The sequence below is a fragment of the Prionailurus viverrinus genome, chromosome C2 (assembly GCF_022837055.1).
Source record: "Prionailurus viverrinus isolate Anna chromosome C2, UM_Priviv_1.0, whole genome shotgun sequence".
Lineage (NCBI taxonomy): Eukaryota > Metazoa > Chordata > Mammalia > Carnivora > Felidae > Prionailurus > Prionailurus viverrinus.
Genome location: NC_062569.1, coordinates 15,694,594 through 15,755,541, shown reverse-complemented (window position 1 = coordinate 15,755,541; position 60,948 = coordinate 15,694,594). Strand labels below are relative to the sequence as shown.

Sequence of the window (60,948 nt, the reverse complement as noted above, 5' to 3'; positions counted from 1 at the left end):
CTCCAGGTACCACCCTCCCGGGATGAATTTTGGAGACACACACAATCCGTCCATATCATTAAGTAAATTGGCATAGGTCAGAGTGTGTGGTAAACTGTAGCCCATGAACTGAGTCCAGCCCAGTATCTCTTTTTGTTTGTTTGTTTTTGTTTTTCAGTAAAGTTTTACTAAAACACTGTCGTGCTCATTTGTTTATGCAATGCTTGTGGTTGCTGTCATGCTACAGGGGTAGAATTGAGTAGATGTAATAAAGACTGCATGGCCACAGAGTCAAACTATTTACTATTAACCCTTGATGGAAAAAAACCTGCCAACTCCATTAAGTGATTCAGTTAGTCAGCGATAGACTCTGGTTGCACACCCACGCAGACTGACCTGAGAATACACACAGCCCAGCCACCATGCTCTACTTTCTCCCAGGAACATGCAACTTGTTCTAATTTTTAATATAAAACTCAACTTTATTTCTTTTTTTCTGGAAGTCCTGGGACCCACATTTTTGCCCCAAACCTTCTTACCCTTGAGGTAGAATAAACACATTTGCTGCGAATAACGGTTAGGGGCCCAGATCTAGGAAAACTAAGCATTTCTAGATACCTTGCATATTCTTTTCAGGGGGATAAGAGCCTGGTGAAGGCTTCAGTGTAAAAGAAAGGGGACATTGGTGAAAGTCCAAGGAAGAGAAGTGCCAAACTAAGGGTGTGGAAACCTAAGGCCCATTTTCTAGAGGAGGATTGGCTGTGTGGAAAGTGCCAGGGTATGTAGACCAGAGCAAGAAGTGTTACAATGAATGCTATTTTCTTGCCTCAGAGTATGAGAGAGTTCACCAGTCCTGAGGTTCCAACTCAGGTAAAATTTGCCAACACTGGCTTGCTGTCTTTGAATATGTCACAATGTACCCATTCCATACCCAGAGCCCCCACAAGCCAGTTCTTTAGTCATAATGTAAGTAAGACAACATCTTGCCCATGCTTTGCATCATTGAAGGCCGTAATTTTTGGCTGCTGTATGCGAGTTTCTTCCCTGACCCACGTCAAGGTATCTGAAAGCACAAAAGGGACCCAAAGGGCCCAATTGGGAAGATTATGGGTGTGGAGGCAGTTTCTCCTAAAATTGGCACTTGAATGGAGCGATGAAATTGAGTCATTTGAATAAGCTGCACATTAAAGTACCTGGTATATGGTGGGTGCTTAATAAATGATAAGTTGATAATGATGATAAGGGAAAGAAAAACAGAAAAAGCGTTGCTACCTGGCCAATGGAGAGAGGCGATAGGAGACAAAGGCTCTGGATTTTATAGAACCTCTAGAATGTTTTAACTGATACCTAAGAGACATTGGTAGCTATCACACTCATTTGCGGAATGCCAAGGCACCTGTTAAGGAGATTGAAATTAATTTGTTTGCCTTTACCCTTAGGGCAGATAAACACTCCCATGTTTATTCTACCCATTTGTTCAGCAAACCCTTTGGTGCCTGGATTTGGTCCACAGTGAAAGGATCCATTTTAGCCCAGCCCTCTGGATTATAGATGAGAAGACTCCACACCAGCACAGTCTGTCTTTTATAGGATAAATCTTTGGTATCAATGATAGTGTCATTTTTTGAGCCAGGAACAGAGTTTATGTCCAAGACCGCACTGTTATTGGCAGCATTAAAAAGTGTCGAGACTAGACAATCCTGGCTCTTTATAGCTGTGTAGCATCTCAAGGCCACTATTTCCTCTATGGCTGCCAGTGCTAATGGACTGCAGACTCTGGGACTGGGTTGGCTACTCGTAAATCATTAGCAAGTATAAAATTGATGATCAGCAGCTCTAGCACCAATGCCAAACACAGTAGTTGGGTTATTAAGGTTTTTTAGGGAGGATACAGCTGTCAAGGCTCTGTAGAGACTACCGAGGGAAAAATAAAAACCTCTCCTGATCACATCTCCAATTCCAACCGGCAGGCACTGTCTTCTCTTCTGATCTCATTTCTCTATGTCACACCTGATAGAAGCTTCTTTTCTCTGACCACCAGATGAAGTGGAAGTAAACAAAAAGAACCTTATTACACTCTTCCCAAATCCCACTTACAACAGAAAGGATGAGTTTTTCCCAAGCGGTCTTTCTTTGCAACTCAAATCCAAATTCAATTAAATTCAGTTTGAGAAGAATTTAGTAAACATTTTCAATGCTTCTAGAACTTTGTCGGCCATTGGTAGGGGCCAGGATTGTCTAAGGATTAGGATTTCTATGATAAATGCACAAAATGCTTTATACTAAAGAAAAATTCAGGTTTAAAGCCTCTTACATGGCTCAAAATTGTGAATAAATGTGTGACTATTGTCAGGTCATCTGTCTTTACCCGGGACTCCCAAAGGATGGCTGTTCAGTTGGTCAATATTTTGAAACATTCTTGACATACATGATTATGTCCTTTTACTTAATGAAAAACAGTCACTAGGATATTGATCCCCATTGATCTGACATTCTGGGCTCTGAGTATAGAAAACCTAGTAATCATCTCTATTAGCCCTGACACATGATACAGAGTCTGGTCCAGGTGAAATGATTATCAAGTGCTAATGAATTAAATAAAAGACAAGTGAATAAGTAAATGCCAAAAATAGAGGGCTAAAAAAATATCCAAATTGGATAATTTAAGCAAAAAAAATCTATTTTCTTTGAATGATTCCCCCAAAGATGTCCACCAAATCAATCCAATATCTTAATCCCAGAACCAGTGAGTATGTTATCTTAACATGGCAAGGGTACTTTGTAGATTTGACTAAGTTAGGGGTTTTTAGGTGGGGAGATTATCCTGGATTATCTGGGGGCTTGATATAATCACAAAGGTCTTTGTAAGAGAGAGGCAAGAGATCATAAAAGTAGTAAGAGCTATGACAATGGAAGTAAGAGGTTGGGGTGATATAAGAAAGGGGTCAGGAGCTAGGGAATACAGGAAGCCTCTAGAAGCTGAAAAGGACAAAGAAGATGATTCTCCCCTCAAAGACTCCAGAAGGAACCAAACCAGATGACACCTTGGTTTTAGTCCCACAACACTCATAGCAGACTTCTTCAGCCCCTCCAAACTATAAGAGAACATTTTTGTGCTATTTTAAGGCACTAAATTTGTGATAATTTGTTGCAGCAACAATAAGAAATGAATGTACTTTTTGGTATCTGGAAATGCTGCTATAACAAATACCTAAAAAATGTAGATGTGGCTTTGGAATTTGACAATGTTAGAGGACTGAGGAATTCTGAGGTGCATGAAAGAAGAAGCCTAGATTCCTGTGGACAGACTATTGGTACAAATATGGGTACTGATGTGCTGCTCACGAGGGCTGAGAAGGGATTAAGCTCCTATCATCTTAGAGAATATTTAAATTATCATAGAGGTGCCTGGGTGGCTCAGTCAGTTGAGTGTCCAACTCTTGATTTCCGCTCGGGTCATGATCCCAGGGTCATGGGATCAAGCCCCACATTGGGTTCTGCACTGACTGTGAAGCCTGCTTAAGATTCTCTCTCTCTCGCTCTCGCTCTCTCTCTCTCTCTCCCTCTGCCCCTCTCTCCCACTCGTGCACGCTCTCTGTCTTTCAGATAATAAATAAAAAATTATCATAAAAAGACTGTTGATTGAAATGTGGACATTACAGGGGTTGCTGCTAAAGACTCAGAAATAAATGGTAACATGTTATTGAAAGCTGAAAGAAAAGGCATCCTTGTTATTCAGCAATAGGAAGCATAGCTGAAGTGGGTCACATAGTTGAGTGGAGAGTAGAACTGACAATGGACTTGGATATTCAGCTAAAGAGATTTCCAAGCAAAGTGTTAAAGATGTAGCCTGGCCCTCTTTGTTGTCTATGGTAAAATGTGAGAAAAAAAAAAAGAGATAATCTGAGAGAAGAACCAGGATGTAAAAAGAATCAAGGATTTGGTGTAAATGCTTAGCCTTATCCAGATCGTAAATGATACCAAAATTAAGAGATTTACTGTCAGGAAGGTATGCTCTGGAGACAAATCCAAGGCTGATTCTCTAGAGCCTTTTCCTAGGTTCTTGGAGGAGACAAAAGTCACAATATTCATTCACACAGAAGGCCCTTTGAAGTGATGAGTCATGTGAATCATGGGTCTCCTCATGCTATCTCAGCAGAAGACAAAAGTAGAGATGAGATCATTTAGAAGAGACCCATGCAGAAACATTTTATCTAATGGAATGAATTCCTGAGATATAACAGGAGAACCACAAGTTGTTGAACTCCCAAAAACTTGTAGGCAGGAAACAGACTAATAAACTACTCAGCTTTCAACTCATAGTACCTTTAATGAAAAAGGAAGGATGATTCTTTGGGACAGTAGGACAGAACTTTGAGCCCAGAAGGTGCATCCATTGACCACCGAGGAACCAACTATTTCTGGGCCTTAAAACTTAATGGAGGGGCTCTCGGGTGGCTCAGTCAGTTGAGTGTCCAACTCGGGTCATGATCTCACAGTTCATGAGTTCAAGCCCCACATAGGGCTCACTGCTGTTAGCACAGAAACTGCTCAGATCCTCTGTCCCCCTCTCTCTCTGCCCCTCTCTTGTTTGCACTCAAAAAATAAATAAACATTATAAAAAAAAACTAATGGAGTTTGCTCAGTTGAATTTCAAAATTGCTTGGAACCTCCTTTTTTCCTTTCATTTTCTCCTTTAGTGGATGGGGATACATATAATGTATCCAGTGCCTGTCCCATAATTTTATTTTTGGAGCAGATAACTTGAGTCTTCAGTGTTACAGGTGCACAGATGGAGAGGAATTTTGTGCCAGGATGAAATATATCTAGAGCTTCATTCACACTCATTTTAGATGATTTAATGATGAGATTTGAGACTTTAGAATTAATGAGATTTAGATCAGATTTTGAACCTGACTTTATGCTCTAAGGGTTCGAACTTTTGGGGACCTAAGGATGGGTTGGATTCATATTGTGTGTGAGAAAGACATCAATCGTTGTTACAGCTGCAATAGGCAACTAATACACTGAGTTATTAAAACATTTCCGGAAAGACTGTATTTTCTTGTTGGTTTGCTTTTCGATACTTCCAGTGAGAACTATTTGAAAGTCAGTGTGGATAATTCAGGAAGAAATTCCCTTTCCCTTAATTATCTTCTAAATCGAATGTTGGCTTTAGACTAAAGTATTCATAGAATTATGTTCTTTACTGTGTAGATGTGTGTGTGTGTGTGTGTGTGTGTGTGTGTGTGTGTGTGTCTGTCTGTCTCAGAAATAAGGTTTTTTTAAAAATTCTAACTGTATGTAAAAGTGTCAGGAAATCCATATATTGGTTTCTTTCCATTGGGTTAAGATACAGTCCCTGGAAAACCATTGCCAAGATTTCATGACACACTACCCACTCATCTTTTGTTTGTTTTTTTATCATTTAGCCACATTTCTCCTTAGCCTATTGTTTTCTAATCACACATACTGAATGATAGCTTCAATTATTTTTTGCTTGAATAATTACCATAAATCCTCATACCTAGACCATGTCTCAACACAAAGGACCTTCCAAGAAATGTCAGTGTTGTTGATTTTTGCTGAGAAGATAAAATCCAATAGAGACTTCTCTTGGTAACTAAGAGAAAACCCCTATTGCTTCTTCAGGCCTGAGATATTACTATGTGTTTATGCTGATAATTCATTAAACTTTTATTGCTTGGATACATTGATAAAAATACAAGGCAATCCATAAGGATTACTGAAAATTCCACACTCTATATTCTCAAGTGCTATTCACTATTCTATTGTAAAGTATTGTAACTCCTTTATACAGAAAATAGATTTAGGGCCCTTCTGAGAGTCATAAAAATGACAATGACCACTTAATATTTAAATCCAAGATACGAGGCCTGGTCCAGTTTCCTGAACTTGCAGGAAATTTAATGAAAATTTTGTGAATAATGAATCATTGCTACAATGAATTCATTGAGAAAAAAAAAAAACAATACGCCAACCAATTTGTGTCAACTAGCTAAAACAACAAACTAATGATATTTTATTCTTACTTCTCACTCAGGAGTTATGTTGTGTTGGTAGAGACAGCGTACCTCTGGTCAACCAAAACATTAAAAAAAAAAGGGACCCTGCCTGCAGATGCCCAAAGGCCTCAGGACCTCACACCCATTTCTGAATGGCTGGTTGGTGAGTTAGGGGCCCTCATGAGGTAATAACAGAGAAAAGGGGGAGGAGGAATATTTTTTCTCAGTCGCTGGGGATCCTATTAGTTTGTGTAGAAACAGAAGAGCATCTAAAGTTCATTTTGTTGTTATTTTAAAGAGCCGTTCAGCTTTGTGAGAAAGCAGACCATCATAAGAAAAAGGAGTTTAATATTCTGTGGTGTGTGTAGAATAATGATCTTTGAATGGGACACACATCTCTCAGATATTGGAGGACCAGAATGGAATTGGCTTTTGTTTTTCTCTACAAACCTACCTGCCTCCAGTGTTTGCTGTTTTGTTGACTAATGCTACCATCCACACAGTCACCAAAACCAGAAACCTAGACATCGAAGAGACCTCCTCTCTCTCTCCCTCCCCTTTCATTTCTGATCACCACTGAGATCTGTCCATTCTTCATATGAGGTATATCTAAAATCCAAACTTTCTAGGTATGAGGCTGTGGCTAATTGTGAGCCCTGGAAATTTCTCTTTGGAACTAGCTCCCTAGCATTGAAAGATTATACTGACCTATGGGCTCTCTGGCTCTTCTCTATGTTCCATAGGGCCTTTTTAAAAGTAGAATAATTAGGGGCGACTGGGGACGCTCAGGCGTCCAACTCTTGATTTTGGCTCAGGTCGTGATCTCATGGTTGTGAAACTGAGCCCTGTGTCAGGCTCTACACTGATAGCTCAGGGCCTGCTGGGATTCTCTCTCTCTCTCTCCCTCACTCTCTGCCTTTCCCCAGCTCATTCTCTCTCTCTTTCTCTCCTTCAACAAAACAAAACAAAACAAAACAAAAAACTAAAAGTAGAATTTTATGGGATGTAAGTAAAAATCAAATACAGTCTCATTACAAAAAAAAAAAACCAACAAACAAAACAAATATAGAAGTACACATAATAAAGTCCTTTACACTTCCCCATCTCATGCTCATCACAGAAGTATCCACTATTAACACACTAATTTGTGTTCTCTCTGGCCTTTTCTACACATTCATGTAAATATGCACACTTGCACACATAATCATTGCTGTTTAAACATGGAGTTATGATGCTTTGATTTATGTGTGTTAACAATGTCTTGGAAATCATTTTATGTTAGTATATATAATAATATTTGTATATTATTTGTAATATATTATATATATATTATATATTATATATATTATATATATATTATATATTATGTATATATAATATTATATATTATTTGTAATAATTTGTATAGCAATTATTATGTGCTAAAACCTGTTCTAAGTGTTTGATATGTATTATTTCAATTATCACACTATCTCTGTGTAGTTAGAACTATCAAGAGTATGTCTTTTTTTACACATCAGAAAACAGAAGCATATAAATGTTAGCTAATTGCAGATAAAATAGAAATTTAAGTATAAACTTAAACTTAATAGAAACTTAAATAACAAAATGATATAGCTAGGTAGTGGAATAAAAAATCAATTTAGATTTCTATATACCAGCAACAAATAATCAGAAAATATTAAAATATACAAAAGCATGAAAAAGTCAAGTAGCTAAGAATAAATATAACACGCACACTAGAAACTATAAAACATAATTGTGAGAAATTTAATTTAAGAATACCCATGTAAGCAGAGTGATTAGTCATGTTCCCAGAAGATTCCGTTTTGTAAACAAATAGAATTCTCCATAAATGGATCTACAGAATCAATATAATTTCACCAGGTCTGTGTGTGTATGTGTGTCTGTCTGTAAACTGACAAGATAATTTTAAAGTTTATATATAAACACAGAGGGCCAAGAAAAGCCAAATTTATGCTAAAGAGGGCCAAAGCTGGAGAATCCCTACAGTCAAACACCGAATTCATTGCAAAGGAATAGGAATTATGATGGTATAGGCATCAAAACAGAAGTCACAGGATGTGGAGCTCAGCAACAGACCCACACTTAAACAGTCACTAGAGTTCTGACCCAGGTGCCACAGCAGAGGTGGGAAAGGATGGTCTTTTCAATACATGGTGCTGGAACAATAGAAGAGCCCATGCGAAAATGAAATTTTGACTCTCTCTCTCTCTCTCTCTCTCTCTCTCTCTCTCTCTCACACACACACACACACACACACACACACACACCAATTCCAAATGGATTACACAGATTAAAATAAGAAAAGTAAAACAATAAAGTTTCTAGAAGAAAACATCGAAGGATGTCTTTAACACCCTATGTTAGGCAAGGATATTTTAAGCAAGCTGCAAGAACAGCAAAAACCCAAAAAGGAGAAAAACAGATAAATTAGTCTAAGTTAAAAGGAAGAAAAAACTCTCTTTCTCAAAAGACACCATTTAAGAGAGAGAAAGGGAAAGACTTCGGGGGTCAAAGATAATTTCCACGTATGTATATGATGAAAGATTTGCATCTAGACTATATATTTTTTTTAACTTAGTAAGAGAAAGCAGATGGGCTCAGAGACTTCCACACAACATGAAAGGCATGCAAATGAGCAGTAAACATAAAGGGCTCAGTCTCATTAATCATAAATAAATGAAAATTAAGACCAAAACGAGGTACTATTACACACCTGTAATGAATGAAAAACACTGTGAACACCAATTGTGTGTGCTGTGGGGCGGGGTGGGGGGCATATATTACAGCTATGCTGTTAATAATTTAAATTGGGGCACCCATTTAGAAAGATGCTTAAACATGTTCACACCCTGTGATCCAGAAATTCTATTCTAAAATTAATTTCAGCTCAGGTCATGATTTCATGGTTCATGAGTTCAAGCCCTGTCGAGCTCTGCACTGACAGCCCAAAGCCTGCTTGGGGTTCTGTCTCTCCCTCTCTCTGCCCCTCCCAGCTCGCTCGCTCTCTTTCTCTCTCAAAATAAATAAATCAACTTTGAAATAAAATAAAATAATAGAAGGAATAAATACATTGTGGCATATTTACACAAAGGGATACCACACACTAATAAAAGCTAACAAATTGTAACTACATTCTAAAACATGGATAAACCTTTACCTTAAGAGAAAACACCAGACACAAGAGTATATACCATATGATTCAGCTAGATAAAGTTCAAAAACACAAAACCAGTCTATGGTTGTACAAGGCAGAATAATGTTTATTAACGTAGTTTCCCTCAGGGAAAACGGAGAGGACTTCTGATACTTTATATATTGTATTAATTTTCTGAGTACTGCTTTTATTTGTATTTATTTTTTTGAATATTAATCTACCTTATAAGAGTTTTATGCACATTTTTCATGTATGTGATACTTTGATAAAATTAAATTTAAAAACATAATGAAAGAATGGAATTAATGCTAATATGCTAACAAGTTGGGAAACATAAAATGAGAAAATTTTTAAAAACTTAACTTTTTAACATTGACTCAGGAAAAAATTTAGACTAGTACCTGTAAACTGTTAAAGAAAATGAAGCTTTTTATGCATTATTTTTTCATTCATGATATTGGGGTCATATTATGTTTGCATAACAATTTGGGAAGATCTTTATAATTACCATAACTTCTCTACACTGGAGCATTTTCTATAAAATAGAAATAAGAGGTTCTTGAAAATCTGGAAAACAGAAGATATTATTTTGACCTGATGAAGATTTAGGGGTAGATATTTGACTACCTCTAGTTTTCTTCTATTCAGATATCCCATTTCTAATCTATGCAGATTTTTTTACATTATTTAAAGTTATTTGGAGATCCAAATTTCCCTAGAGACTTGTCTACATTGGCGGTCACATTTATTTTGCTACACCATTAATTGTTGAATAACTCATTTGTCTACACTTGAAGGGAGGGGTAGAGTTCCCTCTATGGAAGTAGCCTTGATTTCTGGAGCTGCACCATATAAGAGAAGCACGTAAAAAAGTGTATTTTTACATTTTTAAGGGGCATGTGGTAGAGAAGGTCAAGTGGTCAAGGCCAAGTCGTTTGACATGAGGAAGAATGAGAGAAATAGGCCAAAAGGAAGGAAGAAAACCAGAAAGCGTGTAATGGGATCCTTCCACATCATCCTTCAACTTTTCATTAAAGTTTTTAAAGTTAGAAAAAATTCTAGTACAATTCAGTCGCTCAGGGGTAATGGCCACAGGACTTATACTTGTCTACTGGTTGGCATAGGTCTGAATCAATATTCACACTGACGCATGAATGCAAAGTCAGAAAAAAATGAGAAAAGAAATAATAGAAGTTATTGGAAGGATTCTGGACTTAAATTACAGTAGTGACTAATCAAGATTAACATGTGCAGGAGACCACAGCAGATGTTTAGACTACATCTGCCCATTTATATGCCCGGTTCTTGCCACATTAGTTAGCACGATGTGTCAATGTGTATGTGTGTTAAATTGAATCATTGCGTGGAAACTGAGTATAAGAGAGCATTCTAACCTCCCTTAAAGTGATCAGTGGGTTTCGGGGGTGGTGTGGGGCAAGAAAATGCTGTTAGATCTCCAGGGTAAGCATGACGCAGGCTTCTGACAGACTGACTAAGAAACCCAAGACCCAGGCAGTACACCCATCAAGCTCTGAGAAAGGGAAGAGAATCAGGGATAAGGATGATGAAGATGAGATTTATATTAAGATTTAAGGAATCTTCCAAGGAGTAGAAGGTGTAGAAAGGAAATTCAACTTGCATACCTAACTTTCCACCAGACATTTTCTCATGGCATCTTCTGCACTCTCTTTCCATTAGCCTCCATATGTATATGTCTAGCTAATTTCAAACATGGTAGAATAAAAAAAAAAAAACCATGGTGGAATATAATCAACCATTAAATCAGGCATATAAACATGGTAAAATGTGTATTTGTAACTCATTCTTTGGGCTACTCCAGAGACAGGGCCATGGAACACGATTCTCTAAACTCTTGGGTCTTTTTTTTTTTTCTTTCAATAAAAAAGCTTTGCATCATGTGAGTTTTAGGGTACAAAAATGTGTTCTCTTTTGCTTCAGCCTCCACTTTCAGTGCTATGACTAAATGGTTCTCTGCTTTTCTCCAAAAGAATTATGGGCCAACCTATCTGATTTTGAAGTTGAAATCAATAATTCGATTGTCCATCTCCCCCACTTAAGGATTGCAAGTTATCTATGGAAAACCTCAGTTGACATCCAATACATTTATGTGCAGTCTATTTACTTCTCCAAGGAACACATTCTCCACCTTGCTCTTAATTGCTCTCTGGAGATAGAATAGAAAGAGAGGAGCTTATCGGTGGTGACCAGGAAGGCCAGCAAGGCAGGGCTATCAGTGACTTGTGGTGGTGCAAATGGCTCTGTTGGAAGTCGCAAGTCACGGTGGGTGGTTCTGCCCCACCCACCTCATTCTCAGGAACCTCTCCTGGAGTCACATGTTTACAACCAGTGCTACAAGGGCCTTCACATTACATTTAGTACAAGATATATTTAGATAAAGCTTCCCCAAGGGTATCCAAGTGTTGATATATAGCAGCAGTTAAATTCTGTTTCCAAAAGAGAACAGTTTTCAACGTTTGGTCCATCCAGATGGGCCATATTCAAAGCAACCAATATACTGAGAACTCTGTCAATCACACTTGAATCTAAGTACCGACCATGAATACACAGAATGATGAAAAGTTATACTAGCTGGCTGTTACTGGTAACAGATAAAACTGTTAGGGAAGGAGGAAGGATTGATAAAGGTAGGCAATCCTGAAAATTTAAAATAATCGACCACTGATTGATAAAAAAATAGCTCAGGGTCATAGTAACACAACTCTTCTCATCCTAAAAAATGGCTTAACTAACTGACAACCTTGTTTCATCAAGAAATGCTAATGTATTGCAAACTCATTAGTTGAGCAAAACAGAATAATCTATTCTTTACTCATGAAATTTCAAGGACATTTGGCAATCTTGAGAATTTTTACACCAATCTCCCTTTAGAATGTCAGGTCCTGGTAAAAGAAGATGCCATGGGAACACAAAAAGATAGGCAGATATCTCCCATGACACCTAATATCTAAGAATTAGAATAAGCTGCAGGGGTGCCTGTGTGGCTCAGTCAGTTGAAGCAACCGACTCTTGGTTTTGGCTCAGGTCATGATCTCACAGTTTGTGATTTCAAGCTCTGCAACAGGCTCCATGCTGACAGCACGGTGCCTGCTTGGGATCCTCTCTCTCTCTCTCTCTCTGCCCCTCCCCTGCTCACACTCTCTCTCAAGATAAATACATAATTTTTTTAAGAAAGAAGAAGAACAAAACCTGCGGTGCCTCCTCTTGTATGTTCTTTCAATGTATCTCCATCCATAAAAATTTGGGTTCTTAGTATGTTTAAAGGGAGGTTAAAAATGGGGTAAGTGTGAAATCTTGTTAGTTAAGTATATTTTCAATTTCTTATATGATTCTTAGTGGGACTATCTGGCAGGTGCTAGCCTGGACCTGCCACCTGGAATGTCTATTAAGGCAGCAGGAAATCAATAAATCTAAGATTCTACAAGCCAAATAAGGGCTTTTCATCTTTAACTTGACTCAGCACTGCAAAAGAATACTGAAAAGTGAGTTATGTTACTGACATTAGCATCTCTGAAAAGCATCACATAAAATCATTGACTAAAAAGATATGAACATGAAAGAATGTGAGACAGTGTAATATAACGATCCAGGTCAACGACTCTTGCTCACTATTGTATCAAGTACCAAGCACGTGCAGAGTGCCTGGTGAGTTCTCAATGACCATTTGTTAAAAGACAAATGAATTAATGAGTGAATTAAGAAAATGATTATGATGTCAGTTGGCACGTTCACAGTTTTATGACACGCAGGCAATGAGACTTGTACAGCTCAGATTACTGAAAGGGGGGTAACTGGAGAAGGACATGTTTATAGGACAAGAAGGACAAGAAATACATATTTCAGCTCTAAGCATGGCTTTTCTTTAATAAATTCCAATAAATGCAGATTATTTTTCTTAAATGAAATTTAAAAGGAAACATCCCACATTTTTTAAAAAACATAGTATAAACATGAACGATAGAGATAAATATAAATATGTACAGATGAAATTGTAAAGAAAATAGCTAAAACAATAAGATGATGACATTTCATCCAAGGATAATGGAAGAGCTTTAGTGAAAAAAATCATAGCAGGTCAAGGACCAATAAAAAGCTAATTACATACAGTGGCAGTAATTTTAAGTAAATGCTGGGCTGGCCTGGCCTAACCCAATGTCTATGTTCCAGTAAATGAAACATTATTGAAAGTAGAATATTATTTACAAATTTGTCAATCATTGAAATTCATTATCCAGTTGATGGATGTTAATCAAAGATAAAACAATGTACTGTGCAGCTAGCAAATCATTTTTAGTAAATTCCACTGTAGATCTCTAAAATGAGACCAACGTAAAGTCAGAAATGCCTTCAAATTGCATTTTTAAAGCATTAGGGATTTCCATGTTCAAAAAAGATGAGGAAAATCACGTTATCGTTTCTTCCACCTTAACAAAAATAAGCCAGGTAAGCTATAAAATCAAAGTGTTTGTTTAAAATATATCAGAGATCTGAGAATGCAAACAAACCTAAATTAACTAATTTCCACAATATGACAATTTATTCTTAGGAGTGAAGCAATTCATGATCATTGTTATGCCTTCCAAAGAGGCCAGCTATTTTTATTTCTGGTGAGAGCTCTTCCTTGGCTTGCAGATGGCTGTCTTCTCACTGTGTCATCACATGGTGGAGACAGAAAGAGTGGGTTCTCTGCAGTCTCTTCTTATAAGGACACAAATCCTATTTGATCAGAGCCCCACCCTTATTTAACCTTACTGACTTCCGTAAAGGTCCTGTCTCCAAAGGTAGTCACATTGGGGTTAGGGATTCAACATCTGAATGAAGGTGGAGTGGGGAGAGAAACATTCAATCCATAACAGGTAATAATAAATGTTTTCTTAAAAAAAGAAGAAGAAGAAGAAGAATACTTGAGCTTATTGGAGAATTGTTGCTTTTATTGGTTTACTGTATTTTTTTTGTTTATTTTAGATACACCTTCCCATGGAATATGAAATTAGATGAAACAAATGGGGGAGAAAAGTGTAATTCTGTACCTGGAAAAGTACCTGGAATGTACTGAGAGAAGTTATTTAGTTTTTGAAGTAATGCTCCCAATGCAAAACAAACAACAATTCAAGTAGCAAATGTAAAAGTTTATGTAACTGCCCGTAAGTTATAAAATGTGAATAATTCCAAACATGTGTAGCATTTCGAAGTACTTCATGAAATAATATTTTAACATCTTGCCTCTCCAAAATATAGGAACAAAACAAGCCAAGCAACAACTAAACCAAATAATAAATTTCATTTTGAGAAATATGGAAAAACTGCATGGCCATAATGAAAAACAATGACTTAATCAGATACTGCATTGAAACAATTCAGAGAAAGAATTCTATGGGAAGAATGTTTTGGAAGAAAAATTAATCTGAAGACACATCCAGGCTGCTCCTTACTCCTAAAATAGATCTCAATTTCAAGAAGAAAATAGCCTCTTTTTCTGGTATTGTATCTAAGATATTCAGGCCACATACTATAAGACTGAAAACACAAAAAAGGGACTTGGCTTCTGACCTTTCATGCTTTCCCCAAGAAATGTTTGTTCTGCTGGTATCCAACAAAAATTAAAGCCATTTGTATACCTAGGATGTAATTAATGGTAAGAAATAGAGGCATATGTGCTGAAAACAGTATTACTGTCAGCTGAAAATTTGATGTGCCGCACATATGTGTGGGCCATAAGAAATCAGTATCTTTCCCAGTTACATTGTTTGCCTCTTGGCCTTAAAAACAACAAAAAAAATATTTTTTTTTTCATGAGCAAAGGGAACTCGGAGTGGCCAAATGCTTTTGCCAGTGGACTGGTTGGGTTTTCTTTCGTGAATAAGGAGACACATACACAATACACAGGCTTCCCCGCCATTCTTTTCATGGCTCTCTCTCTGTCCAGCAGTGTCTGGGGACTTTGGAGATTTTGCTTCACCTTTGAAGATTAGAGGGAGCTGTAGATAGGAATATGCTTTAGTTTCCGTAAGTAGCAAAGGTTTTTAATTTTTTTTTTTTAACGTTTTATTTATTTTTGAGACAGGGAGAGACAAAGCATGAACAGGGGAGGGTCAGAGAGAGGGAGACAAAGAATCCGAAACAGGCTCCAGGCTCTGAGCTGTCAGCACAGAGCCTGACGTGGGCCTCGAACTCACGGACCGCGAGATCATGACCTGAGCCGAAGTCAACCGCTTAACCGACTGAGCCACCCAGGCGCCCCAGTAGCAAAGGTTTTTAATACATTTTTTTTATTTTATTTTGAGAGAAAGAAAAAGCACAATGGGAAGAGCGACAGAGAAAGGGTGAGAGAGAAAGAATCCCAAGCAAGCCCTGCACCTTCAGCACAGAGCCTGATGCAGGCCAGAACTCACGACCCACAAGATCATGACCTGAGCCAAAGTCGGTAGCTCAATCAACTGAGCCACCCAGGCACCCCAAGCAGCTAAAGGTTTTTAACTGATTCTTCCTCTGTGTACTTTTCTTGGCCCATTATTAGTGAAGTATGTTCCTTTTCTCCTCTAGTTGTATTTGACCCTTAGAATATACCTCAGTTTATAAAAGTTTCACCATCTTTGACCTTAAATATCATTTTTTCTGGAAATAAAAATGGGATCCACTTAAGAGAAAAGAAAGTTTACTACCACGTTGATTAAAATATACTTTCAAATGTTCTTGGGGACAATCTCTTAAAAAATAATTAAAATCAGTCTTTTCCATGAAACTTGAGTAGATTCAAGATTCATGTACAAAAATTATCTACTTATTTAGAAAAATAAACAAATAATATAAAGAAGGCTTTTATGTATTACTATGGTCTTTAATTACATGGGTCCCAAATACATTATAATCCAGGTAGCAAATTTAAGAAGATTAGTAATTCTTTAAGTGTAGCAGATGCTGTTGGTGCCCCACCCAAATTCTCTAGCACTTTCCACCCATTGCGTACCTACCAGACTTCCATCAGCATCATTGCTTTACTTGAAGACTCTCCCTGGTTCTTGGAACTCTCTTTGTTGCCTATGTGGCAGTTTGCAAGTGCCAAGGAGTTAATACTCCCCAGAGCTGCCCTCCAACAATGCAAAGTTGGAATCATTGCATGAATATCCCAGCTCACTCACCCCTCGGAGGGATGACTGTGAGGTGTATTGTACCCTGACTCCCGTGGTCCACAGAAGGATTAAGCTCCACGTATAGACAGTGGTAACTGGACTGTTATTGAGCACTTTATTGGCTGCCTTCCTCCTCTGAGTTCATTCCCCTTCTCATATTCTTTGGGATCACCTTTCAAGTAGGCTTTTTATTCCTTAATCCCTGTCTCACGGTTTGCTTCTGGGGGACTCAAACAAAGACATTATGGAAACGTTGCTCATCCACTCTGCAATTGTTCAGAGATTTAATTTTTCCAAAGGGAATGAATCAGCATTCCTTGACTTCAGTGATAAAATTGACACTTTTAGTGGCTGTGCCAAAAAGCCCTAACCAGTGAAAGTATATTGCCAAAGGTCTCCTACAGAGCAGATTTCATACCAATGTCAGCCCACCATGCACAGGTAGCCTTTTCATTATGGCACTCCAAATGTTATTACCTGTAGATCTTTACTGGGAGACCCATGAGTTTCCTGGCAATTATAAGCCTTGGTACTGGTATCCTGAGGACAGAAAGGAAGGCTTATTGATAGTCTCATAATATAATACAATATCCTTTTTTTAAAGGTTTGTTTATTTTGAGAGAAAGAGAGCATAATCAGGGGAGGGGCAGAGAGAGAGAAGGAGAGAAAGAATCCAAGCAGGCCCCACGCTGTCAGCCCAGAGCCCCCACAGGAGGGCTCCATCTCACAAATCATGAGATCATGACCTGAGCCAAAATCAAGAATCAGAAACTTGGGGCACCTGGGTGGCTCAGTCGGTTAAACATCCGACTTTGGCTCAGGTCATAATCTCGTGGTCCGTGAGTTCAAGTCCCGTGTCAGGCTCTGTACTAACTGCTCAGAGCCTGGAACCTGCTTCAGATTCTGTGTCTTCCTCTCTCTCTGCCTCTTCCCTGCTCACACTCTGTCTCTCCTCTCTCTCTAAAATAAATAAATAAATAAATAAATAAACAAACAAACAAACATTAAAAAATTAAAAAAAAAAAAGAATCGGTCATTTAACCGGCTGAGCCACCCAGGCGCCCCACAATCTCCTTGTTTTGATTTTGGTATTTCACCTCTGACTTTACCCATGCTGGGTGTCTCAATGCCCCCAGGACTCTCTGTTTCCATTTTTCCTGCCAATAAACTTCCATTTTTTCTCAGGGATGGATGGGAAGAGATGCTTGCGGGCGGTGAAAATGGTAAGCACCTTATACGTTAATTTAACTAATATCCCCCTTTCGGCCCATGCCTTCATTCATGGTGCACTGGGACTTTCCAGGGTGGAGCACGGGACAGTAACTCTCCTTAGTATCCATCTCGTGTGCTTTTAGGTTGCAGCTTCCTCTGCCATGTTAGTTATCACTCTTCCCGCTGAAGCCAGATTCCGTGTACTGCTGTTCTCCTCTCCAATTCTCTTTGCCCCTGTACTCTTATTCCTTTCTTGTTTATTCCTGTTATGTAATTTTAGTGGGATTGCATGACCCACTTCAGCTCAGGTCATGATCTCACTGTTTGTGAGTTCAAGCCCTGCATCAGGCTCTGTGCTGACAGCTCAGAGCCTGGAGCCTGCTTCGGATTCTGTGTCTCCCTCTCTCTCTGCCCCTCTCCTGCTCACATTCTCTCTCTCTCTCTGTCTCTCTCAAAAATAAATAAACATTAAAAAACATTAAACAACAAATAAAGTACTGGCTAACATGGTCAACGCGATCCTGAGCCTCGCAGTCCTTCTAGTTTCTCTAAGAGCGTGATCTCAGGTTGTACTGTCAGGGATATGTGGCTTCTCTGCAAAGAAATTTCATTTTTATATGAAGGAAGAATAAAGACCCAAAGGAAAGAGTCTGATTTCTCCTGCAAAATCATGTTCAAGACATAAAAGCACTTCACATTTCTGTAGAAGCAGGCTTTTTTTTTTTTTAATTGAATCAGCAACACATAGTTTCATTTAATCTGCACGAACCTGGCATATTTGGTGACAAAGTGCTTTTTTTTTCACCTAAAAACATTAATAATTTCAACATCTACTTCAGCAGTGGGTCCTAGAAAGAGTCACACAGAATAGTGGACCAGAGCAACTCTACCATCTGAAAAGTCAAAGATTTAAGAAACACTAAGGGCCAAGAAGAGGGACCCAGAGATTTACAAAAACTGTTCTTAGTTCACCAAAATGAAGGTGTACCTCATGAAGCGTGAGCCTAGAATATAAAAGTAGTGTGACCATATGTACACATATACCTATGTGTTCAGTAGAGATTGCAAACAATGACAACCAAGACCCAGGTCAGAAGCAATGCTTTGAAGTGCCTCCTTTTCCACCACAATCAAAAGCTTACCATGTTTTTAACCAAGAATCTCAACAGAAGAATGTGATTTTATTCTATATCAAGCAAAGGAGGAAGTTGCCTGTTTTCAATTTGATTCAGATTTGGCCCATCAAAAGAATAAAGAAATTGTTTCATCTGAGGGAAACAGTGGATTTGCAAGAGTTATAAATATGAAAACAAATTAATATGGAAATTTTAGTTATGCTTTATAAAGATTACCTAAGTCACGAAATATAGAAAATTTTTTTTCATCAAAAATGTTGCGACTAAGACAAATCATTCACTGTTATGGTTTTTAGCAGGCATATGGTCTCTCACCGTGGCATGGATGGATTAAGGCTACATTAACAGTAGCCAAGTGGCTCGTATATGCCAGGGGAGGGTGGTTAATCTCGGTGTGCTTATTTTCCCTTAAATTCCAATTTCTTTTGCTCATTTGAACTACTTGTAGAGTATGGTAAGAGAAATAGTACAAGGTGACTATTGTATATATAAAGGTTCCAAATAGTATATTCTTTACATTTCATCAGCAACACAGCTAAAATGTGCAAGAAAATATTAGGATTGGCTTTCTCTAGCTTCTCTCTTTAATTGCTCATGCTTGAACTGCAAAATTAGGGAAGCAAAAGGAAGATGCTGTGATTTACATTTTATATAAAAAGAGTCTTAGAATAAGAACAAATACCAATTATTTCACTGCAATGCTCCGTCATGGAGTAAAACGGGGCACTTAATATTTGTGAAAAGGAGGGGCAGGTTCATAAGAAATAATACAGGGAGTGAGGATGAGAGAATGAGAGAGGGAGCGAGAGAGAGAGTGAGTGAATGCTTCTTGCAGTTTATAAATAAATGCTCTTAATAACTCTCAGAATTTAAACAGAGAACTTATTTAGGAAAAGTGCAGTGAAGAAAAAGCTCCTGTTGTGCCCAATTTGCTTGATTATTTAAAAATAAACTAAATTCTGCCTAGGATTCAGGAACTTTAAATGATAGAGCTTTATTAAGTAAAAAGTTTGATATAAGTGATATATACCCTTGAATTCTTTGATGAGCTCTTTTTGAAAAAAGTTATAGAGTTGCCAACTATGGCCATCTGATACTTAAGCTAATGGAAAGAACATATGCCAAGGGAAGACATTCACCATCACTGTGACCTGTTAGGAGGTATTTCTGCTTTAATAAGGCCACATGGTAATATCAGCAGTCATGTAGCAGATGTATGTGTGTTGTGTAGAGTTTCAAAAGAAGTCTTTCCCTATGGAAGATCTCAAAGTTTATCTGGCACGTGTAACGTACCCATGCCACAAAGACCAGCTAAAACCCATGGCAGAGAACAAATATAGCCAGTCAAATTTAGGAAATGTAGCAGATTCATGAGCTTAAATAACAAAGGAAAATAGCTCTTTTAAGCCACTAGATTTAGCAGTGATTGGTTATGTAGTGATAGATATTCAACACAGCTACTTATTATGCATCCAAGGCAATCAATTAGTTTAATATGCAGTGGTGTGTACAATAAGAACTTAAGAACAGAAACTTATCTTTCAAAATTATTAGCAACCTGTTGAAAGATAACCATAGGCTACATCTCCTCCATAAGTTATTCTTTTTTTTTAATGTTTATTTATTTTTGAGAGAGAGAGAGAGCACGAGTGAGGGAGGGGCAGAGAGAGGGAGATACAGAATCTAAAGCAGCCTCCAGGCTCTGAGCTGTCAGCACAGAGCCCAATATGGGGCTCGAACTCATGAACTTAGAAATCATGACCTGAGGCGAAGTCGGTAGCTCATCTGACTGAGCCACCCAGGAGCCCATCCTCCATAAGTTATTCTTAAGCACAACATTGAGAAAAGCATTGACCTTCTACCTTCAAGTTCACTGAGTTTTCTTGACTATTACAAACCTGACATGGATACGTATACCCATATACACATGGCTCTAAATCTATTTTTCATGAGTGTAGGGATAAAAATTTAAAAGTAACCAACAGAAGATTTGAATTACAAAGACTATCTTTAACATAAGAAATGGAATAGAAGGGGTAGAAGATCAGCATCTTTATGCAAGCAGGAGATAGGAAAGAAGAAAGGGAAAAGCAAACAGAAAAGAAGGTAACAAAAATGAAGATGTGGAATAGTTCATTATGTTAAAAATAAATGGCTACGAGAGGAAAAACTCAATTAAATATTTTTTTCCTGTCTGGAAAGAGTTAAGATTTTAATCTAATCACATTACTTTTTCTATAATCGTCAGTGGATCCCTGCTGCGTTCCTCATAAAGCTAGAGGTATATTTATCTTTCAAAGGTATAGGCTTCCCAATTTTGACAGTATTGTTCATTATATCTCTTTCTTCCTTTCTTCCTTCCTTATTTCCTTTATTCATTTGTATTTGTATTTTTTTCTGAGAGAGAGGAGAGAGGGAGAGAGAGAGAGAGAGCTCAAGCAGGGGAGGGGCAGAGGGAGATAGAATCTTAAGTAGGCTCCACACTGAGCACAGACCCCAACACGGGGCTCGATCTCATGACCCAGAGATCTCACGACCCTGAGATCATGACCTGAGCCGAAATCAAAAGTCAAGTGTTGGACGCTTAACCAACTGAGCCACCCAGGCACCCCTTTGTATCCTTTACTGTAGAGATCACTCCTTAGGACAAATAACCAACTCATTTTATACAAGTCACTGAACAATTGGCCCATAATAATGATTTTGCATTCTGGCTGCCCTGCACTAAATTTCCTCTCATGAGAGGCAGGAAAAACACCTGCTATAGTCTCTCAGCCTCTCCTCCACCTGCAGAAGGCTGGTATACTTAACAAATACATTTAGATGTAATTTCTTTTCTCTTTGACCAGTTTCTTCTCTTTAATAGATTTCTATGCATATATTTCCATGATTTTTGCTTATTGTAGATATTTACTCAGAGAAATTAGAAGTTGGAATTACAATATCAGGGAATTTGTACGGTCTGTGAGATTATTTCAAAAATGAGTTCACCACAGCCCAAAGTGTCAAAGGACATACAACTACTTATCAGTAGAAGTGCAATTAGAACCCTGCCGTGTAGACTGTATTAGAATCGTTCATATCTTTTTATAGGTTTACCTACGTAGTGTTAGAGGAGTCCGTTGAAAAGTGGAAAGACTGCTTTTTATTAACTAGCACTTTTGTCTCCACCTTCTGTAAGCAATATGGCTGTAAGTTACAGTGCTATTTGGATAAGTGTAATGAAAATTCCAGACACTACCTGTGAGGTCTGATTGTCTCCTCTGGGCAGAAGATGTTGCCTATCTCTCATTCTGGTACTTAGAAATTTGTAAGAAACTCTTGTGACATAAACCCATAGCAAAGTTCAGAGATTTCTTTTTTTTCAAGTTTATTGATTTATTTTGAGAGAGACAGAGACGAGTAGGGGAGGGCAGAGAGAGAGAGGAAAGAGAGAATCTCAAACAGGCTCTGCACTAATGCAGGGCTTGAACCCACAAAGCCATGAGATCATGACCCGAACCAGAACTAAGAGTTGGACGCTTAACCAACTGAGCTACCCAGGCACCTCCAGAGATTTCAACAATAGCTAATCTATCCATTAACTTCAATCTCATGCAAGCATTAAATTTTTTTTTCTTAGAAATTGTGAGATATGTTAATATAAGACCAGCATATACAACATTCACAGGTAATATTTTTACTGAAGTATAATTGACATATAACGTTATGCTGGTTTCAGGTATAAGACACAATGATTTGATATTTGTATTTATTGTGAAATGATCACCACAATATATCTAACTAACATCCATCACTTTTCATAGTTACATTTTTTTTCTTGTGATGAGAACTTTTGAGATCTACTCTCTTGGCAACTTTCAAATATGCAATACTATTATTAATATGTAATATTAACTATAGTCACCATGCTGTGCATTATATCCCTATGGCTCATTTATTTTACAGCTGGAAGTTTGTACTTTTTGATCACCTTCACTCATTTTGTCCAACCTCCATCCTCCACCTCTGGCAATCACCAATGTGTTCTATGAGTCTTGGTTCTTTGTTTTTGTTTTTATTTTTTATTTTTGTTTTAGATTCTACATACAAGTGAAATTATACAGTATTTGCCTTTCTCTGACTTATTTCACTTACTATAATTCCCTCAAAGTCCATCCATGTTGTCATACAAAATTTATAAATATCTGCCATGACATCAGACTGCCAAATTCCAGCATTTTCATTAAAAATCATAAGATGTCGAGAATAGAAAACACCTTAGAAATTATCTACTTCCGGGGCGCCTGGGTGGCTCAGTTGGTTGAGTGCCTGACTTCGGCTCAGGTTATGATCTCGCGGTCTGGGTGTTCGAGCCCCAGGCTCGTCGGGCTCTGTGCTGACAGCTCAGAACCTGGAGCCTGCTTCGGATTCTGTGTCTCCCTGTCTCTCTGCGGCTCCCCCTTCCCCACCCTGCTCATGCTCTGTCTGTCAAAAAAAAATAAACATTAAAAAAAAAAGAAATTATCTACTTCCTCATTAATACATGAAGAAGCAGAAGCATGGAGAAGTGAAATAGCTTGCCTAAGGGGTAAACAGGTAATTCACTGGCTGGAAGCCAGATCCTCTGATTCTTACTCCAGAGCCCATTCATTTATCACTGCTGGGGAGAAGAGGACAACTTTGGGGTAGCTAGTTGGTTTTCTATTCTTCCACTAAACTATTTTTGATTTATGTGTTTATGAACCAGTTCTGAAGACAGAACCGCCAGCAGTAGTTTACAATAGAGAAAAATTCATCCATTTCATTCATTCATTAAGTGATATGTGCTGCTCTAAGCAGTGGAGACGGATGTCCTCCCTTTATGGAACTTGTGTTTAGTGTGGAGGGAGAGGGATGGAGACGGATGGTCTAAAGAAAACAAATCAATAGTACAAATAAGTTTATATAGGGGTGCCTGGGTGACTCAGTCAGTTGAGCCTCTGATTCTTGATTTCGGCTCAGGTTATGATCCCAGGGTCAAGGGATCAAGCCCAGCATCAGGCGTGGAGTCTTCTTAAGATTCTCTCTCTCTCCCTCTGCCCTTTCCCCACTTGCACACACGCACACACTCTCTCTCACTCTCAAATAAATAAATAATAAACATGTTCATATACTGATACATCCTAAGAAGAAGACATAACGGAATGAAAGAAAGGCTGACTACTTCAGATTAAAGAAGGTCTTTCTGAGGCATAAATCCTTGTACTAGGAAATGAATAACTACAAACAGCCAGTCATGCCAGCCTCTGGGAAGAGCACAGATTGTGAAGCAAAGAGTCTGAGGCCGGAACAAGGCTGGTGACTATAATCTAGGGGCAGAAAAGCCAACATTGCTAGAGCATGGTGACTGAAGGAGAGAATGGGAGATGATGAGGTCAGAGGTAGATAGGAGCCTTACTAAGTCCATTAAAAGAAGCTTGAATCTTATTCTTAGTATATCCATTTGAAGGTTTTACACACAGAATCATCATTCTTCGATTATTTTTGTTGCTTCAGATCACCATGACTGTATATGTGGAGAAAAAAATTACGGGGAGGCCATTATTTTTTGGCCTATATTTTGTGACTTGCAATAGAGAGTAAAACAACCTAATCAAATAAGACAAGGCAGAATATAACTGGAGTTATTGGAACATTATTTTGTCAGACCACTTGGGGAAAGCAAGTCCAAGAAAAGGACATCCGAAATCTGGAAACCCATATACCTTTGTCATCAGACAAAGGGAGAAACTTACCATCCAGTGATATTCAATACAGTTTAAGAATCTAGGAACTTTGTGAAGATGGTCATTAAGTCTCATGATTCAAATTATGTGGTCAAGATCAGCTTTGCAAAAGTCACAGTAATGAATCTCAATGGAACGTTAATGTGTTACATTCTCAATCTATCTTATTTTCACATTCTTTGCTCTTGACTTTGATCATTCTACTTTTTTCATGCCCTGTCCTTGAAGTAATGAAGATGCTTCCTAAGCCATTTGCCTTGATTCCCAGGGACTCACCTGTTGAAGCACCTAATTTAATAAGTGGTAGACCTGACCCTTATAATATATGTGAAAAGACACCACAGGAGGTAAATAGGCATCATTTGTCAGTAAGGCACTGTGTTAATATTTTATAAATGCCACCTCATTTATCTTAACTTCAAAATTATAAGATAGATATTCTTTTTTCCATTTTCCGGGTAAGAAAATTGAGGCTCAAAGTGTTTGGCAAGCTCTCCTGGGGCATACAGCCAGTAAATGGCAGAGTTGAGATTATAACCTGGAAGAGTAAGATCCCAAATCCAAAATCTTCTTCGTGGGGTATTCCATAAAGAAGTCTTTCTACCATCAAGAACCTCAGGTAGAGTTCAGCCTGGTCTTCGGTACATCTTGTGAGACCCGGAGTGTGTACCAATTTTCAGTTATTATTAATCACCTCCTCATCACTAACAGAAATATTCTCACGTATTTTTTAAGACCTGACTGATCATTAATTGGACACCAATGGTGATCCAGGAAATTAGAATTCGTGTAATATGATAACAACTCTAAAGTTGTCTTTTACAAAACAACTTTTAAAACGGTTGCGTGTCATGTAAAATCCTCCCCCACTCCTATTACAGTTCAATGATGCAAATTGTTTTCCTTTTTGTGGTAATTTAATGCTCCCCTGAACTGGCTCCCGTGATTTCAGAAGCTGGCTTCCAAACAGTCATGCTCACCCGTACAGACTCCCACGATGAGAAATTCATTTTCTGCTTGACTTTGTAAGTGAAATTACACTCTGACACCACTCCTTTCTGCTGCCATTGAAAGGTATTAATGAAACATGGCATCAGAAATTTGTTTGCAAGGTTGTCTTCTATTATATCCTTTGGTCTGAGAATCCCTCTTTAGATCCCTTGGCCAAGAGTCTGGGGGGGGGGGTGGTGGTAGAGGGGGGACACTCCCAGTGTGGCCAGGAAATCAAACATATCGTTAGGCCTCCAAATTGAGAAGTCATTTTCAGAGAGATCTTAACAATTATAAAAAAAAGCTGTTCTCATAAAAACTACATAGATGTTTACATTTTACCATTGCCTTAGGTTGTTTTTAAATAGAATGTCCCTATGTTTCAATAAGTCAGAAATTAGCAGAAAGCCTCAGATCCTTTAGAAGGGGAAGTTATCTAGATAATGAAACTCATTGCTCAAGGTATAGTTGAGGACGTAAGATGATTAATATCATGATCAAGTGTTTGGGGGTACTTCCCTGTTAGCTGCCTCCTTTGTTCTCCCTACTCTGAGAAAATAAAATCAACCATATTTAAGAAGCAGTCTGTTCAGATGTCCTGATTTGAACACAACTCACCCAAGACTCTTCCAACATCTTGTGTTCCTATCCTTGCCAATAAGCCATGATTTACTAATCACACTAACCTAACCTGGGTCAGCCAGTTTTCTATTCCATCTGCACTCAAGGATCACCTACACAGGTCCCTGAGTTCTCTCCCAATGTCTTACTTCCACACTCAAGGTAAACAACTTGTATCATTATATTAATACAATATGATAAGTGGTTTGGTATCCTAGACCACTTTGGTTAGCATTAACCACACCCTTCTTGACTATCTTGACTATGGCTGTATCCCCAGCAAAAATCTAGCACATAGTAGTGATAAAAAAGATATTTACTGAGCAAATAGATGAACAAATAACTATAGGGTAGTTGTTTTTCTTCCAAAATTATGCAAACCAAGTTCAGTTTCTAGACTCAAAATTAGGGAAAGAACCAGAATTAATTTCCATGACATTTTCTAGGTACTGCTGGGCTTTGAATTAATATGATTTTCACTGTCCTTGTCACTTTTGGTTTTGCTATCTTGTGGTTGCAGTTTTCCTCACAAATTGTTGCCCGCTTGTTTTTAAAATACAATCTGAACTTGAACATGGGCTAATGTTTGGTTCTTTGCAGACCTGATACATTTTTAGCTTTAATCTTTACCAACGGCAAGTGTTAGAGACCAACTTGACTATGAGAGTTCACTACAAGTCTTATTTTTCTGGGATCTTTCAGAAGTCATTGTTTTCCCAGTAGCTGTGACATAACTCCTTGCAATTAACTTTCCTTCATCCCCAAGGCTGAGTTAGCATCCCTTATCACTGAACTTACTATTACCTTCTATTGTAAGTGCCAATCAATTCTTCCCACTCTGGACTGCGTGTGCTTAAAGTCTGCAACCCAGTCCCTTGTTTTTCTTTTTCTCCAAAACTTAACACAGTGCTTAACATATAGTAAAATCTCAATATATGTTTGGTAGATAAATGGATAAACAAATAAAGAATAGATGATAGATAGGTAGATAAATAGATAGATAAAATTTAATTCTGGAGAGACAGACAGATTCCCTTTGGAGTCTGTCATAAACCTAAAGCAGACTTTTGTCCACAATAAATTGATTTTGGAGTCTACACTAAAACCTGATATCGTAATTGATCAGGGGCAGTACAGGATACAAAGCAGGAGTCCTGAGGATTTTTCACTACATACTAAGACACTTTCCTCTTAAGATCTACAATTTTGCATGCTTTTTTGTTTAAGTATTAGAGAAGAGAAAACATCCTATATGTCCTCAATCCCTTGATGTGGAATTTGAAGAGAGTCTGATGGAGTTCATAAATTTGCCCTAGTTTTCTGAAACACCCCCCGGCATGGAGATCTGTAGACAATAATTATCAAGTCCCTCCCTCATGCTCCTAACAAATCAGTTCTGTGCTGGAACAGAAGGAGAGTCAATTATTAGGTGAATTATTGCAAGTTATAGTGGAGAAACAGTCACTTTTTTCTATCCCAATTGCCCAATCTTGGTTCTCACTGCCTGGAGATCATCATTATTAATAATTCCAGGCCTTGAGCTAAGTCAGACTGGTGTACATTAGCATATTTAATGCTCATGACAGCCCAGTGAGATCCAGGGCTAGTCACATTTTATGAAAATTAGAGTCATGCAAATTTAAATTATGCAAATTTGAAATCACTTAATATAAAAATATCAACACAGCCTCACTTTATTTACAAAATTTCAAATATAGTAAATGACTCTCAAGTTTTAAAAGTATGAAGAGCTGCCTAATTTAAATGACAAGCCTAGATAGTTTTAAATAGTATTTATACTTTGGTCACATGTACCAATTTTGCTAGAAAATCATAATTGTTAGAATGAAAGTTAATACTTATTGAAAGCAAGTATGAAATACTTATGAATATGTATGAATATTTATGAAAGCTACTACTAACTAAGCACTTCATAGGCAATATCCCCTTTATTTTTCCAACAAAATCCTATGTGGTAGAACTATTATTATCCCCATTTTGCAGATAAAGTAAAGGTTAGTAGCAGAAGCAGAATTTCAATTCAGGTAGCCTGGCTCCAGGCTTAATCAATGCCTTGCCTCACTTTTCAGGATTAGTCTTGAATTCTGTGCATTTTGAATTAGATATAACCTTCAGGAACTCTCCTGTCACATCATATATGCCGGCCCTGTAGGTACTATCGTCTCACCTTTGAAACTGCAGCTTTAAGTGACTTGCCCAAGGCCTCCAAGACAATAGAAGTCAAATTCATCTGTCAGGAACATTAGCTATCATGCCTAGATAAGGACACAGACACACCTGGAAAAGCAATCTAAGACTTCAAGTACTTCTGTTTTGTGCCTTCATGAACTCTCAGCTTCTTGCATAATGTTGGGCCAGCTTAGCCCCCATGATCTCTCATATGCTATCTCTAAGCCTCTTTTCCCTCCCCAGGGTCATCCAGATACTAACCTTGTCCTAAGAAAACTCCACACATCCTAATTCCTAATACCCTACCTCACCCTCTGTTTAAGTTCAGACAAAAGAACCCTGCGGGCACTTTCTCGAAGTACCCACGCTTTGAACAATGTCTGCTCTGTAACTATAACACCGTCTTCTCGAACAACAACCAGAATCCATACAGGTTTGACCCAGGCGAATATGAGGGGAGGTGGAGTAGTTCATCACTAATAACCTCACCACACATTCTTGTTATCAAATTCTGATAGATTTTTGCAGTGCGTGTCTTGCCCAGTGGAAAATATATGATATATTCTTTCCAGGTTGGCATCAGAATCGACAAAAACTATGCTTTAACTTATAGAAGCTGAAAATTGAGGACATGTTCTTTTGTTAATTCTCCAAACAGAGCTTCATAACAGATAAAACAAAGCTTTTGTGTGATAAAAAGTTCATAATAATGTGTTGTGCTGGGTAACAATAAGCAGTTTTTGCATAGAAGGTGCTGAAGCTGTTTGCCTTTTTTTTTTTTACTGATGATAGATTTAGCATTAATTAACCCGTGTATATGTGTGTATACTCATGTGCACACACATGCAACAGAATGATGAGAAAGAGAAACACTTTCCTCAAGCAAAAGGACCACAGCCTACTAATTATAAATTCTCTTTGATGCAAAATAAATTCCTTTTCTTAGAAGAACAAAAGATTCACTAATAGGAAAGTTCCTAGCAACCCACAGCTCTGTGCTCTATTATCTCCTGAGTGAATATGGGCACTGAATATTGATTCAAAAAAGCATTTGCTTCTAGGCCATCTGAAGTAGCTACAGGAATTAAAACAAACACACAAAAATTCTTCAGTCTAAGTGCACAGCCCAGTTTCTTCCTTATCCTCCTCTTCATCATCATTATTCAACATTTTAAAGTTTCTGGTATAAAAAAAATTTCTAGTATCTACAAAGTATTTAACTTATAACATTCTTAATTGTTTGACACAATACACTTAGGAGCCCCATCCACGGATGTTGATATTGTGACCCAAAGAGGTTAAATTACTCATCCAAGGTCACACAATGATGGATCCAAGGCTGGAACCAGGAGCACACTGGTTGCTCTATCACATCCATAGCCTTTTTTCCCTGATGGAATGCTTAACACACCAGGAAAACTCCTGATTTCTCCTGCTCTCTGCCTCCAAGACATCATTATCTCTCTTCCTGGGCAGTTTAAATGAAGGCACACTATGAAGGATTACATTCAGAGGAGCCCATGAAGAAGAAAGAAATGAAGCCAAGTCAGGTCAGCCAGCAGTGTGATGGGTGGGGGAGTAGCAGCCCTCCCTGTCCTTCTCAGACAGCCTGAGCCTACAGGGAACACGGGTCTTTGAGGATGTGTCAAGGAAATGAGCCCTTTGCTAAAGGTCAAGGCTGAATCATTTCAGTTTCCTGTAAAGGAGAGTAGTGGCAACTGTGTAACAGAAAAGAAAAAAAAAAGAAGATGATGATGATGAAGTGAGAATGAAGCTTGGAAATACGGGCACCTCTACAGACTGGGGTCAAGGCCAGGACAAGATCTCAGGGCACACAGGTCTCGGTTCTGCCTCTGCACCTGAACGGAAACCTGACCACAGAAATTCTCCATCCTTTTAGTGAAGGATCCTCTGATTGGCCTGGATCAGATCATGTGTGGAAATGAGTCTGGGCCTCCTGCCCATGGTCCTAAGATCAAACAGATGAATAGATGGCAGTTAAAAATAACAAATAGTACAGTTTTTAAAATACCTGAATTTTCACCCATATTCTTAAGTATCACATCCATTACAGTTTAAAGCACACTTTCAAAGTATTTTAAAAACTATATATATTTTTTACTTTGACACACAAATGTGGACTCCAAGAACAAGGAGATATTGTTATTCTCATTTTTTAGATGGGAAAAGTGAGGCTCGAGGATGCTAAGACGGCCACGTGGGTAGAAGGTGGTAGTCTGCAACTAAAGCCAAGTACTCTGAGTTCTGTTTTAGACATACCACTCCCTCAACTCCATTATATGATATGGTTGGTGGTTGATCATGTCCGAGATATAAAGATGGAAGCAGATCACTCCAAGATCAGCTAATAACAATCTCTGGGCAAAGGACCCAGGCACGGTTATTTTTTTTTAAGTGCCCCAGGTAACTTAAAAATGTAAACTGTTGAGAATGGCTAAAATTAACAACTTGGGCAACAACAGATGCTGGCGAGGATGTGGAGAAAGGGGAATGCTTTTGCACTATTGGTGGGAATGCAAACTGGTGCAGCCACTCTGGAAAACAGTATGGAGGTTCCTCAAAATATTAAAAATAGAACTATCTTACCATCCAGCAATTGCACTACTAGGTATTTATCCAAGGGAAACAGGTTTGCTGTTTTGAAAGGGCACAGATGCCCCAATGTTTATAGCGGCACTATCAACAAGAGCCAAAGTATGGAAAAAGCCCAAATGAATGGATAAAGAAGATGTGGTACATATATACAATGGAGTATTACTCGGCAATCAAAAAGAATGAAATCTTGCCATTTGCAACTATGTGGATGGAACTAGAGGATGTTATGGTAAGCAAAATTAGTCAGAGAAAGACAGATATCATATGACTTCACTCATATGTGGAATTTAAGATACAAAACAGATGAACATAAGGAAAGGGAAGCAAAAATAATATAATAACAGGCAAGGGGACAAAACATAAGAGACTCTTAAATACAGAGAACAAACTGAGGGTTTCTGGAGGGGTTTTGGGTGGTGGGATGGACTAAATGGGTAAGGGGAATTAAGGAAGACACTTGTTGAGATGAGCATTGGGTGTTACACATAGGGGATGAATCACGGGAATCTATTCCGGAAATCATTATTGCACTATATGCTAACCAACTTGTATGTAAATAAATAAATAAATAAATAAATAAATAAATAAATAAAATTAATTAACAAACAAATAAATTAACTTTTTTTAAAAAGCACAACTCAAGAAAACTGTAAATTGTTCAGAACCACTATTCTAAGAAAACATCATTTGAGTGTCAGAGGCAAAAAAATAATTCTTGGGACACATGGGTGCCTTGGTTCCATGTCCTACTCTTGATTTTGGCTCAGGTCACGATCTCTGTTTCCGAGTTTGAGCTCTCAGTCAGGCTTTGCACTGATATCGTGGAACTTGCTTTGAATTCTCTCTCCCCTTCTTTCTCTCTCTCTCTGCCCTTCCCCCACTTGTGCACACACACTCTCTCTAAAAATAAATAACTAACATTAGAAAAATAATTCCTGAAACTTGAAATGGTAAAGGTATTCTCATGATTTTTTTTTAGGTTTTCCATTTAAAATGCTGGCCTCTTTCAATATGAAAGATTTATACCTGCAAACTCTGCAAAAGACAACAGTTTGAGAAGTTGGGGTTGCTGGGGGCAATCCAATTTACCAAGGAAACCAGCTGAGCCATGGAACAACATGGAGTGGGGCGGCCCACAGCCACAATGCTATCTGCAGAAGGGCATGCTCTCTGTTTCTTTAAGCAGAAACTGGAACATTATTCCTTTACCACTGCAAAAAGAGCAATTCGTTCTTTGATGGAAGATCCACTTATGTAAACAAGACCTCTGTTTTCTGCCTCTGCCACAAAGAAAAGTGTAGTCCCTCTAGATGGGTAGGAGCCAGAAAGCAGAAGTCATTGTCTTTTACTTCTCCTTGGTGTCTCTTACTTCCCAAAGCATTCTAGTTCTTTTTCACTTAAGAAAAGAACTGTATGTCAACTGGGCAGTTCCCTAGGGAACTGAGATTCAGCTAACAGATCAGCTCTCAACGCTGATAGAAGATGCCATTCCCAGTTAGATGCTGAAATAAACTAAAGCAGAACCAATGTTTTCTCTCTTATGTGCAAACTGAAGTAAAGGAATCAATAACAGTATTTTTTGCTACCTAACTTTTGGTTGCTTCACAATGTTATTCTAATTGTGCATCAACCTTTACAATGTATTTGTTCTTTCAGGGTTGCATCCATTATGTAATAAAAATAGTAATTAATAAATGATTTAAGACAAAAAGAGTTAGGAACTCTGTGGTTTTGATCTGAATCTCAACTTGTAACACATGCTTCAGATCTCATACCTAAGGTTCCAGACAACACAAGTTTTAGTCTGTAAGAGAACTAAGACCTTCTCAAGTGATAGACTGGTGACCCTAAACCAAGCAAAGGCGATTTTATAAACTGATATCCCAGAAATGAGTTCACGTCAGTATCTCATCTGTAAATATCACAATTCAAGTGATTTTAAATATGATGATGTCTTATGATAATGCAAGGGTGTTTTTAGATACTTATTTTTATTTTTTGGATGTGTACTTGTCAAAGCTAATGCATCTAGCTAGATGAGCAGCCATGCCTTCCTTAATGGCTATGGTCATATCTAAGTCAAATTTTTGCAATTTATCCAGTATCCTTCTTTTGCCTAATTCCTAGTCAATATTTGGATATCAGTTTAGCAGTGTCTCTTCCCAGCAGGCTTCCCTGACCCACACTCCCATTGTGAGTTAGAAACTTTTCCACCATGCTCCATTACACCCTGTGTTGGCCTTTCAGTGGCACCAATCGCATTGAATAGAGATTTCCAATTAAAGCTACAAGCTCTTTGATGCAGGGATTAATTTCATTCATTCATTTGCTCAGAATACATTACTGCCTTCCACATGTCTGATACTGTCCTAGGTCTTGGAGATACAGTCAAAACAAAACTCCCTGTCCCTATGAAGCTTATATTTTGGGGAAGACAGAGGGGCATATGAAATTCTTGTGTTGTGGTAGTTGGGGATGGGGAGGGAATTTTAGGAATTTTAGGTGGGATAGCCAGAGAAGCCCTCACTGGGAAGGTGATATTTGAGGCACATCTGAAGAAGGTGAGAAAATGAGTCAAATAGGATTCTGAGGAAAGAGGGTTGAAGCAGAGGGAACAGCATATGCTAAGGCCAAGCTCTGAAGAGTATGCATGCCTCCTGGAACAGCAAGATGGCCAGCAACTTTAGAGTGGAAAGAGAGAGCAAGAATAGAATATGTTCACTTTGGTGCTGGCTCTCACATATAGAAGGTATCAAGTAACTCTTTATTGTTTAAAAACAATAAAAATAATAATAAATTTGGCAATAATTAATATTAAAAATAAATAGTAAAATAATAAATAATAAAATAATAATAAACTTTTTGGTGAGAAACACTTATTTGCTCTCTCTTGCCAGATGAAGAGATAATCACAAATTTATTCATATTTCTAGGAAATTTGGGGTTTTATGAACCAGATTATCTAAGAGTAGGTGAGTTATTCAGAGACAACCAAGTTTTACTCATGAAATTTAACTTCTTTTGAGATAACCGTGACTTTAAGGTGAGTATCACTTCTATTGTTTTTAATTTTCTCCCTATAACTGATCTCTTGAGCATAATAACTGATTACAGCTTTGGGGTGAACGCTGATTACTCTTGTTTCTCCTTGTTGAGTACCCTCAATACTCCCAAGGCTTTTCCCGAAGGTTCATTCTCTTGTGGGTTCTTTTTTTCTGAAGACGTCTGCCCAAAGCAATGAGTTAAAGAGAATATTCATAGCCACAGCACGATGGAATTGATAATGAGGAAAATGCTCCATTTCAGTGTCTTAGCAGCTCTGACAAGTAGAGAAGAAAAAACATTTCTTGACCCTGCCACCACAGAACCATTCCAATTGGCATGATGATGTACTTCTAAGCAATTGCCAATGGCAGGGTAACACGGAGACCCATTTCATCTAATCTCTTTCTCATACTCAACTGGGCTATACTGCAGGAAAACCAACCTGATGAACCGGGCTTTGAATCCCAATTTATTGCTTTACGAGGCAGGCAGGCTTGGGTGACTCATTTTGTTCTATCTTAAGCTCAGTTTCTTTATAAGAACTGGAATAAGAGAACCTCCATTGTTTGTCTCCCAGGATTGGGATAAAGACCAAATGAAATAATAATATATATGAAAGTATTAAGAAAATGATAATAAAAAAAGAAAGAAATTCTATAGATTGAAACAGATATGTAATACAGAAAAAAAAATGGTGGGGAAAATAGGCAAGTATTTTCCTTGAAAGTTTCTTTTAATATTATTTGAAAAATAAAAGGTGAATATTATTCTCAGCTAACAGCAGTTCTCTGGATACCAGATGCTGTCAGTCCTACCTTGAAAACACATTCTCCATCTGTTGTTTCCCTTTTCCAGGACTGTACAAGCCAACATCACGGAGCTCTGCAACTGTCCCTAATCTCCTACTTCCCAATTTCACTTTCCCCTCCCCCTTTTAGTCCCTCTCTCACAGATCAGCTAATGTGATTTTTGTAAGTCAGATTATGACACCCTTCTCTTTAAGCAACCCCCCCCCCAGCCCCACCAATAGTTTATGATCACACCTAAAATCCTAGATTCTTATCAGGCTAAATATCCTACATGCTCTGGCCTCTACTGACCCCTCCAATTTTATCCACTACTTGGGTCTCTTTCTGCCACAATGCTTCTAGCTTATGGGCTTTTTCTGTTCCTTGAACATACAAAAATTGTACCTGCTTTAGGACTTCTTTCACTACTATGTCTCTGCCTGGAAATCTTCTCCCATTTGTGTGTGAATTGCTTTTTCCTATAATCTCGGCCTCAGCCAAAATCTATCTCCTTGAGGAGGACTTGATGTCCACCTCATCTAATGGTGCCTCCCCTCCCTAGGCATTCCATCACCCTCTCTTTGTAACACTTAAAGTTTGTGAAATGACTTTATCTGTTTACATTTTATTGCCTATGTTCCTCAATCAAATGTGAGTTCCGTGAGAACAGTGGCCTTGTTAGCCTTTTTCATCACTGAATCTTCTCCTTATGAGATTTTTACCTGGAACATAATAGGTAGTCACTAAATATGTACTGAATGAATGAGTTAGAGTAACTGGAAGTCTTGTGAATGGTTATGAAGTGTTATTGAAAACTATGAGGTTTAAAATCTTTTAGATGAAATGATCATTCAACATGAACATATTTCCTGATCTCCTTGGAAAGGAGAATTAGGAGGATGTGTTAAGGATGATGATGGCTTGTTTTTAGCATGTATGTGACATAACAGTTGGAAGCCAGCCAGACACTTGTAGTTAGCTCTTTATAAGACTGTAGTGTCTATCCTGACTTGTCACAAGTCATAATAATGAAACTTGACAACAAAATTGGAAGCCTGTGTCTTTATTACAACTTGAATTTCAGAGAAAATACATATCCATCTACCAGCTCTGGGCTGGCACAGTGAGGATTCCAACCAATCATATAGATATTAAAAAAAAATACATTTTTTTTAACAGCTACCACAGTAACATCTCTGTGGCAGCACTTGAAAAAGAATTAGAGTTGTTTTCAGTCATTCTATGAATAACATGACATTTAAAGAACAGGAAAAGAAAGGAAAAAGATAAATACTTTAAAAGTTGTTTCAGGCTGTGGGGACCTCGAAAGCAGAAAATGAATCATCCTCTTGTACCTGCCTATTGAAATACACATGAAAAAAAGAAGGACCTGAATATAGGTCCATAATTGGACAGATGTCAAGATCAATTCTTACTAAGCAAATGTAGATGGGGACTATAGTAATTTCATACAGTTCAAATAACTTCAAAATATCTATAAATTAATTCAGGTTCCAGGGTTCACAGATTAGTAAATAAAGATGGAATTTTCCCAGCCTAGTACAGCCACTATAGACTGCCAAACACAGGAAATTCATCCAGGATACTGATAACAGTCACCTCTCCAACTCAAGATCTTAGGAAAGAAATCTGATAAAAACAAGCTAGACAATATGGGAGGCCAGAAACAAACTGACCAATCTGGTTTTTTGGCAAACACTAGACATGAAGGAATTTTATTCATTCAAGAGCCAATTAATTACCTCCCAGACATCGTGTAAGAATTCAAACCATGCGTGTCCAGACCTTAGGACAGTGCCATTGCTTTTTCTTATTTTTTTAATTTCAAAGAATTTATAGCCAATATTGATATGAAATTTAAAAAGCATCAACAACAAGAACTGTGAATGTAAATATCCTGAACAATGAATGAAAAAATCCATATTCAAGATGAGAAAATCATACTTTAAATATACTATGGGAAACTAAGGGCACCTGGGTACCTCACTCCATTAAGCCTCCGACTTCAGCTCAGGTCATCGTCTCACGGTTAGGGAGTTCAAGCCCCACATTGGGGTCTGTGCTGACAGCTCAGAGCCTGGAGCCTGCTTCAGATTCTGTGTCTCCCTCTGTCTGCCCCTTCCCCACTCCTGCTCTGTCTCTCTCTGTCTCTCAAAAATAAATAAATGTTAAAAAAATTTTTTTAAAGTACTATAGGAAACTAAACATTTAAACTATCAGCTTTATTTTTTTTTAAGTATAAAGTTTATTTTTATTAAGTTAGGCAGTAATAATACCACAATCACTTTTTTTGTATTGGTTAATGAAATATGTTAACATTTAGAAGTTCTCTATAACTCAAAGAACCAATATTTCCTAAATGACCAACACATAATGTTAAAGAATCATGCATGGATAGAAGGTACACTCAAAATACAAGATAGACAAGTGGTTTTTAATTTAACAAAGTTCAAAAAAATCACTGATGGTTCCAAATTCCACATCATAACTAACCTTTAAAAAACTATACCACTTGTCAAGTTGGGGTATACTATCAGAGAATAACATTCACAACTATCTGAAAAGGTTATTAAAATACCTCTCATTTTGCCGCTATATATTAAGACATTTCAGAGATGTACAAAAATGTATAAAATAATGCCCTTCTTCTAATATTTTAGTTTTAGAAACTATGGTAATTTTTCATAAAGTATGTTTCATTTATATTAACATGAATTAGGCCTATTATTTTATTTATTTTTAGGCTTATTCTTTTACTTGACTTTTTAAATTTATGTTTATTTAAATCCAACTTAGTTAACATATAATGTAATAAAGATTTCAGAATCTTTATTTAGAATTTAGTGATTCATCACTTACATATAATACCCAGTACTCATCCTAACAAGTGCCCTTCTTAATGCCAATCATCCATTTATTTCATCCCCCCACTCAACACCCTCCAGCAACCCTCAGTTTGTTGTCTGCATTTAAGAGTCTCTTATGGTTTGCCTGCCTCTCAGTTTTTATCTTACTTTTCCTTCCCTTCCCCTATGTTCATCTGTTTTGTTTCTTAAATTCCACATAAGTGAAAGCATATGATATTTATCTTTCTCTGATCTACTTATTTCACTTACACTCTAGTTCCATCCACATTGTTGCAAATGGCAAGATTTCATTCTTTTTGATAACTAATATTCCATTGTATGTATGTGTGTGTGTATATATATATATATATATATATATATATATATATACCCCTCATCTTCTTTATCCATTTGTCAGTCAATGGACATTTAAGCTCTTTCCGTTATTTGGCTATTATTGATATAGTGCTGCTATAAAAATTGGGGTGCATGTGCCCCTTCAAATCAACATTATTGTATCTTTTGGATAAATACCTAGTAGTGCAACTTCAGGGTTGTAAGCTAATTCTATTTTTAATTTTTTAAAGAACGTCCATACTGTTTTCCACAGTGGCTGCACCAGTTTGCATTCCCACCAGCAGTGCAAAAGGGTTCCTCTTTCTCCACATCCTCACCAACATCTGCTGTTTCCTGAGTTTTTAAGTTTAGCCATTCTGACAGGTGTGAGGTGATACCTCACTGTAGTTTTGATTTGTATTTCCCTGATGATGAGTAATGTTATCTTTTCATGTGTCTGTTAGCCACCTGTATGTCTTTTGAAAAATGTCTGTTTATGTCTTTTGCATATTTCTTCAGTAGATTATGGTTTTTGGGTGTTAAGTTTGATAAGTTTTTTATAGATTTTGGATACTAACCCTTTAACTGATAGGCTGTTTGCAAATATCTTCTCCCATTCCATCGGTTGCCTTTTTTTTTTCCTGATGAGGTCCCAATAGTTCATTTCTCCAGAGACATGTCTACTAAGAAGTTGCTGCAGCCAAGGTCAAAGAAGTTGTTGCCTGTTTTCCCCTCTAGAATTTTGATGGTTTCCTGTCTTACATTTAGGTCTTTGATCCATTTTGAATTTATTTTTGTGTATGGTGTAAGGAAGTGGTCCAGGTTCATTCTTCTGCATGTCATTGTCCAGTTTTCCCAGCACCATTTGTTGAAGAGACTGGGTTTGTTTTTTGTTTTTTTTTCTAATCAGATATTCTTTCCTGCTTTGTCAAAGATTAGCTGGATATATATCTGTGGGTCCATTTCTGGGTTCTCTATTCCATTACGTTGATCTATATGTCTGTTTTTGTGTCAGCACCATACTGTCTTGATGATTACAGCTTTGTAATACAGCTTGAAGTCTGGAATTGTGATGCTTCCTGCTTTACTTTTCTTTTTCAACATGACTTTGGCTCTTCAGGGTTTTTTTTATAGTTTCATACAAATTTTAGAATTGTTTGTTCTAACTCTGTTAAAAATGCTGGTGTTATTTTGATCAGGATTGCATTGAATGTATAGATTCCTTTGGGTAGTATGGACATTTTAACAATGTTCTTCCAATCCATGAGATGGAATGTTTTTCCATTTCTTTGTGTCTTCTTCAATTTCTTTCATATGTGTTCTATTGTTTTCAGAATACCAATCTTTTATCTCTTTGATTATGTTTCTTCCTAGGTATCTTACAATTTTGGGTGCAATTGTAAATGGGATCAACTCCTTGATTTCTCTTTCTGCTGCTTCATTTTTGGTGTTTAGAAATGCAACCAATTTCTGTACATGATTTTATATCCTAAGACTTTGCTGAATTCAAATATCAGTTCTAGCAATATTTTGGTGGAGTCTTTTGGGTTTTCCACATAGAATATCATGTCATCTGCAGAGTTAAAGTTTGACTTCTTCCTTGCTCATTTGGATGCCTTTTATTTCTCCTTCTTGTCTTATTGCTGAGGCTAGATCTTCCAGTGCTATGTGGAATAACAGCGGTGAGAGTGGACATTGCTATTGTGGATGCCCCAAAGGTGGTCATAAGAACCCTTAAAATCAATTAATACTAAAATTAATTGAAATGAAGTCCATATCTAGACATTTTATGATTAATATTTTTTAAACTTTTTTTTTATTTGAAAGAGAGAGAAGGAAATGTTTTAAAGGAAACATATCTGAATAATGCATCTTAGATTTGGAAAGGACTTTCTAAGACTTAAAAATGATGGACAAAGACACAATGTTGTTAATAACTCTGTAACAAGAAGACTTTTTGGGAAACAATTTGGCAATCTGCATCATTAATTCCCTAAAGGCATATAGCATTTGACTTTATGATTTAACTTCTAGGAATGTCTCTTTAGGCAATGATGAAAGGCTTTTGTTTATAAATATTCACAATAGCCAAAAATTTTAGAATAGAATTAAATATATAGCAAGAGGTAAATATTTAACTGAAATTTAGTATATCAATAGGGTGCCTTGAAACACAAATATTTATAAATGTGAATTTGAGTTGACATAGACTAATGCTTATAAAATTTTAAATGGAAAATAATATATAAAATGGTATATATAGAAATAGGTATAATTTTTGACTGTATATATCACACACATAGATAGATGGTAGGTGATAGATAGGTACATAGATAGACAGATAGATGTACAGCGAGGGGGAGAGGGAAATGAGAAACAGAGATGAAGAAAATGTAAAGATATTCATCAACATATTCATTGGCTGTAAAGATGGTTTGGAAAGTAATAGTCTTTCATTGAAATTTTCTGAAATTTATAAATCTTAAATTTCATAATAAAAATTAAACACACATCACGTAATCAGAAAACATCTCTACATAGTTTCTCCTTCCATATTCCCTCTGTATTTTCTTTAGCCCATTTGGTTCATTGTATCTCTCAAATTACCACTGTTCACTTTAAAACCTTGCCTGCTGTTCCCCGGGGGCAATTCTAAGCATGGATACATTTAAAATGGAAATACCTAAGTAAGAGAAACTATGTATTCAAGAAAAAGTGTAAACTCCAGGGGCACCTGGGTGGCTCAGTCAGTTTATTTATTTTTGAGAGGGAGAGAGGGAGAGAGAGAGGGTGAGAGAGAGAGAGAGAGAGAGAGAGTGCAAGCAAGGGAGGGGCAGAGAAAGAGGGAGACACAGAATCCAAAGCAGGCTCCAGGCTCTGAGCTGTCAGCACAGAGCCCGACGCGGGGCTGAAACTCACAAACCGTGAGATCGTGACCTGAGCTGAAGTCAGACACCTAACCCACTGAGCCACCCAGGCACCCCAGACTTTATTCATCATTTGTAACTAATGAAGAGAACGAGAGAAAAAGCAGATGTGATGATAAATGTACTTAGACATGAACGTCCTGTTAATGATTCTTATGAGTGAATAAGTGTTGTTAAATTAAACACTTATACAAAGATCATTAACAATAACATTATTTTAAATGTTTATTTACTTATTTTGAGATAGAAAGAGAGCAAGCGTGAGTGGGGGAGGGAGGGCCAGAGAAAGGGAGAGAGAGAATCCCAACCAGGCTCCACACTGTCAGCGCACACAATGCATAGTGTCTCTATGAACCATGAGATCATGACCTGAGCCAAAATCAAGTCTGATGCTTGACTGACTGGGCCACCCAGGCACCCCCGCAATAACATCGTTTTAAAAATACATAACAAATTCATAGAGTTCCTAAGTATCTTAGGACTTCATAGAGTCCATGTGTACTTTTAAACTGTACTAACCAGTGAGATGGTCAACACACTAGTGACATGTTGTCCCTGTTTATTGAAGCTATCACTGACTGATCTCAACAACTGCACCCACCAAGATTGGAAGCAATCACAGAATTCTTCTTTGTTCAACCCAGAAGCAGCCACCAGACAAATCTGCATGAGAAGAAATCCCTTGCTATCCCTTATTTGGGTTGTAGAGAAAATAGAAATAAAATTTAAAAGCTTTTATTAAAGTATAATATTTTTGTAGAAAAACATACGTATCATAAATTTATTGCTGGAAGAAGTTCCCTTCATGTTTCTTCCCAGTCTGTGATGGTTAGTTTTATGTGTCCGTTTGGCTAAGCTCTTCAATCAAACGATGATTTAGATGTTGTAAAGGTGGTTCACAGACATGGTCAACACCTACGCTCACTTCAGTTTACACAAAGGAAGTCGTTCTCAATAATATAGGTAGGCCCCATGCAAGCAGGTAAAAGTCCTTGAAAACAAAATTAAGATTTCATCTGCCTCAAGACTATAGCATTGAGTCCTGCCCAGGAATTTCTAGCCTGCTAGCCTATCCAACAGATGTTAGATATACCAGCTCCCACAAATGTGTAAGCCAATTCCTTGAAACTAAATCTCTTTGTGTGTGTTTGTGTGTGTGTGTGTGTGTGTGTGTGTGTAAACATACATATACTACATACATACATATATATACACATACACCTACATATACACATACACGTACATATAAATATACACCTACATATACACATATACACATACATATATATACATATACACATTCATATACATATACACATTCATCTGCATATACATATACACATACATATATACACATACACATATATATATAGACAGACATACACATACATATAGATATCCTACTAGTTCTGTATCTTTGGAGAGCTTAACTGATATACAGTCACTGCTTTTCTAAGAGTAATCTCTTTTCTTACTTCTAACAGCATCAATTCATTTTATTTTATTCATCAACACACACTTAAAAGCAGCTTTAAAAGCAAATTTGTTGGGGCACCTGGGTTGCTCAGTCAGTTAAGCATCTGACTTGGCTCAGGCCATGATCTTGCAGTTAGTGAGTTCTAGCCCCTCATCAGGCTGTCAGCACGAAGTCCACTTAGGATCCTCTGTCTCCCTCTTTCTCTGCCCCTTCCCCGCTTGGACTCTCTCTCTAAAAAATAAATAAATACTTTTTAAAAGTTAGGAAAAAAACAGCAAATTTGTTAATTTTAGAGGTAATGATTATAAGGATCATTTATTTTCATACCATCTTGGCAGAAATTGATTTAGCCATTCATGTTCCTTATTTAATCTTCATAATTCATGTTTGTCTTCTTTCCTTCCTTCCTTCCTTCCTTCCTTCCTTCCTTCCTTCCTTCCTTCAATTTGCAGACCAGAAAGTAGAGGAACTAGGAGATTACGAATTCCTCCAAGGTTCTCATGGGATGCCGTTTAGCTTCATTGCCTCTTTTTTTCTGTTTCACACAGTTGTATCCAGCTTTGTGACAAATGACAAATGGCTCTCATAACCAACAAAGTAAACGGGTACAAACATTGCATCAAATTCACTTTACTCACAAGTAGAAAATTTGACTTTAAGAGAAATTGTTTCTACTACCCCCACAGATAAATGTTAAGGCTTAACATTTAAAAATGGGGCAAAGATTGCATAACACATGCTATCTTTTATAATAAAAATGTATAAAGTAAAAGAAAAAGGGGCGGGAGAAAAAAGAAGCTCTATCAGTGGTTGAAAATTGCTCTAAAGTCCTCGGAGTTTTTAAGTTAATAAAATGCAAATAAAGTGACACAAATTTTCATGGAAGTATAAAATATGAGAGCTGGAAAGTACTTTGCAAACTGTTTCACCCAACTCTGTATCTGTGCTTCATTATTCAGGACGTTGTTGCATTATACAAGAGAGAAAAAGAAACTAACATATTGCGTGCCAGGCACTACACTGGTAAATTTTCTGACGTTTATGAAATCCAACATTTGTATCAGCCCTGGCATTTTCCATAATGCAGATGAAGAACTCAAAGCTTGCAGACTTCCATGTAACCTATCCACCAAGCCTTGCAATGCTTGCCATCCTCAATGAATTCTTCTAAGGTGACTTCACAGAGGCAGTCCAATTAAGTGGTTCATTCAGTAGAAGGATCCAGTCCCAGAATCTAAATCTAAGACTTACCCTAGTTGGGGCACCTGGGTGGCTCCAGTGGCTGAACATTTGACTCTTAATTTCATCTCAGGTCATTATCACAGGGTTATGGGATCGAGCCCCTGCACTGAGCATGGGGTCTGCTTGTGATTCTCTTTCTCCCTTTGCCACTCTCCCCTGCTCACGCTCTCTCTCTAAAATACAATACAATACAATACAATACAATACAATACAATAAAAATAAAACTTACCCTAGTTAACCAGCACAGAATTTATATTTTCCTGAAACAATGATGGTGTCCAGACCAATGGAATGTGCTGAGTGGCTCAAGTCCACCACCTGGACAGGGCTAATGAAGCATGTAATGTGGGGATGATAGCCAGTCATCTGGTGTCTTTGGTTGAGAGGTGGGATGGAAATTGGGTCCTCATATCATTGTTGAGCTACTGAATCAAGCCCCAACAACCATAAAACACAACCAGGTCCTGGACTTCCATCTAAAATACTCAATCTCCTTTACTGTATTTAACAGTCTAAAGTTGACTCTTCTGTCAGTACTAACTGGTACAACAATCCCTTTTGGATCTTGTAAGAGACAGCCACAGCTGTCTTGTTCCAATGCCCATGTAACTCTTACAATAAAATCCTGCCTTGAGGACTATTGTAAGTAGAAGGAAGTGTCCATCTTATACTACTATTCATTCCATTGGACTCCACAAAACATGTGTATGTGGAGTACATGTTACCCTTTACAGACTTTCGGGTGCAATGTTCTGACTCTACAGCACCTTGAACAATTCTTCTCATTCTACTTTACCTTATCTCTTCACCTTGTTTCACCCACAACTCTAGAAATTTTGAATTTCCTCCCTCTATGACCTTTGAACCAGTTGAATTAAGATACAGAGAAATGGGCATCCAGACTTTGAAGGCAAGGACAGGCCATTCTGAGTATCAAGACTGAGATGTTCAGTGGATTCTTTGCAAGGTGGGGAATAACGAGACATGCCACACCACCATGGCTGCTGGCCGAAGGGTAACAGCACAGAAATTACTGGTGAGGTTCTCAAGAGTTTATACTCCATTTGGTGAGGAGGTAGATACTTCTTTCAATCCTCCTGCATTGTCTGTGTTCAGTTGTAATTCCTATAGTCCAAAATGTTGTATTGAAAAGTATAACATTAACCACACTGAAATTCTAGGTCTAAGATTTCAGGGAAGAGAAGGAGAAACTGAGAATGCTATTTTGAAGCAATAATTGACTTTAGAAGTACCATGGACAGAGATTATTTTATTCCTGTCTGAGACTGCAGCCCTGTCCTTATCTCGAATGCTCTGAATTAGCTTGTGGTGACTCTGCCCTGTGCCACACCATTCACTATTCTCCTCAGGTCACAACCTATTTTGTTCCCTTCTTTCTCCAAAGATGGCTTTGCGTCTCATGTCACAGATTACGTCAGATGCAAACGTCATTGGCTTCCTGATCCAACTCACATAGTGACCATCGAGAAACCCTTTCTCCCCAATCTCTAAGGAACATGTGACCTCTTTCTTTCCCAAGCCCTTTCTATTCAACTCTTCAATGAATCCCAAACTTACTTTATTTTTTAATTTTTTAAAGTTTATTTATTCATTTTGAGAGAGACAGACAGAGAGAGAGAAAGAGAGAGAAAGAATGAATCCCAAGCAGGCTCTGCACTGTCAGTGAGGAGCCCAATATGGGGCTCGAACTCACCAACCGTGAGATCATGACCTGAGCTGAAGTCAGACGCTTAACCAACTGAGCCACCCAGGCACCCCACCCATGTAAAAGTTACTTTATTGCCTTAAGCTTCACCTGCATTATCTTTAAAAAGAGTATAAGTAAACTTACTCAGCTTAGCTTAACCTAGTTAAGCATTAAAAAAAAAAAAATGAAGTCATGTATAGAAAACATTTCTGGCCATGTTAGTCAAGTGATACACAAATGTTACTCTTACTACATTAAGACAGAATATGTTTACCATAACCCAGGAAAAAATTCCAGGTAGAATATTTCAAAACAAATTCCCAAAGAAATATTCCATTTTGACATTATTTTTTAATTTTTTTTTCAACATTTATTTATTTTTACAGAGAGAGACAGAGCATGAACGGGGGAGGGGCAGAGAGAGAGGGAGACACAGAATCGGAAACAGGCTCCAGGCTCTGAGCCATCAGCCCAGAGCCTGACGCGGGGCTCGAACTCACGGACCGCGAGATTGTGACCTGGCTGAAGTCGGACGCTTAACCGACTGCGCCACCCAGGCGCCCCATTGACATTATTGTTTTAAGTTTATATCATTTTCCCCCTTTTCCATGATGTCTGGTACAAGTCTCTTGGCCTGAGAAGTATTAAAAACAACATTATCATTTTACTAATCATCTTACAAGCATTTCATTCCTCTTTCAGACTCTGCCTGTGAGGGCTCCCAAAGGGTGGGAGATAATTATTTTATGTCAGGAGAATGCTCAGATCTCCAGCATGACTTCTCTGAGAAACATATTGTCTAATAATCACTTGGGACGATCAGGCGTTCATGGTAAAAAGAATGACACCATTTCTAATTGGAAGCTTTGGTGCCTTATTAAGGAGAAAAATAGGTTAGCTTTCTAAAAACTCATCTAATTGATTAGCCCCCAAAATGAATATAGGTATATGCGAGTACTATTTGCATTAGTGGCAATTATGGAACTTTGAAAGGATAGGATTTTTTTCCCTTTAGCAATTTATGCATGACATTTATTTCACAATGGGTTTTAAGGGTATTAAATTATTTGGAACACCTCCCATAGGATCCCCTATTAATTAGTAGGATGAAGTGAAAAGTACTTAGGTTTAAAACAATGATGTTTAGCAAATGATATCAAGATGCGATGGAAGGAATAGTGAGTGCCTGAGCAAGAGCAAGGAATGGGTTAGAGTTTTCATCTCTCCCGATTTCGCTGTGTGACCTGGAAGCCCAGCCAGTTCCGTGAGCATTTCCACAAGCCTGGAGACAGTAGTGATGAACAGTCCCCGGGTCCCAGACTGCCTAACCTGGCAGATGCTTTCCAGAATGGCCCGTAAGTTTACCTACCATACACGGAATAAATATCTACTGAGTACCCTTCCAGCCAGGGACTTCAGATATTTTTGTGATTTAACACTTCCAATCATGTGGGGCAGTTACAATTATTCACATTTCACAGATGAGGAAATTGGGGCTCAGAGGTATTAAAGTCACATTGACATTGCCAGAGGAAGAGGAAGCCAATGATGGTTTATTTTAAGTGAAGGTTTCCTCTGTTCCATGAGACACCTCTCAAAAAAGAAAACTAAAAACTTAAAGAGTAATTGCTCAAGAGAGTGCTTAAATAAAAGAAACAGATATTAAGCATAGACCAAATGGACCCACATAGAGGCTATGAGTTGCGTTTTCATATTCTATCATAACACACAGGTGTGCAATGAATGAACACATCTGAGAATATTTCAGCAGAGTGGCAGGTGTCCAACCACATGACATCAATACCCCATTTCCTTCTGGTCCCTTCCCTTCCTTTAGCAACATCACAGATAGTAGCTTCAAAAGTCTGATACTAATCTAGTTAGAGAAAATTCAGACACTCTTACCTGGCAAAGCATTAATAAGTACTTGAAAATGTCTAGAGGGCCTCAGATGAGATCTTTCAGAAAATTTGTCAACAAAGAACTCCCTCAACAGTCATACAATTGCTAAAAAGTCCTTCCAAAGGTAAATTCAGTGCTGGCAGGGAGGTAAAGGTTCTGAGCAATTTCTGGGGCCTCCATTGCTGCCTCTGTTATAATGAGTACTGAGTATATTTCTCTGTGAGGAAAACTAGAAAAACCAACAAAATTAGGCTCTTTGGTATCTAGAAACAGATCTGAGGCCCAAATCACCTAGTCAGTGGCAGCATTTGTCTTGGAAAAGGAGGGTCATTGATTCACTCTGCCATTAAGAAAAGGAAACATAAGTCATTTCAACCAGACATAGACTATAAGGAATTATTGGATCTGAGAAAGTTTTGTTTTGCTGTGTATTTTAGGGGGGTGAGGCAGACTGAATTAAATCCAACTTGCCCTCCACTCACACTAAGGAGGTTTATCACAGCCAAGGCACATATAGGGACTGTGAAATATTATATTAGCACTTAGATAATGTAACTCAGATCAGGGAAGGCATGAGGGCAATTAATGGGTGATACTTGCCTTGAGTGAACACCAGCTAGGTAACTGACCCTCAAGGAAGATATACAAGGAGAGAGATTTATAAGGAGTATTTATTGTTATTTAAAGACAGAGTTGGTCTGAATCTTATACCCACATCCTAATAAAAGAAGGTATGGAGTCTCTAAACCCTATGCCTAGTGAGAGGGCATTAGTGTGATACTGGGAGAGTTTAGTACGTGTCCTTGCAGTTGGGGAACAGAGGGAACTAAACCTGAGGAGGTGAGGATATCAGCTGATTTGAGGACTGTATCTCACAACTAACCATAGATCCATCTGTCCACAGATGAAGTGTTCCTGACACCCGGAGATCAGATATGGTACTCCATGAAAGAATATACAGTTGTTATGGGGCACCTGGGTGGCTCAGTCAGTTGAACGTCTGACTTCGGCTCAGGTCACGATCTCACAGCTCGTGGGTTCAAGCCCCATGTTGGGGTCTGTGTTGATAGCTCAGAGCCCGGAGCCTGCTTCATATTCTGTGTCTCCTGTCTCTCTCTGCCCCTCCCCTGTTCATGCTCTGTCTCTCTCTCTCTCAGAAAGTGAATAAACATTAAAACAAAATGGTTTAAACAAAAAAAAAAGGAAAAAGAGCATATAGTTGTAGCTGTAGTAAAAAGGATCCTGATCTTGGGAACTCTGTGTTTCCTTCTGGTGTCTACTTTCCTATCTTCCTACTTAGCATTTACTTCTTAATTCTCAAGATAATTTTTTAAAAGGCTAGGTCTCATCCAAAACCTTCCAACAAGAGTTGTATAAACCCCAATGGCCACCATCCCAAACTCAGGTGGTGAACAAGAGGAAACAAGGAACCAAGCTAACTGATAAAAGAGAAATCACTAGGAGGAAGGGAGATCACCTAACAACAAGTTCTGTGCTGTCATTATTATTCGAGCAAGACCATTTTCAATTGCTAACATGAGATGACAATTGCAATTTACAGAAACCATGAGACTTTTATTATCTATGAGTGACTGAAAAAATCCTAGACTTTGTTTTTCCTAAGTTTATCTTACACTTCCATACACGAGCAAGAGAAGGATCTTTCCCACTGAAAAAAGTTTAAAAGAAGAGTGGGAACCAAAACTAAGTGTGTTTTCTGGTCACTTATAAATCTTTCTTGTTTAATGCACTGGCTACTATGATTTCCAGGCCTTATTTATCTGGTCATTACCAACTACCACATTTTCCCCCTTTCTCTGCGCTTAGATTGGTTTTGATTTATGAATTGTAGATATGGGAGGGGGCTTCATGGGAAAACCATCTCATGTTGATTCTGTTAAGTTTATTTTAACAGAGTGTACATTTGGCCCTTCATGAATACACAGAATGTTCTGCAGCTGGTAAATGTTATGGGAGTTTCCTCAAAATGTGTCTGCCCACGCAGCTTGGCCTGCGAGCTAGCCCCCTCCCACCAGCCCCCTTCCCTCCTGCCATACACAATGTGTCATATGCTTCCAGGCACAGAGAATTTCATTTACCCACCTGCCCACAGCTTGGACTCTCATTTTTGTAAGCATAATTATTTGTATACTTTCCCACTCATTCCCTAGAACATTGGTAACCACAAAATCTGCATAAACGATGTCAAAACCAAAACGAAATTTCAGTTCTATTTTGTTCATTTCAATCATATTGCCACATATTTGGGGCTCCATTTTCTGAATAAAAAGTCTGTGTCCTCCATTAGGCATTAAAGCCCTCTACTCTTTATCTCTTCCCTAGCATGGACATACTTTACCCCAAGGAGAGGGAATTCTGAGATAAGGGCAAAATGTAGGCTCAAGGTCACAAATGGGATCATCATAAAGAAGAATATGCTGTTGGAAAATGTTGGTGTCATTTGTTTCGTATGTATGCAAGAAAGAGACTCTAAATAGAATAGGATGGAACCACAATCCCCTTTCATGGAACTTTTTGATTTCTACCTCTTTCCACCTCTCCTATGAAGCTGGTTGGAGGGAAGCCACCAGTGGTAGATGTGCCTGCACACCTCCTGATCCCCATAGGCCAAAACTTAACTTAACTTAAGAACAAGAACGTTTCACAAAAGGAACACAGAACTTCTAGTACCAAACAGACACTTTTGAGTTTTACCATAGTCAGGCTCAGATATGATTAGATGAAGATTTAGGGCTGAAGCTATAAATAAAATTTTCCTAGAGTATTTTTTTTAATTTTTAAAATGTTTATTTATTTTTGATAGAGAGAGAGAGAGACAGGGCAGGAGCAGTGGGGAGAGGCAGAGAGAGAGGGAAACAGAATCTGAAGCAGACTCCAGTCTCTGAGCTGTCAGCACAGAGCTCGATGTGGGGCTTGAACCTACGAACCGTAAGATCATGACCTGAGCTGAAGTCAGACGCTCAACCAAGTGAGTCACCCAGGCATTCCTAGAGTATTCTTTTTTGCATGTGCTCCCTAATTGGAGGTAGTGGTTACCTCCATAGGTCCTGGTCCAGCATTCGAAGTCAGAGTGCTAGCTGTGTATTTACCCAGAATATAGCTTATCTATATTGTTAGAGGCCTGGCCCATTTCTCATCAAAGCAACATGGTTCCACCTAATTGAAGCCCAGTGACTGTTAATGGTTATTTTGAAGGGAAAGGAATTGTCAGCTGGGTGAGTTTCATGGCAGAAAATAGAATTAACATATAACATACAGCCATTATATGGTGCCATGGTGCTAATACATTTGAAATAGAATCTCACTTAATTCTTGACAACTCTCATCATGATCCTGTACCATGAATGCCTGAGTATCCAATGAACTAAATGTATCAATATGCAAATTGACTATTATTAACTCTCATTTATCAGATAAAATGAAAATTCTAAAAGGGTGAGTGATTCATATGAGGTTATACTTCAATATTTTCATGAACTTGTCTAGTTATGCCTGTGCTCTAAGAAAAATTCAGTCAAAATTCATTCTATTCATGTATTGTTTCCCAAACAATTTGTCCAGTGAATTGGCAAGGTGTAGAGGCATGCAATAACTGACAGATTGTTTCTTTATGCAATCTGTTATTGTGGTATTATATACACGAGTAATGCCTGATATACATCAGAGAATATGTAATTATTATGAATAACAAATAGATAATACATCTACAAACACATCTACATGTCTGGATTTGTGTGATAAATCATAAGAAGTTCTCCCACGTATGCAATAGTCATGATTCCTAGGTTGTGTGCACATTTTTCTACCATAAAAATTTAGGCCATTTTCTCCAATATATGAACCCCAAGGTAGTTCAGAGCTTGTCAATTATAGAAGGAAAATATGAATATGTTAGATGCCTTTATGTAACAAAATAATGAGATTTTTTTCATTTACTTTTTCTTCACAATGTATTATTATTTTATTTGTATTAATTTTTTCCTTTCTTGTGGTTTTAAAAACATTTTCTTCATGATCATTTTTCATCTTAGTTTAAAGTGTACTTATCTTTGGAGCTCAAGAGAGAAATAATTAGGTCTATAGACTTTGAATAGGTGGTCATTGACATTAACATTTTCCATGAATAGAGATGGAACTTTATGTTTTACTTTCTCCTTTCTTTGAACTCCCTCATGTTTATATGTAAATTGTAGTTTGGGGCCATAAAACAGAGTGGAAATAGATACATATTGAGGTGCTTAATGGCAATGAATTCAACTCAGGGTAAAAACAAGATACAGACTACTTTAAAATACAAGGCAGTGAATCTGAAGAACTTGTAAATATTTAAGGACATATTGGCCAAGATATTCTTTCTCCAACTCTTTATCTCAGAAATACTTCTCTGCAAATTAATTATACCAGCTATACTTATTTTGTACTCTAGAATTTACATGACTCTTTCAACTATAATTACTGAATTTGATCTTTAAAACATTTAGTCAAATATTAATTATATTATTATTCCCATTTTATTAATAATGGCACTAAAACTCAAAAAGGTGAAATGATCTGTCCAAGATTACAGTCGGTAAAAGCTCTGAATCTAGGAAACAATTTGAGGTTTTGCTAGTTTGATGATACGTCCAGGAGAGCACTAGCAAACGTGGTTTGTGCCAGAGATGATGTCTCTTGTCTTTACCTGGAACAAACTCCAGTGCCCATGTCAACAAGCTCACAAAGGCAATACCCATTCATTAAATTTCCACTGTACAAACAGCACAAGACCCATCTCTAAGGGATCTGACACAAAGTAACTGTAAAATGTGTCATGTGTTCTTAAGAAACTTATCAAAAAAGAGGAGTAATTCTGCCTGAAAGTCTCTTCCTGGTCCCAGTAACATCAGAAATCCCCAGAGAGATGGTCATTAGACATTCAACTTACTACTCCTCTCTCTTATGGTGAATGGTCAGGTATTACAGGACTCAAGTATCCAGGTATAGAGCATGCATTAATTCTAAAATGCCTTCCTAGAAGAGTCACACCCTTATATTTCAAATATCATTTGTCTAAACCTTAGCTATTGCATTGTAACTAATTTGCATTAGCCTGTTTTATACTTAAGGGCTGTAGGTTTTTCTGATAACCAAATGGAGAAAAGCATATTGCAAAGTGATGAATATGAAAACAGAACCCTGGAGAGCAGGTCAGAATGCTCTAGGAAAGCTTAGGAAAATGAAAGTCAGAGAGGTAATCACTGATCATGTCATCTATGCTCTTCACCAAGATGATGGCTTGAGAAAGGCTAAGGGGATATGCAAAAAAGAGATGGGTGTTGGGAACACACATGCATGATGTTAAAATTGGTTTCAGCAAGACAAAAATAAGGAAAATGTATTTTTAGTTGAAGTGGTGAGGAAATTGGTGTTTACCAAGAGCCTATTACGCTAAACACTTTCTATAAACTTTGTGATACAATTTTCTCTCAGTTCACCATAAATAATGAGAACCCTTTTGCATTAATAATTACTTATAGTTTCTAATAACTAAACTCTATTTAAGGTATTCATTATGTTATGGAGGTAAAGTGAGCATGGGATTGCCTTGAAGAATTAATCAAAAAGAAGCAACTAAAAAGAGTATGCTCATAAACACAAAATTTAAGCTATTTATTCACTTAACATATCTTCCAGGTGCCTTAAGTATTTGTGACAGATGAAACAATGAATGTTTTGATATTATAAGTAATGAGAAGTGTTTCTTCCTATATTCCTTTAAGCAGTATGGTGCTGGCTGTGGTTCTTAAAGACCTTACTATAACCCACCAAATTTCTGTCTTCCTTTTTCCACTTGGCAAAGAAAAGGAAAGCTCTGAGGTCTTACAGACAACTTCATGATTTTTCTTCTAGTCTCCACTGCAAACATAACCAGGGGAGAATATGAATTTAGCTAACACAGTGTTATTTCCTTTATTATTCCCAGCTAAGGGATCCTGAAACTAAAGAATTTTTCCCCTGTGGGATTCTCCAGAGAAAATAAGAGCTAGCCTGAAGGATAAAGGTTATATTACATTTCATTTTGTCTATCCAGAAAGGTCTGTGCCAGTTAGGGTCCAATAAGGAAAAATAGAAATGGCTAGATGTTTTACATAGAGTGAACTTAATTCATGGAATTGGTGATGGAACAGCTGGGTGAAAATAGGAAATGATGAGGAAACCAGAGATTAAGAAAATCAGGAAGCCACATGCTTCCTGGAGATGGTAGGAACACCACCAACACAAGGACTAGGTCATCCAAGGAAAACTGGGGCCAAGACAAGCCACTCCAGCCTGAGTTGGAGCCATGGAGGAGCTAAACCTGAAGCAGAAAGAAAGTTAGAGAATTACCCTGACTTTCCCCCCCTCCCCACCCCTTCCCATCCTTCAGTCTCTCGGAAACATGGTAGGGTTTGAACATAAGAAGGGCAAGTGATGGAGTTAAGGGCAAACAAGTCCAAATCAGCAAAAGGCCTTAAAAGGAGAACTGTTTCATCATAATGTACCTCACACCTCACCTACCAGACTTGAGCTTCACAAATGCAAATTTCAGTGTCACACTACCTCACAAGCCCAGGGGAATCCCACTCCAGGATGAGAAGAAGTTATAGGCCCGAAGTGGCAATATATGTGAGAATTGTTTGTGAACTCCTCTTCGACACCTGCAACACCTCCCTCCCAGGGGAGATTCCAGAAATCTCTGGATGAGATTAGGCAGGAGTCGGGAAAAGAGGGTGCCAAAAGTGCCCCAGTACGCAAGGAGGTGAAGTCAGTGAAACTTCAGTTATTACCATAAATAGGACCTTGCATTTCTTCTAGACTGATGATACTTCAGAAAATTCAGATTACTCACGTATATAAGACAACTAAAAACATATGCATTAGCGTGTCAGCAGTAATTATCATATCATACTTTCTGAAATTTCTGCAATGAGTATACGTTACTTGTATTATTTAAGAAGGTTTTTAAAAATAAGGTACTATAATCCATTCTATTCAGCTTACTTGCTGTTTTCTGTCTTCCTGGTTGGACTCTGACTCACAAAGACCTTTTCTGAATAGCCAGTATCTGATTATCCATCTCCAAGCAGTGCAGCAAGGACCCATGTTCCAGAGTACCTCTTTCTGTGAGCCGATTGAATTGGTCTGCCTCGTCAAAACCAGTTAGTCATGCCCTGATTCTTGAGCTCTTTTGAAACTCTCCGACCAAGATGGCTCTAACATTCTTCTCAGCGTGACTAAACTTTAGGGAAGATTGTTGCTGATTATTTGCCCCTTACTTCCTTTTTCTTAGACAACTTAGAGAATTAGTATTTGCAAATTCTTTCTCTGCTCCCTTTGAAACACATGTATAAGTTTCCTAAGAAGTCTCTCACCGGTGTTAGGACCCAAACAGTATCTTTCTCAAGGACATAGAAATCATCTCTCCTCAAAATGGAGATAGTGGATAGCAGGAGATAGCTCACTATCTTCCAGTCTTAGTGGGCGGGAAGGAGCCAACCCTCACAGGATACCTTGCTTCCAGTTGTAAAACCGTTGTCATGAAGACAGGAGGAAATTTACTTTCCCTTTGGGTAAAACCAATTAGCAAACAGAGGTGGCAACAATTTCCCCCATCCCAGTTCTCAAAAAACCTTCCAGTGAGAAATGTCTATGAACTCATTTTTTACACCTGCAATGCTCCCCTCTCCTGTAGAAGTTATGGTCTCTCCCCTAGTGCAATAGTCTTGCATAAAGTCTCCTGTTTAACTTTTTCCAACAAATCCTTACTTAGACACCTCCCTGCTCTTCCTTGGGTTCATCCGATTCCCTAATGGTTTTTTAACAAGGAGAAAGAAGACTCTCAGTTGACTTACTCATCTCCCTGGGAAGTTGAGGGAGACTATTTAGGTGCTGTTGTTGGAAGGCCTCAGCTGCATCTCCTTCAGTGATGCCTCACTGCAGAGAGAGCCCTTGTCCAGCAGATACCGGGTACCCTTACTCAGTGACTGGCAGATGTGGGAGTATAAAGATCTGGGCCTCTTGGCCCAACTCAGGAAAATTCTTCAGTATATTTTCCAGCTCCAGAGCTCCCATGGAATCAACCAAGGCTATCCCTGGGCCAGCATCATAGCTCACCTTCTTCCTCTGCCCCATCCTGCATCCTCCTCACTCTCCCCTCAGTGTTGATCCCAAGAATACGTCATAATATCCTACCCACTAAACCATCTCCAAGTCTGCTTCCCAAGAAATACAACCTGCAGTAGGATTGTGATGAGAATCCACATGAAGTGGATGTGAAATTCCTGTAGAATCTTTGACGTGGTGGCCTACTGAAAGGTAAACATGATGATGGCCACAGAGCACCGTGTTGTGCACTTTAATAAATATTATCTAATTTTCACAAAAGTTACAAGATAGATATTTTCTCCTTGATTTTCAGGTGAGAAGACTGAAACCCAGAGAGGTCACAATTGTGTCTCAGTTCACCCAGCTAAGTGGCGGTGATGGGATTGAGCCTGAGGTCTCTGTGACTTCCCATCATCCTGCCACCTAGCCACCCATGACGACCTGATACCAGTGAAGATAGCTTCTCAGCTGTGTGCCATCTATGGACTAGAAAGCTATGACTTTAAGAGATCAGAGTCTTAAGTTGGAATATAGAAATGCCTGCGGGTGGGGAGAGTGTATTTGAGAACAGCCAGTGAAGAGCTCAGTTGCCTCCTCCCCAGCAGTTCCAGGCGGTGCTCCCTGCTGAGAAGAGAGGAAGGTTGTCAGGTCTATTAACCTCAGCAAATGTAAATGGGGACCCAGATGCTCTCATCTAAAATAAAATCCTCCCCAACAGATGGTCAGGTTTAACAAGTTGGTATTGAGATTGAAGCTTCCAAATAGCTCATCTGTACAAGAGCAGAATCAAAGAGAACCAAAACACCATCCAACCCATTTTCTGGGGCTTAGATATTGGTCATGAGAATGACCAACAGCTAAAAATCGTACAACACCTCTCTCCAATGCACCATTGATGTGACAGAGATTATTTTATTTATGCAATCAAAGGAGGCCTGATTTGGTAGCCAGGAGCCTGTCTAATGTGGGATAATCCTACAGGAAGAAATGATTGATTCCTTTGAACAACGTTTATTGAGCAACTTTCAGGCACCAAGCACTGACTCTGTGGCTGGAGGTACCAGGTGATGACAAGGCGGTGCTTTCCATGAAGAAACGAGGATAAAAAGCCTACTAAGTGGGCAATTTCAATTCATGTAATGAAAAAAACACACTGGAGGTGGACAATGAGAGATCAGAGAGGACATGTCCTAAGTGGCTTTTCTCAGTCAAGACCCATTTCCCAGAGGAGGAGGCTGAGAAGTTGAGACTTGAAAAAAGAGTAAAAGGTAGCCAGGAAATGTTTGGAAGGGGAGAAGTAGAAGTCATTATAGGCAGAAGTAATTGATTTGCAAAGGCTCAAAAAGGAAGAGCATATCTGGGGCAGTCTGGGTTCATCTGGAACACAGTTTATAATACTCTTTGGAGAAGGTAAAATGCTTTAATACTATAATGTTTTATTTTATATACTTTATGAAGCATGACATACCTAGGTAACATTCACTCATTCATAGATATTTATTGAGGTCCTTCTAAATACCAGGCACTCTCCTAGACCCTGTAAGGTTATGGTCACCAATAAGAGCCTCCCACCTTAGTAATAAAATTTGTACTGAGTGCCTCCTATCAACCAGAAACCCTAAATATTAGGACAGAGTCTTGGTTCTCATTGGGATGGAACATTTGGGTCACCTGGGGAGCTTTGAAAATTGTCAATGCCAAGACCACACCCTACGAATTAAATACAAATTTCTGGAGGAGAAACACAGGCACCAGTGTCTTGAAAACCCCAGGCAATCCCAGTGTGGCCAAGTAAAAGAACCAGTAGACTACAGCAGTAGTTGTCAGAGTTAAGTGTGCATTAAATACAGAAGACTAGGGGGGAGGAGCCAAGATGGTGGAAGAGCATGGGAGTTTTTTGTGTGTCTCGCGTCCATGGAATACAGCCAGACCAACACTAAACCATCCTGCACACCTAGAAAACTGGTTGGAGGATTAACACAACAATCCACACAACCTGAACCACAGAATTCAGCAGGTAGGCGGCACGGAGAGGTGAACTTGGGGAGCAAGAAGCTGCGGGAAGGGAGGTGCTTTTGCAGGTGGAGAGAGATGGGGGGGGTGAATACGGGAAAAGCACCTCTCCCCAAAAGCAGCTGGAGAGAAAGTGGAAAATTGGAAACAGCCGCAGGGACTAAACTAAAAAGGGAGAAAGGAGAGGGATTAATTCTATTAAGACTGTAAACCAGGGGAGCGAAAAGGCTGCAACTCTGCAGCTCCATACCTGGCGGTGCTCTGGTGGGAAAGGCGAATCCCCAGGAGCAGACTGGGGTCTGGGAGGTTCTCAGGCCACACAGGGAAAAGCGGCTCCACTGCTGGAAGGACATTTGGTAGAGACTGTTGAAGCCACCTGGTCCCAGCAGAACCCAGAAGGCGGCCACATTTGCTGGTGCTAGAACAAGGTCCTTAAGGGTGAAGCCTGGTGCCAGATGTATGCTGTGATTTTCTATAATCCCTGCTGCTACACTGTCTCGCGAACTTTTTCTGGGGTGGGTGGCACCTGGCTGCAGTCTCGGGGCACCGGCAGCAGCAGGGTCCAGCAAGCGTTCCTGGGTGTGGCCGGCATTCGGCCCTTGTTCATTCGGCCACTGTTCGGTGAGACCCTCCCGCAGAGGGGCGGAACGGGTCAAAGCCAAGGTCCTTCGGAAGTAAGGCACCAGGGAAAACAGCCGCATCTGAGACAAAACTCGGGAGAGAGGTGCTGCCTGGGACCTGGTCACGGAGAGTGAAAGAGTGGACAAAAGCTGAAGACAGAGGACGGGTGCGCGATTGCTGACCCAGGAGAACAGCCTGGGTGGCTGGGGGACGCCATTTTAACCGCTCCTGCGCATGCGCATACGCACCTACTAGCGCCGCAACACTCCGCCCAGTAGGCGAGCAGCGCCATCTAGTGGAGCGCGGAGCCATTACACTGAGCCCCGCCCAACTGGGCCAACCTCGCTCTTCGAGAAGACACGTCTCACTGCCTGCTTAGTTTATGGACTATAAAGCGCTTCATAGTCTGACTTCTAGGGGAAAATGAAGCAATTTCAGTCCTACTTCAATCTGTTAGCAGGTTCATCTATTCAATTTTCCTTCTTTTTTTTCTTTTTTGTTTTCCACTTTTACAATTCTTTTCTTTTTCTTGAATACAAAAAGAGAAAAAATTCATTTTTATTTTTAATTTTTATTAAAAATATTTTTATTTAATTTTTTACTATATTTTTTACTTTTGTGAAATTGTTTTCAAATTCTATCTTACTTCCATCATTTTATTTTAGTCTACTTTAGTGCATTCACCTTTTCAAATTTTCAAATGATTTCCTTTTTTTCTTATTTCTTTTACTTTTTTCCCCTTTTCATTTATTTTCTTTTTCTTGAATGCTTAAAGAGAAAAACTTCATTTTTACTTTTAGTTTCTACTAAAAATATTTTTCTTTAATTTTTTACTATATTTTTGGTTTTAAGTAAATTTTTTCAAATTCTATTTTACTTCCATCATTTTATTATAGTCTACTACAGTATATTCACTTTTTCAAATTTTCACACAATTTCTTTTCTTCTCTTTTTTCTCTTTAATGTTTCTTTTCTTTTTCTTGAATACAGAGAGAAAAAAATCATTTTTATTTTAATTTTATTAAAAATATTTTTCTTTTGTCTACTATATTCTTTACTTTTGTGTAAATTTTTTCAAATTCTATTTTACTCCCATCATCTCATTTTAGTCTACTTCAGTGTATTCATTTTTTCAAATTCCCAAATGATTTCCTTTTTTTCATTTCCCCTTTTTTTTTTCTCTAATATGTCAAACCACTTTCAACACCCAGACCAAAACACACCTAGGATCTAGCATCATTTAATAGATATGTGTGTGTGCTTTTAATTTTTTAATTTTAATATTTTTTTAATTTTAATTTTTCTACCTCATTAATTCCTTTTCTCCCTTCAAAATGACAAAATGAAGGAATTTACCCCAAAACAAAGGAATTTACCCCATGAAGAAACGACAGCCAGGGATTTAACCAACACAGATACAAGCAAGATGTCTGAACCAGAATTTAGAATCACAATAATAAGAATACTAGCTAGAGTCGAAAAAAGGTTAGAATCCCTGTCTGCAGAGATAAAAGAAATAAAAAAATAGCCAGAATGAAATTAAAAATGCCAAAACTAAGCTGCAATCATGGATGGATGCAGCGGCGGCAAGGATGGATGAGGCAGAACAGAGAATCAGAGATATAGAGGACAAACTTATGGAGAATAATGAAGCAGAAAACAAAGAGGGAGATTAAGGCAAAAGAGCACGATTTAAGAATTAGAGAAATCAGTGACTCATTAAAAAGTAACATCAGAATCATAGGGGTCCCAGAAGAGGAAGAGAGAGAAATAGAGGCAGAAGGGTTATGTGAGCAAATCATAGCAGAAAACCTTCCTAACCTGGGGAAAGACACAGACATCAAAATCCAGGAAGCACAGAGGACCCCCAATAGATTCAACAAAAACCAACAATCAAGAAGGCACATCATAGTCAAATTCACAAAATACTCAGGCAAGGAGAGAATCATAAAAGCAGCAAGGGGGAAAAAGTCCCTAACCTACATGGGAAAACAGATCAGGTTTGCAGCAGACCTATCCACAGAGAGAGAGAGAGAGAGAGAGAGAGAGAGAGAGAAATAAATAAATAAATAAATAAATTAATTAATTAATTAAATACCAAAAGCAACAAAGATTAGAAAGGACGAGAGAACACCACCAGAAACTCCAACTCAACAAGCATCATAATGGCAATAAATTCATATCGTTCAGTACTCACTCTAAACGTCAATGGACTCAATGCTCCAATCAAAAGACAGAGGGTAACAGAATGGATAAGAAAACCAGATCCATCTATATGCTGTTTACAAGAGACCTACTTTAGACCTAAAGATACCTTCAGACTGGAAATAAGGGGATGGAGAACCATCTATCATGCTAATGGTCAACAAAAGAAAGCTGGAGTGGCCATACTTATATCAGACAATTAGACTTTAAAATAAAGACTTATCAAGAGATGCAGAAGGGCATTCTATCATAATTAAGGGGTCTATCCACCAAGAAGACCTAACAATTATAAACATTTATGCACCAAATGTGGAGCTACCCAAATATATAAATCGATCACAAACATAAAGAAACTTGTCGATAGTAATACCATAATAGTAGGAGACTTCAACACCCCACTCAGCAATGGACAGATCATCTAATCAAAAAATCCACAAGGAAACAATGGTTTCGAATGACACACTGGACCAGATGGACTTAACAGATATATTCAGAACATTTCATCCTAAAGCAGCAGAATGTACATTCTTCTCCAGTGCACATGGAACATTCTCCAGAATAGACCATATACTGGGACACAATTCAGCCCTAAGTAAGTACAAAGAGAACGAGATCATACCATGCATATTTTCAGACCACAATGCTATGAAACTCGAAATCAACCACAAGAAAAAATTTGGAAAGGTAACAAATACTTGGAGACTGAAGAATATCCTACTAAAGAATGAATGGGCTAACCAAGAAGTTAAAGAGGAAATTAAAAAGTAGATGGAAGTCAATGAAAATGATAACACCACAACCCAA

At 38.2% G+C, this 60,948-nt stretch overlaps 1 long non-coding RNA gene across 3 annotated transcripts; it reads left to right on the top strand.

The window, feature by feature from the left end:
- The first annotated feature begins 952 nt into the window (after nt 1–952).
- Nucleotides 953–32,401, top strand: LOC125175392 (uncharacterized). Of its 3 annotated transcripts, XR_007155769.1 has the most exons (4): nt 953–1,038; nt 6,044–6,168; nt 17,541–17,578; nt 31,847–32,401. It is a non-coding gene; the product is annotated as an uncharacterized LOC125175392 (long non-coding RNA). The 3 variants fall into 3 exon arrangements; XR_007155771.1 differs by lacking the exon at nt 17,541–17,578; XR_007155770.1 differs by lacking the exons at nt 17,541–17,578; nt 31,847–32,401 and adding an exon at nt 14,191–14,271.
- The last annotated feature ends 28,547 nt before the right edge of the window (nt 32,402–60,948 follow it).